This window comes from Diadema antillarum, unplaced genomic scaffold (assembly GCF_040938485.1).
Source record: "Diadema antillarum isolate AM-2024a unplaced genomic scaffold, OU_Dant_1.0 scf00000212, whole genome shotgun sequence".
NCBI classification, from domain to species: domain Eukaryota; kingdom Metazoa; phylum Echinodermata; class Echinoidea; order Diadematoida; family Diadematidae; genus Diadema; species Diadema antillarum.
The window spans coordinates 854,304-926,392 of NW_027271101.1; the positions used below are offsets into that span (position 1 = coordinate 854,304).

General features: G+C 38.1%; 1 protein-coding gene across 1 annotated transcript; it reads right to left on the reverse strand.

Moving 5' to 3' along the window:
• Window positions 1-25,876: 25,876 nt before the first annotated feature.
• Window positions 25,877-38,987, reverse strand: LOC139724391 (C4b-binding protein alpha chain-like). Its single transcript, XM_071635536.1, has 8 exons — window positions 38,606-38,987; window positions 35,126-35,302; window positions 32,473-32,628; window positions 31,655-31,822; window positions 30,263-30,451; window positions 28,198-28,404; window positions 26,417-26,578; window positions 25,877-25,893 (listed from the first exon to the last, which is right to left on the reverse strand). Exons 1-8 carry the CDS (start codon window positions 38,985-38,987, stop codon window positions 25,877-25,879), a joined length of 1,458 nt encoding a protein of 485 aa, XP_071491637.1.
• Between the last annotated feature and the right edge of the window lie 33,102 nt (window positions 38,988-72,089).

Here is a 72,089-nt window from a genome sequence, read left to right on the forward strand (position 1 = left end):
AGAGTGAGATAAGGTAAGAAGGTCTATAGAGATAATAGGGAGCTTTAGATTTTGACGCGCGGACGTTTGAGCCGACGCTTGCGCTGGACGTTCTCCTCTCCCTGCGTCGTGTGGAAAAGTAGCTTTAGATTACGCTGGGACGCAACGTATGAAAAATAAAATCGCGCCCCCATATGATCAGTGCATGAAGAAGCTCTCTACGTCGCAAACTGTGCGGACGTGAAAATAGTCCAGTACGCGTAGTAAACAACTCAGGCGACGCAAGCTAAAAATAGATTGACTTTACGCGCACTACTGCGCAAGCTCAGAACATGTTTTTTTCCTTTGAACGTCCGCGCGTCTAAAATCTAAAGCTCCCTAATGTTTCATATGCAACCGAGCAACAACATGTAAATTATGTAACATACAACCAATCTGTTACCATACACATTGCACAATTAAGAACCAGATTAAAGTGAATTCAACAAATCAATGAAATACGGTACTGAACTGTTGCGGAATCGCTTAGTTTTGCATCTTAATTGTTCTCTGACATTTGATTTGCGTAGATTTCTGATGTTCTTACATGGAGGTATGAGGTAGGAAACCTTATCATTTGAAACCATTTTCTCAGCAAAAGTCAGGCATAATTGTTTCCTTCTGTCAGCCAAGGATGACAAGTTCAAGAAAGTCAGAGCTGTGTCATATGATTGATATTTCGTTCCTAATATTATTTTCAGACTTCTTTCCTGCACCCTTTCTAAACAGTACACTTGTTCTTTAGTTAAGCCATCATTCCACACCGGGCAGGCATATTCCACAAGGGGTCTGATGAAACCAATGTAAATTGTGCAAAGATCCTCAATTGACAATCTGTAACCTTTCAAAATCCTAATGAGATATATCCGTCCGTTGGCTCGCTTAATCATAAAATCGACATGATCATTCCACTTTAGATCATGACGAATGTGGACTCCCAGCAATTTCACAGACGTGGATTGTATTAGGGGTTCTTGGTCAATTTCCAATGGCCATGGGTTTGGGGGATTTTTCATGAAACAGACTTGCATACTCTCACATTTGGCAGGGTTAATAGACATTCCATTAGACGTAGACCATTCGGCTAAACGCTGAAGAGTCGCTTCCAATAAAAGGGGCTGCTCTCCAGCGAATCTTGAGTCAACAATGGAGAGGTCATCGACATACTTCCAATATGCTATATCACTATCACGTAGCGCATCATTGATGACGATTAAGAACACAATTGGTCCCAGTTTGGTCCCCTGAGGTACTCCAGCCTTTAGAGTCGCCCACTCGGATGTGGCACCACGGTATCGCACGCATTGGCTCCTGTCAGTAAGAAAATGAGCTATCCATCGAATCAGTGTAGGTTTCACTCCAAGAGAGATCATCTTTTCGATGGCAACATTGTGGTTAATTCGATCGAAAGCCTTGTGGAAATCGGTCATAACAAGTGTAGATACAGCTTTGCTGGTCTCTGCGTGCTGATAAAGGTGATGCAATAAGTCAACTAGGTAATGCGTAGTGGATAGTCCTTTTACATTACCAAACTGTTTGTTGTCAAGCTGCGATCCAATGGACTTCATCAGCCACTTCGAGACGAAACCCTCAAAGACCTTGGCGAAAGTATCGGTCAGAGAAATTGGACGGATTTTATCAATGCTCGTAGGAGTGGTTTTAGGGACAGGGACAACCACTGCTCTCTTCCACATCGTCGGGACGGCACCTTCAGCAAGTGAAGTACTGTAGATATGGGCCAATGGGATACTAAGTTCAAGTGCAAATTCTCTAATGATTCGGCAAGGTATCATGTCAGGACCAACAGCTTTCCCAACCTTCACCTTCCTAAGTTGCTGATAGACGTCCCATGGTTCAACACGGGGAGGAGGAGAAGGATCAGGTAAGTATGCAGGCAAGTTTTTAGTATCCAAAGAAGGTACATCTTCACCAACCGAGGTGAAGAAGGCATTGATCATGTTCGCTATGACGGCGGTGTCATCTCTATCCATTCCAGGAACAGTTATGTGTGAGTTGACATTTCTCATGTTGGTCATAATCTTTATTTGTTTATACCATTCAGCAGGATTGGCCTATTTATGTTTCTTCACTCGGTCGTTGTAATAACTGTGCTTGGCTTTACGTATCTCTTTTTGAACACGATTAGCAAGTTTCCTGGCAAGTTTCTTGTCACCACTATTGAAAGCAGCTTGTCTTTCCTTGATCATAGATTTGATGACAGGAGTAACCCATTGCTTGTCACGTCAGTGTATTCTGGTCATTTTTGTTGGCAGAAATCGGTCAATCTAGGAGTTTAGAGTAGCATAAAAATATTTCGTCTGCTCGTCCGACGAGATTGACATCAGGTCTGAAATTGCAAATCCCCCCCCCCCCCCCCGGCTCGGTCGCTTTGCTGCCTCATGAAAACGAATCGAAGCCCTTGGGGACGATGGTTTTAATAATTTCATTTCATTTAACTTTGTACGTACATATTTCGCGTGCGTACGTATTATGGGTTTCTTCTCGTGCTAGTACGTGATGGCTATTGCCGATCCCCCCACCCCCCCCCCCCCCATCATGCTCGGTACAGATTGACGTCCGTGACACCTATAACCACGTGTAGATCTACAGAGTGAAGATGGAACTACGCGTCGTATCATACAGACTCTTAAGTATAACAATTTGAACGTCAGGGGGAATATGTTCTTCACATGTTTCCTTTTGCCCACAAGTTACTTAATGGTGCTCCAAAGAAAACATTTGAAGATGCAAAATTGACGCTAAATAGTGTTGTTCTCTCTTTCTCTCTCTTTAATATTTTCGAATTATCTTATCAATGATTGAAGACATCCTGCATTGGTTCGTTAGTTGATTCTTTGACTAGATTTCATGGTTGCATAGCTAAAAATAAAACTTATTCGTCATTGCAATCACAATCAATCATGCGTTAAATTTCAGATTTTTTTTTTAAGTCGCATCCTCTGACTGCCCTCTTGCATGCTGAGGCGCGGTGTTTTCTCTGTCCCATGGTGGGCACTGCTTCTTACCTGGACATGATGGTAGGCCAGACCCGTCGAAGTTCCAGGTACCAACATGGCAGGTGGCAGAAGAAGACCCTTTAAGACTTCCTTGAGAGCAAGAGAACTGAACCGTGTCCCCAGGATCGTAAGACGTTTTATCGGGAGTGGTGATTACACCACCGCCACCTACAGCAGGTGGCCCACATGAGACTGGAACGAGACAAGTTCAATTCAATTCAATTCAATTCAATATGGTTTATTGCGCAAGTATTAAAAAAAAATAAATAGCAATCCAGCAGCTCGAAGGCTGATACGGTTGCTTTACATTAGAATCATAAAAAAAAAAATGAAATGACATTGATAGGATAAGCATGCGTGAAATATGTAAAAAAGAAGAAGACATAATACACATCAGACCGGGGCATCAGAAAATGGGATAGGTAAAATTTCAATGCACCGAAGCATGAGAACTACAAATAAAGATTGTGATATCGACACAACATCAAGCGGAAATACATATTAGTTATCATACAAAATCCGTAAATTATTTTCAAAAAAAAAAAGGATAAAAAAGGGAAATATATTCAAATAGTGGAAAAAAAGGCGACGAAATTTTGATATAAAATTGAAAAGAAAAACCTAAAAATTATTGCCGGTTGACATATCAAAATTTCAATACCATTCAAGACGTAAGATGTGTTTCCCATGGTTAATGAACGGGGAGAATAACCGATTGAGGTGGCATAAAATATGACAGATGACATCACAGACGCATACAGAATCATACCATAAAACAACAAAAAGTAAAATAAACCAACAAACACTTCATATTATATCATATCACACATACAAATTTCTTCCCTTGACCACGTTGACTTTAGAAACATCCAACTATTTCAGTCCTTCAAAACCTCACTATTTAAACATTGTTATTCATACAACCATCTTTTTAAATTATACATAAAACAACTCAAAATCTAAATAACCCTACACATTAACCTTCTCAAGGTCATCCACAGACGGCGCCACCAACCCCAACACACACAAAAAAAGCATATCAAATACATTAAAATCATAATTTCCCTCTGCAATTTCATATTACATATGTGTTTCACATATCACTGTCATAGTTTGCTATACATATCAGATAACTCGAACTCAGACAACTCGAACTCCAGATGATCTCTTCCTCGGACTTTCCCTATGGGGGCGCTATTCATTTCAAATCACACAAAAATTTAAAAAAAAAAGATGCATTAGAGCCATATCATTCTGACAAACACCACAGGCAAAACTCCCATAACAATTCAAATTAATACATTACAAAAATATTTTAAAATCATTTCTTCATATAGTTATATCTATCATCTAATACCTGTGTTTTGTTTTTGTTTTTAATGAAAAAAAAAGAAGAAGCAATGAAAAAAAAAACCGAGTCATTCACAAACAAAACTACTTCACACTGTCCAGCAGCAAAATTATTACAGCCAAAAAGCCCAGATTCATCTAAAACCATTATACGTGAGATGAAACCGGGGGAGGGAAAGAAAACATCTCGGTCATTCTATTAAGAAAAAAACCCACAGAAAAAGGGCATCTCGGTCATTCCATATATCAAAAACAAATGAGGGCCAAGCGAGTATTAACACCAGTGAGCAACAGCGTAGTGAATTAAAAATTGTAGCACAGTATACCTGAAGCACGCTTCGTGTATTGCTTATAATTAGCACTTAATGACCAACATACTCGGTACACTCTTTATACACATTGCTTGGGGTATCATGAATATACAGTAATCAAGCGCCATTAAATGAACATCGTTCGGGGATGGATAACCAGTCACAATAGTTAAGGTTTAAGCAAACTTTATTATGCTCACGCAACACAAACTGCCGGCCGAAAGGGGCGAAGGTTGTACAACAACAATATAACATACATCTCAAACACTGCCCGTAAGAGGGCAGTATAACACACTGGCGCGATCACTTTCTTCTTTCTGTCTTCTTCTACACAACACAATGGAAAACCCTTGGCTATGGAATAATCATGCACATTCAATATGCCAAGAATGTGTGTGGAATTAAACCAATCAAACTTCTGACTAATGATGTGGATAGCTAGACCACATTACGAACACTCAATGATTTGATAACATTAATACAAACATTATCCCCATATAGACACAGTCTCTAGAAACTTGTATGGACTGACAACCAACTAATATGACACACCAACATTACACTATGATAAGCACTGCTATCATACAGTACTTACTCAATGGATCACCAATCAGAATCATGCTCATACAAAAATACCAATAACCTATGCTATACATGTATAACCTCATACATACCCTGTACAACGTCTTCTACCAATCATAAAACACTTAATAAAACAAACTACTTTACGGTGTAAATGAAACAGAAAATATTTCACAATGTCAACTATCAAATATCATACAAACACGTGTAGCTACCTCACTTTCTACCTTTTCTCACAATATGAAACACTACTACTGTAGGCCTACGTAAGTACCATGGTCTCCCCACTCGCATTCACTCTTTCGTTACAACACTGTTAAACACAGCACATACAGCTGTAATCCCTTTTCTTCTACATATGCTGGGATTTGGGACGAGTGTACATAAACACTACACTATAGCTGTCTTTCGTCTACAGTCTTAAAGCACATACACACCACACACAATGTTGTTACATTAGAACCAAATAGACATCAACATAGGCTCGAAAAGCGCAGAGACAAAAATCCCTAAATAAATCAAATGAAAGCAACATGGCATTGAAAACAACAATGTGGTGTGTTCATAATAATGCCTGATACATGTATTCAAATCGGTATGAGTAAGACACGCATGTGAATGAAAGCCGCTGAGAATAGCCACCCATCTGATGTAGCAATATCAAAACCTTAATGTCATCATTAACTTATCATGTGAGTTATAACTACAACCCTTCGGCATATAATACCAAACGAAACAACCGACAATGATACATCCAATAAAAGATGTACTGTATATAAAAACAACTTACAATATACATTTGTATCAGAAAAACGCAGAGATCAAATACACCTGTACGATGTATTATACTTTTAAAAACATACTCAAACTTCGGAAACATATTTTGTCCTTCAAGTGTATCAAAAACGGACTCCGACATTGACGTCACTCCATACAATATGACCTGACACATGATTCTTACATATCAAAAAGGGGAAGAGTGAACTACATGAGGTCCATCAAAACTACATTGTATATGCCATGTACAATGTGTTACCATACATATCATATAAACTTCATATAATGACAAATTATCATCATACGTACATTTATCTTTTCTTTATCAATAAACCTGTTACTAATATTCTACCCTTGCATACCCAACAACAACAAAAAAAAAATCAAACGAGCATCATACATACGTATGTAAAAATTTCACCTCTCCTAAATGTGTGCAATATGTATTTGACATAAGACAGAGGAAATGACTCAAAGAATCATACACACTGGGCAAACTGAAAGGCAAAAACACAAACATAAAAATGCTGACTTATACTTGAGTTGCTGGCAAAACCATCATGTGTATGCTACATACATAAAACGGTAAACATGTTATTCAGATTTGCACAACTTGCTATGTGCAAGTCAACTGGCTGCTTATATGATGTATACTACAACATGTACTTGCATCCAATAACAATATACATGCACTGTCTCCGTACATTACATGAATCAGAATAAATGCAAAACACTTTAGACCAGAACAAAAATATTAGCAACTTTGTAATATAGTATGCTCAAAGAAAAAAAAATGCATGCCGTGCATAGATTTCATACAATCACAAAAACAAACAAACAAAAAATGAACCCGAGTTTTAAATCTCAGAGTGCCAAAATATCAAAAGTGACAGAATTATACACAATTCACACAAACTTCACCCATTGTAAAAAAACATTTCAATATAACTAACATAATTAGCAACTAAAGTTTACAATATTACCTTGCAAATAAAACATAACAGATCACAAACTTATACATCGCACTTTTTGTGTCTCACTTCTAAACACTAATTTCACATGTACATTATACATAATAAGAAAAAATAACCAATAACCTTAAAGATCCTGCATTAGTTAATCAACAACATCCATGTATCCTATTACATGTATACACAAATATATTGGCTTAACAAACTCATAAAAATGAAGCAGGCATGTGGCACACAATTCAATTCACAAGTCAGAGTCCAGGAACATCCGGTAGCTGAGGTCAAAAATGGGGGTTATCAGTTATCAGGGAGCTTCTGAACATACAGTCAATGTCTGGAGGACGGCCAGGAGGGGGTCCTACATGCAAGCCCGTGGAGTGACCTGGTCGAGGAGTAGGAGCAATGTCTGAGGTTGGAGACATCACAAATGTGCAGAGCTGAACACGAGGAGCAGTACTCTTCTCACGCCGTGGAACGTGAGATGTATCTCCAGGAGTGGAGGTACTGGTGAAGGCACGGGGTCCTCTGGATGCATCTGGGGGGCGCCCAGGAGGGTCGTTGATCTCGATAGTGCGAGGATGGTCTGGGGGGCCACTGCGTCGATGAGGAGTGCTGATGCTACTAACACTGATATTGAGAACATCCACAGGAAGCTCATCAGTGGGTGAGGGACACTGGGTGACATCTGAAGATGGCTGGCATGCTAGCAAGCCAGAGCGATGACGAGGTGTGGTTAGGGCACCAGAGGAATCATCGGTGACATCAGGGATGGTGCGATTCATCTCAGGGGTGGGAATGATGGCTAGCTCCGACTGAGCTAGACACTGATGTGCAGCCTCAGCATCCTGGGAATGAGGGTGTAGGCCGATGCCTTGGTGGTGACCGTTGCTGGCTGGTGAAGGTGCGGTCACATCATCAGAGATAGAGGAAGGCGGGTTGTATCGGGGAAGGCTGAGAGACATCGGAGGTGTGCGGGAAAGACGAATATCTACCTCTGGTGTAGGATCAGGACCATAGGTGTACGAAGGTCCATCACCGATTGTGATACTGCGCTTTGCGGGACGGATGGAAATGTCGTGCAACACTATGAACGGAATGCCTGCCTCAATTATAACATCCGGAGAGTCAACAACTAACCCTTCAAAGAGAAATGCCCTTCCATCTCTTGTGAGTGTAAGGCACGTCCCTCCAATGATTGCATACGGTGAAGAATGGTCAACTGAATATGCCTCAGAAGAGTCCGTTAAAACACCTCCAAGACTCTTAAACACTGAGTAGCCAATCAAGTTCTGTGGAGAACCGCTGACAAGAGTAACCCGGACACTCTGTTGGCCATGGTCAAGATCAATGTAGGGAGACATACAGGCCTTTTCAGGCAACACTGAGGGACTAGCTACTGGAGACTGTGGCGACTGATCAACCCGGAAGTGGAGCTCATCCGACTCCGATGAGCCACGATCATAGCAGTAAGAATTGTCTTGAAACCCTATTGACCTGTCGAAATCTGACATACCCTTGGCATCTCCAAGACTACTGTCGGGATCAGCAACACATACCCTAGTAGACAAGCAGACAATATCTGTAGCCAAAGCACTGTCATTAAAATCATCACAACATTCATCAACTTCGGAGAAATCACATTCTGACTCTAGCTCATCATAATCATCCAGATAATTGTCATATGGACACAGGGAATCAGAGTAGCCAAGGACGGACGCCGCTTGGCGAGCACACGTAATGATATCTCTTTCATGCTCTGGTAGGAATGAGCAATCACTGATGTGATGCTGGTTCGGGCGATTGGCCACGAGACATATTGGGCAACTGTGAACTTTATGTCTAACATTAGAACGACTGGACTCACTAACACTAAGACTACTCATACACATAGGGACAGGATGACCAGTACTGCTACATGTACTGGGACTGACTGCATCATACCGAGTAGCATGCAATACTCTATCATCATGGGGACGAGGTTGGTTTGGGTCCCCGAAGGGCTCATCACAACTGTCATAACTTTCATCATCATAATCATCATAGAAATCATCATAATCAAGACCAACATAATCATCTTCGGTCATCCATTCATTTCTGCTTTCATTTCTTTTGATTTGAATTGGCTCAGAATCATAAACACGGCAAGGTACCTGGTACATTGTACGTCTGGTTACAATACTGGTAGGGGCGGCCTCTCTCTCGGGCCTGGGTGCGAGGTCGTTGCCTCAAAAGGGGACAGGGAACAGCCATTCAAGGGCTACGTATGGGACTACAGCAGATGCGAGCAAACCATAACTACCTATCACGACACGTTTTTGCCGACCAACTGGCTGCCATATCATGCATAAAATCCATCGGTAATGAGGGAAGAGCAGGGTACTTTATCCCATGTAGCTGCCACCACGCCATTAAATGAACATCGTTCGGGGATGGATAACCAGTCACAATAGTTAAGGTTTAAGCAAACTTTATTATGCTCACGCAACACAAACTGCCGGCCGAAAGGGGCGAAGGTTGTACAACAACAATATAACATACATCTCAAACACTGCCCGTAAGAGGGCAGTATAACACACTGGCGAAGCATAAACATCAAAACCGAGCAGACAGCGATCACGTAATATAACAAATCAGAGTAAACATCATTAGCTTCTGTTGTCCCTAACAAAAAAGTCCTGTGGTACTCCCTGTGGTACTTGTCGGTACCACACAATGTACCACACACTTGTAATGTTACCACAGGAACTGTGTGGTACTGTACCACAGGCTTGTAGGGTACTCCCTGTAGTACTTGTCAGTACCACACAATGTACCACATAAATAAATCTTACCACAGGAACTGTGTGGTACTGTTTTACAGGCTCATGTGGTACTCCCTGTGGTACTGGTTGGTACCACACAATGTACCACACAAATATATGTTAACACAGGAACTGTGTGGTACTGTGTCACAGGATCTTGTGGTACTCTGGGATGTACCACAGGGCAGTACCACAGGACATTACCACAGGAAAGTTCCACAGGACAGTACCACAAGACAGTATACACACAAATTGTCCTGTGGTATTTTGGGATGTATACCACACAACAGTACCACAGGACAGTACCACATGAATTGTCCTGTGGTATTTTGGGACGTACCACAGGAGAGTACAACAGGAAAGTACCACAGGATAGTACCACAGGACAGTACCACACGACTTGTTCTGTGGTATTTTAGGACGTACCACAGGACAGTACCACAGGGCAGTTCCACAGGACAGTACCACAGGAAAGTACCACAGGATAGTACCACAGGACAGTACCACAGGAATTGTCCTGTGGTATTTTGGGACGTACCACACACAGGACAGTACCACAGGATAGTACCACAGGACATTACCTCACGACTTGTCCTGTGGTATTTTGGGACGTACCACAGGACAGTACCACAGGGCAGTACCACAGGACAGTACCACAGGACAGTACCACAGGAAAGTACCACAGGATAGTACCACAGGACAGTACCACACGACTTGTTAAGTGGTATTTTGGGACGTACCACAGGGCAGTACCACAGGACAGTACCACAGGAAAGTACCACAGGATAGTACCACAGGACAGTACCACACGACTCGTCCTGTGGTATTTTGGGACGTACCACAGGACAGTACCACAGGGCAGTACCACAGGAAAGTACCACAGGACAGTACCACACGACTTGTCCTGCGGTATTTTGGGACATACCACAGGACAGTACCACAGGAATTGTCCTGTGGTATTTTGGGACATACCACAGGACAGTACCACAGGATATTACCACAGGACAGTACCTCACGACTTGTCCTGTGGTATTTTGGGACGTACCACAGGACAGTACCACAGGGCAGTACCACATAACAATACCACAGGGCAGTACCACAGGACAGTACCACAGGAAAGTACCACAGGATAGTACCACAGGACAGTACCACACGACTTGTTAAGTGGTATTTTGGGACGTACCACAGGGCAGTACCACAGGACAGTACCACAGGATAGTACCACAGGACAGTACCTCACGACTTGTCCTGTGGTATTTTGGGACGTACCACAGGACAGTACCACAGGGCAGTACCACATAACAATACCACATGGCAGTACCACAGGACAGTACCACAGGACTGTACCACAGGATAGTACCACAGTACAGTACCACACGACTTGTCCTGTGGTATTTTGGGACGTACCACAGGACAGTACCACAGGATAGTACCACAGGACAGTACCACACGACTTGTCCTGTGGTATTTTGGGACGTACCACAGGACAGTACCACAGGGCAGTACCACAGGGCAGAACCACAGGACAATACCACAGGAAAGTACCACAGGATAGTACCACAGGACAGTACCACATGACTTGTCCTGTGGTATTTTGGGACGTACCACAGGACAGTACCACACGAATTGTCCTGTGGAATTTTGGGACGTACCACAGGACAGTACGACAGGAATTCCTGTGGTAATTTTCGATGTATACCACAGGAGAGTACCACAGGAACTGTCCAAAATCCCACAGGAAAATCATAATATGGTGCTATTCCACACAGAAGTACCACACAGCAAATTAAATTCGTAAGTACCACAGAAAAATGCTACAGGATATTCTTTTTTTTTTCTTAACATTTTATACCAGAGGACTATCACATCAGGAGAATATCAAACAGCAGTACCACATAGGAGTACCACACAGGAGTACCACACAGGAAAATTGTAAGGCAGAATCAACTGAAATTTATAACAAAAATACAAACAAAAAAGCACATATTAATATTCCTCAATTAATTTATAGATGAGTTATGCTGTGAATTATAACAATTGATTTGCCATTACTTATCCTGTCCTATACTCCTACAGTATTACCTATTTAGTGAAAGTGCTGATGTAAAGCGTGAGAAATTTTATAAGGACTTCTGTGGTACTCCGGTGGTACTCCTGTGGTACTCCTGTGGTACAAATTTTTACATAGCTCATGAATATTCATAAAAAGCACTCTAGATTTTAGAAAATACATATATGACTTAAAACGTCAAAGTATTAATGATGGAACTTACTTTGAACTTTATGAAAGATTGTCTTATTATGTTATGTAATTCCTAATATCATAGATATTGTTATGAAAGTGTAATTTCATATCTTGATAATAAAGTATAATCGAGTTAGTAACCATGCCTTAATGCTTTACGGATAGACGGCCATATATATATGTACTGAGAGGGTCGATGACTACCTAGGAATAGAATATGACTATATAGATCTATTATAGGACTAGATTGGCACTTGGCCATTAGACTCTCGTTTGAGGTTATGTTAGGAGTAGGACAGGTTATTAAGTAGGGCCATGTTTGTCCTAAAATCCATCACTCACCTATCAGAAATATTCCTTGAAATGTGGCTAAAAGTCTCCCAGATTTTTTTTTCGATCTATCCTGTGTGGTACTCTCCTGTGGTACCATGGAAATGCTGTGTGGTACTGCCCTGCGGTAATGCTGTGTGGTAATGATCGACCTGTGGTACTGTCCCAAAATACCACAGGACAGTTCCTGTGGTACTGTTCTGTGGTACTAGTCCTGTGGTACTGCCCTGTGGTACGTCCCAAAATACCACAGGAATTCCTGTGGTACTGCCCTGTGGTACGTCCCAAAATACCACAGGAATTCCTGTGGTACTGTCCTGTGGTACTGTTCTGTGGTACCGGTCCTGTGGTACTTTCCTGTGGTACTGCCCTGTGGTACGTCCCAAAATACCACAGGAATTCCTGTGGTACTGTCCTGTGGTATGTCCCAAAATACCACAGGACAATTCCTGTGGTACTGTCCTGTGGTACTTTCCTGTGGTACTGTCCTGTGGTACCGTCCTGTGGTAATTACCACAGGAGTACCACAGGACTTTTTTTGTAAGGGGTAATTGCCAGAAGTATGAGATATGGAATTGTATTGATATCCAACAGTATGAGACTCATTCAAATTCACGTAACATTACAGATTGGAGTTAAGTAATGCAGCAAGATGAGGTATAGATGACTGTTTATACCTCTGAGTTCTACAGAAAGGTAAGTTCAAGTGTTCAGCGTTTCTGAGAGGCAAGTTGTAGCGAGAGACAGATCTACGAGTGGGTGGGAGCATGTTGCGGTGCCGCTCAGACTTAAGAAGGGCAGCGCCGAAGCGAAATATTAATTCCTGCCTCCTGTCCTTCAAGGTAGGAATGTCAAAGTGATTCAACTGTTGGCTGTAGGAAGTGGTGTTTGGGTACGTAATACACCGGAGGGAGCGTTTTTGTACCCTTTCGATTCGCTCTGGGCTGCAGTTATGCTAGATCCCCACACAGGCACCCCGAATTCTAGCAATGGCCTTTAATATGTACATTTTGTAGATGAGGACGAGGTCGGAGACACAGACACCATTCCTTCGCAAGGTGCAGAGTATGTACAGGCGTCTAGAAGCACGCGAGACCATTCGGCTGACCTGGTCATCCCACTTGAGATCGGAACGGATGGTGATACCCAGCAGGGTCAGTGATGACACTTTCTCCAAGGAGACATTTCCGATGGTTATGTTAAGCGGGTGCGGGGCACTCCTAAGGAAGGAGACCTGTAGAACTTTACATTTCTCCGGTTTGGGTGTGACGTCATTGGCTTGACACCACTCGCTGAGCGAATCCACATGTGTCTGCAAGGAGCTCTGTTGTGACTTGTGGAGTACTTCGACCAAACTGAGATCGTGTACATACTTCCAACGCAGGTCAGTAGTAAGGGCAGCATCATTTACAAGAACAAGGAATAGGATCGGGCCGAGCTTTGTTCCCTGTGGTACTCCACATGTTATGTCGAGGGGTCCGGAACTCTGCCCTAGGTAGCGTACGGTTTGAGTTCTACCGGTCAAGAAACTGCATACAGTGGGTATGATGGAGACATTGGCGCCTAAATGGATGAGTTTTTCGATGACCTTCGTATGGTTGACGAGGTCAAAGGCCTTCTTGAAATCCACGGTACAAATGTTGGCATAATAACCCTGTTTGTCGAGATTTCGATGAATTGTGTCAAGCATATGAACGAGGTAGTGGTTGATGGAGCTTCCTCTCATATTCCCGTATTGTGAGGGATCGATGTTTGGTTTGAGGTCAGCTGTCAACCACTCCGCAATGAAGCTTTCAAACACCCTTGCCAGAACGGACGTGACAGATATCGGACGGAGTTGATCATATGTAGTTGCTTTGGGAGTTTTCGGCACAGCACACACAGAGGCATTCTTCCATCTCCTATGAAAGTGTCCCTTATCCAAGCACACATTGAATATTGTCGTAAGTGGACCAGATATCTCCAGGGCAAACTCTTTCAGGAGACGCGTAGGTACATCTCTGGGATGTGATGCCTTCGATGCATGAAGATGTTTCAGGCGTTTGTACACGTCATACTGCTTGATCTTAGGAGTAGGAGTTGGTGCTGGGAGGTACGACGTGAGAGCCTGAGGGTCTAACGGGGGCAACTGCGTGCAGACGTCTGTGAAGTAGGTGTTCAAATCGTCCGCCATTTCACGAGGTGTCATGTCATTTGCCAGTCGGAGTGATTGGGGCTTATCTCCTATTAGATCCTTAATCTGTCGATGCCATTTACCCGGTTCAGTTGTCTTTCAATGTTCGACTTTACTTTGATAGTGCTTTTTCTTGGTTTGTCGGATGGTGCGCTGGACTTTGTTTCGTAACTGGTGAAACAGAGTAGTGTTGCCACAGTCATGTGCGGAGTTTCGATCTGCTATCATCCGACGGATCGAGTCATTGAACCAAGGTTTATCAGCAGATTTCACCTTGACATTGATTTCCACAAAGCATCGCTTATACTCTTGTAATAGTGTACCATGCAGATACTCTACCATGTCGTCAGGGTCAGGAATATGTTGTAGTTCATGCCACTGAAACTGAGTGATCCAACGACCAAATTCCCTCACGGAAGAATCGCGAAATGGTCTCAACGAGCGTGTCTTCGCCCTTTCCGGTTTGATTATGTTGATTGCTCGAACTTTCACAACACGATGGTCATTCGTTGCAATCGGAGAATGAGTACTGGGTTCCACGTATCGTTCTGCGACATTGGTCAACACTTTGTCTAAAACTGCGTTGTCACGAGTAGGAACATGCACTGTTTGACAGAGCCGAGTATTTAGTTCGATAACATCAGTTTTCAGGTCATTGAAGTCACCGAGGACAAAAATTGCTGCATCGTCTATAGAATTGATAATGTCGACAGTTTGGATGATGTGCTCAGTGATTGCCTGATGGTGAGGAGTCCGAGGTGGTGCGTAGACAACACACACATACATTGGCTTAGGCAGATGTAACTCTGATCCATAATATGATGTACATTATTCCTGTATACAAGTTCCAGATAATAGCAATGATAACGATGATGTAAGGAATGGTAATAATAACAGTGCTTATTACCATCATCATATTTTGCAAATACTGTAATTATCTTTTTATAAATCTATAGTTGTATTATAAACTAGGTGTTACACTTTTGATCCTTAATAGTTCGAAAACTATACATCAGATAACACTGTCATTTTATTGAGTGATAGCTGAATAGTGTACATTAGTTGGAGGTGATTTGAATATGAGCGCATGAATCAGTTTCGTTAAATCCATGATCAATGTAAAAGTTAAGTTCCAGAGTTTTGTCAAATTTGAACCCTCTGTACAAAATTGAACTTGACACAAGAATCAGTGTGTATGTGAGTGTATGCTTCCAATGACCCTGAACATCAGACATGAATCCTCTCTCTCTCTCTCTTTTCTCTCTCTCTTTCTCACATCCTCTGTTTCTCCCTCTCTCTCTCTCTCTCTCAGTTTTTCTTTCTTAGGATTGTGCGGAAAACAATACGAATGATATCATTGTATGCAAATCAGTATAATAGTTATAACAAACGCAAGTCTGTCGTGAAAATGAACTCTGAGACGTAAATGTTGAGTTGTTTACCTGGACATGTTGAAGTGATATCTGGAGACCAAAGACCAGTATTAGAGCAGTAGCTATAAACTGGGCCCGATACAGCACTCCCATCGGAACATGACAAACTCACATGCGTCCACGCTGGGTAGCTTGACTGGTCAGGAGAAATCACTACATTGGGATTGAGACTTGGCCTCAGGCATGTTTCTGTATACGGTGACGACATAGAACAATGTGTCGTGAGAGGACAGACAGTCGATACTAGTAGACTTGTGTTTACCAGAGTTACGATCCCTAGACAACACAAACACACTGTCACATACATATAAAACAAAATGATATACGTTTTTAATCAGACACGTAGAATTCCTTACATAAAAGTAATTACTTTTCATGAAACTCGTTTCATGTCGCTTAATTTTTTTCCCTCATACAGAGGTAGCTTATTGAATATTTCATTTGCCATTCGAGTCACATGTTTCATCTTTTTCCTGATAACTGTCAGAACGCTGCATTATTTCTTTAAGTCAAATGAAACGAGAGAGTTGTGAAATAAAACGAGTATCAAATTACAACAGGAACCAAATACAGACAGTGACGGTATTAAGTTTATGAATACTTAAAAAAAAATCTACTGGAAAGCTTGTCAGCTAGTAGGTCTCAAAAGAAAAAAAAAGGAACAGATAAGATATTGAAAGACCACAAAAGGTGTGTATCACCCCTAAATGTAATTTCAACGCTAAATGTATTATCGACCCTAAATGTAGTACACCTTAACCCTAAATGTAATAACAACCTTAAATGTAATACATTTTAACCCTAAATGTAATAACCGAAGACAACCCTAAATGTAATACTTGTCAACCCTAAATGTAATACATATCAACCCTAAATGTAATACTTTTAACCCTAAATGTAATACATCCTAACCCTAAATGTAATAACGACCCTAAATGTAATACACCTTACCCCTAAGTGTAATAACCCTTAAAGGGACTGTACAGTACTGGCTGAGGTAGGGATTCATGTTTTGAACATTCCTAAGTGAGATAATGAAAAGCCTTTTATGAAATATGAAAGAGCATGTAATTTTAAGAAGGATTCAACGTTTATTTGATGAAAATTGGTTTTCAAATGGCTGAGATATCCAAAAAAGTGCTAATAATAAAAGGCGACATGCCCCAACTTTATTAGTATCTCTTTGTTTCACCTTGTTTTTGGATATCTCAGCCATTTCAAAACCGATTTTCATCGAATAAACTTTTGATACCCCTTAGAACCGCATGCTCTTTGACATCTCATAGAGTGGTTTCTGAATATCTCACAAAACGTTAAAAGCTAAATCTTCACCTCGACCAGAACTGTACACACCCTTTAATGTCATACATTTCTACCCTAAATGTAATATCGACCGTAAATGTAATACATCTTAACACTAAATGTTATATCGATCGTAAATGTAATACATCTTAACACAATCTTATTATTTCCTTTGTTTACTGCAAAGTTAATTAGGTCCACGTGACATAGTTTTTAAATCTATCATCTTTACCATGCAATCACATAAACATTTTGTATTCCAATCTTCATTCAGTGTTCATGACTGTTTACAGTTTTGCTGGAAAAAAATGGCAAAAATTCTTTAAAAGGATATTTTGAATATAAATAATATTGAAAAAAAAACACACGTATGCTTACTGATGAAATGGGATGACAGAGCGAGTAGATATAGAAAATTAGAAATCACAAAGATTTAGAGAGATTTCGCATATTTTATATGAACCATCATTATCTGTATAGTCTTTCAATAACGAAATATCTGTCACACATTGACAGGGCAGCAAATCACTGTCCGAAATATTAGCCTCATGACATTATTGTTCACTACTCCAGGCAATCATTACTATACTTAGTGACACAAAACTGGTCATCGTTTTGGTCGTGGGGAGGGCACACGAAATAAATTCACAATTGCTCGTAAAGCAAAAGGAAATAGATGTCTTTTTTTATCATCTTTGAGTAACCATTTGTATCATTGACTTTCCTATGTTATATGTATGTATGAGTAAGGCAAACTGACATTGAGCGAAGTCTGAACTGTTGACTCGATAATGATATCAACTGCAAAACGTGAAGCAATGGATACATGTCATGCTGCAATTTGGAAGGCCGAAAAAGTTATATGAGAAAACCAACAATAAATTAAAAACGCCCCTGCCATTGCCTATTGCATGATAAGAGTGACGACTACCAAAGCTCCTTTAATATAAATCATTCAAAATCATAGAGTCTCATACAGAAACGGGTGGATATTAAATTGAAGGGTCAAAAAGTATTAAATTTAGGGTTGACATGCTTTACATTTTAGTAAGGTTGTGTGTGGTTATTACAGTTTAGGGTCACTCGATTATTACACTTAGCGTTAAATGTGGTTGTGAAGTGGTTAAGGTGTATTGAATTTAGCGTCGTCATTACGGGTGCTGTTCGTTATTCCGAAGGTTCGCTATTACGAAGGTTCGTTGTTCCGAAGGGCCGTTAATCCGAAACACGCAAATTCCCTATACCTAGAGGTTCGTTAATCCGAAAATTTGTGGCGTTATTCCGAAGGTTCGTTATTCCGAAGATCGGTTAATACAAAAATCAATGAACCTACGGAATAACGAATCTTCGGAATAACGAACCTTCGGAATAACGAGCTGTAACCGTAATTACAGTTAGCGCTAAAATGTGTTATATTAAATCGGGTTGACATGAATTACATTTAGGATTGTTATTACACTTAGCGTTAAAATGTATTATATTTAGGGTCGTTATTACATTTAGCGTTAAGATGTATTACATTTAGGGTTGACACGTATTGCATAAATTATTAGGGTTGTCTCTGGTTATTACATGCATGTAGGGTTAAAATGTATTGCATTTAGGGTTGACTCGATGATTACATTTAGCATTAAAATGTATTACATTTAGGTTTTTATTACATTTAGAGTTAAGGTTTATTACATTTAGGTTTTTATTACATTTAGAGTTAAGGTTTATTACATTTAGGGTCGATTTTACATTTAGCGTTGATATTACATTTAGGGGTGATACAAGGTGTCAAACAAAGATCGTCCAACCATAGGGTTACATTCTCACAGACATACATGCTCAAAATCAAACCCATTCATACATGCATAGTGTTGATCCGAAAAAAAAATGTATGTAAATGATATTTACACACATTTTTTTTTAATGTGAAGTATGTAGTATGTATCAAAGTTGGTTGAAGGTGTTGCCCATCAGCAAATTGTTCATCACCTTAATGTTAATTCACTTCTGCCTTTTAACCAGTCGGCTTACAGACAATTCCACAGTACTGAAACAACACTGTTAAGAATCAAGAGTGACATATTGATAGCTATGGACAATCAGAAAGTAACCATATTGCTTTTATTATATAGATCTGAGCAGTGCTTTTGACACCATAGATCATTCTCGCTTAGTGGAATCATTGAACACTTGCTTTGGCATTGATGGTGATGTTCTGAAATGGACCAAGTCATACTTAGCAAATAGATATCAACAGATCGATATTGATGGTACTGGTTCAGATTTTTTTCCCACTGCCCTCTGGAGTCCCACAGGGGTCTCGGCTGGGCCCTCTGTTCTTTACTTTATACACAAGTAATCTGATCAAAAATGTGTATGAAAAGTTTCCTGGTGTATCCTGTCACTGCTACGCAGATGACACACAGATGTATTTGTCGTTCACACCTGACGCACTTGCTCAGCAGCATAGCATCACTCACATGGAAATATGTGCCAATTATGTACGTGAATGGATGCTGCAAAACAAACTCATGCTGAATGACAGTAAGACTGAACTGTTATTGATTGGCACATCCAAGCAAATATCCAAACTTTCTTTTGATGGGATATCAGTTGGAAGTACCATCATAAAGTCATCTTGGAGTGTGTTTTGACACACATCTGAACATGGAAGCACACATCACAAATGTGTGTAAATTATCATACCATATGATTTATAATCCTAGATGAATCAGGAAATATTTTGATGAGAACAGTATGAAAATGATCGTCCAAGCGTGCATTGTCAGTAAATTGGATTATTGTAATGGGTTATTATATGGACTCCATGATTCTCAAGTTGGGCGCCGGCAGCGAGTCCAAAACTCCTGCGCAAGGCTTATCTGTAACAAACCCAGGTTTTCAAGGATTACTCCTCTTCTGAAAGACTTGCACTGGCTTCCGATTCGTAAACGAATATTGTTTAAGATTTTGTTGATTGTATATAAGTCACTCATCGGTCAAGCTCGCAGGTACATATCCGAATTATTAGTATTTAAATCTCATAGACACACTCACAATTTGCGCAGTTCTAAGGACACTCTTGTTTTACAAATTCCAACATGTAAAACAAAAGTAACACTGGGAGACAGAGCATTTGCCTGTGCAGCTCCCAAACTCTGGAATGATCTACCATTACAAGTCCGGAAATCCCCAACCGTAGCAGTTTTTAAATCACGACTAAAAACACATCTTTTCATTTAATTGTTCATTATCATCAAGCACATCAGAAGCTTTTGCAGCGCAGAAGAATATATGTCTATAGGTTTTGCGCTTTATAAATTGATATATTATTATCATTATTATTATTATTACTACTACTACTACTACTACTACTATTATTATTATTATTATTCATTCAGCAAACTGAAAATGACAATAATATTAACATAACATACAATCACATTGAAATGACACAGTTGATGTATAACACATACACAGTTGACGTGTGTATACATGGATATATGTATCAAATATTTCTTACGTGAACTGGGGTAAACTGCTGACAATAATATCGCAACTAAAAAGTTCAGTGCACAATGTCTCCAATCCATGGTTATCCAAAATCCTTCGATTTCACAACAAAGAATATGAAAAATCATGCAAGACGCAAAACTGTGAGCAGCGAGAGTATAGAAGATTTAACAGGTTTACATGATCTTCCAATAATACAAATACTCTTGGCTCATTCTTCTGTACTTTGACCGTATTATGATTTATGGCAAGATTTATTATTCATTTATAGCTATTTACGCAAACAAAGCATAGTTTCGTTTTAAAGGCATAATTTTGTGATGGTTAGATGAGGGACGCGAGAAGGGGTTGCGAAGGGGATTCTTCTTTCTTTGGAGTATCATTGTTAATACAAATTACAAGAAAGACGATAGAATGAATGATGAGGGGAGATGTTATTTTTTTCCCGAATATAATGAAACGAGATGAAAATACACGTTTAATGATGATGATGATGACAGTAAATGATATCTTTGACCACAAATCCAGAAAACTTCATGGCTTAAGGCTCTCATTTTATCATCTCTTTTAAATGGTACGTAGCAAATTTGTAGAAGTTAACAGTAATGCTTAGTTGTGGTATAGTACTATACAAAACGGTTCCAAACACAGAACGAAGCACATCACTGTACATCAGTGATGCGTTGATAAATTAACAGCCCTCATTACTATACATCAGCGCTCGGAAGAGGAACACATGGTTGGTGTAGCCAGTTTCCAGAGCTCCAAATAAAAACCGATGTTGATACTTAGAAGTTTGTCACGACATTATAGTACATAATTTTCCATGTTTATTGTGGCAAACATTGGTCCCAACGATACGGCAAAGTGGCTCTGTCGGTATAGCGAATCTGTCTTTGAATCGAGTGGCTTGGGTTTGGAAGCGGGTATTAAGAACGAATTCAAGCGAAATATCACTGTTGAATGGGCAATGCTATACAGGAGTATGTGTTATCATGTCTTCATTTGATTTCTTCTCGCTTGGATTTTTCGAATTTGCATTTTTGTGCTCTTCCAAAGAATGATGTCGCAAAACTTCAACGTTTTTTTAATTTTATCTTTTTATGATAAGATTCAAGATTCAAATTTATTTTTCGTTTCCATAAAATAAACAGAGACATATAACGTAACGGTTGCAAAATGTTTGATTCCATCACCGGTGCTCCGTTCTAACATTGGCTGCCAATTTTTTTATTTTTTTTTTCATTTATCTATTTTTTTTTATTTTTTATTTATTTATTTTTTTTTTTTTTGGGGGGGGGGAATTATTTTCAGGATTCTATTATTAATGGATATTCAGTCTCTCTTTCCCCCGCATACCTGCGTGACTCATAACCCGACACGAAGTCTACATTCGTCATCAGATGCACAGTTACTTCAAACACCCAGAATAAAACATGGACGGGAGGTTCGTTCGCTCTCCCTTTTGGGATAAAAACTATGGAATTAATGACCTATTCAGTTACGCTAGTTTTCATCCGCAGAAACATTCAAATCCAAACCAAAAACGTATTTGTTCTTCTCACATTGATGATTACATAACTGCAATGCATAATATTCAGAAAAATTGTGTTTCTTATCTGGTGTTTGCTTGTTGTTTTCTTCGCTGTTGTCATATCTGTATATACATGTTTATATTTTTCTTTTCTTTTTTGAAACGCAATGAGCGCCGAAAGGTGGACTTGTGCGCTATACAAATAGCCACTATTATCGTTATTTATCATTATCATTATGTCGTCCCCTCTGTAGAGACAAACACTTTGTCCCCCCCCCCCCCCCCCCAACTGGACATAAAATGGAAGTCCCGTGTGCGGGAGAGGCTCAATCCACACATGAAAAAGATATCGCTTCATTCATTCATTGCAAAGAGCAGGGTGCACAACCCGGTGAAGTGGTCTACCCCAACTCGCAACACCCAATGAAAGACCAGCAAGTGCAGCTTATACTATGGCTATCCAGCTATCTTCTCAGCTATCTTCTCTTCAATCATATCTTCTCTAAAAGTAAGCAATTTTACTTTGTTTACTTTCCTTTGCATTACATATTACACATTACATAGAGTCATATTAGATTATTAAATCAAAGCAAGTAATTGAAATTCCTTTTCTCCCTGCGTCTAGATTTCAGTGACACTAACACGTTGTTAATATTGTGCAATTTAGACATTTTACAGCGACTGAACTCATACAAGCGATTTGTCGTGTCATGAAGACTGAAATACATTTTTATTATGCCATGCTGCTGTAAAGATTACCATGGATCATAGTTTGCAGAAATCGAAAGAAAGAAAAAAAAAGTTGTAAAACATTCCAAAGGTTGTGTATCGGAAAAAAAAAAATACAGTGCACAACACAAATACAGTTGAGACAGAACATCCTGGGTATTAGCAACTTTATTTTAGTTTACTACATGTGTCACAAAATCATTGCATTTATGTTAAAGACAATCCTGGAAGGCAGTATAATATATATATATATATATATATATATATATATATATATTATATATATGTATATATGATATGTCTGTGTGTTATACATAATTACTATGATCATTAAAATTTACACAAAAGGGATTGAGTATAATCAAAATTACTTGTATATCATGTTCGTATATGTCATGTATACATAAATCATGCATTGAAATATGATATATATATATTATATATATATATATATATATATATATATATATATATAATATATTAAAACAAGACTCGACATTAACTTTTTATTTTACGTCCGACAACGAAATTCGGTTCGTACCACCAACATATCTTTCCCTAAAAGTAGTTATGGTTCAGCACATTCATTTCTGGTGGACCTGGGCCACTGTTAATGTCGAGCAATGTGTATCATGAATATAGAAGGACTCCAACGGATACAAAATTCAGCCGCAAGGCTTGTTACACGCAAAAGGAAATTTGATCATATAACTTCCATTCTTCGTAGTCTTCATTGGTTGCCCATAAGAGCTCGTATCAGGTTTAAGATTTTGACCCTTGTATTCAAATGTTTTCATGGAAATGCTCCTGCATATCTCTGTGAACTCATCAAGCCATATCATCCTGGTCGTAATCTGCGCTCAAAATCAAAAAATCTCCTCTCTGAAATAAGTGTCAAATCTAAGACATTTGGTGACAGGGCTTTTGGAAAAATGGCACACTCACTATGGAATAATCTCCCTCTCAGTATTAGATCCATTACAGATTTTGATAAATTCAAATATGTTTTGAAAACTCACCTTTTTGGTAACTGTTGATTACATGTTTGAATAGAGAAATATGTGACAGATTTTGTTTTCATTCATTAATTTTGTACACACATAGATTATGCGGTATTATGCGTTCTAAGAACTGATTGTTATTACTATTATATAACGGGTATAAGAATTATATAGATATGTTTAAATGCACAGATAAACAGGAACTAATTCTCGGCCAGTTCTCTTCATTGTTTTTACTGTATACATGTCGCAAAAGGCAGTCATCGAAGAATTTACGTATTCATATAGGCACACATGTTTTTTAATGCATTTTTCTGGAGAAACCGTTTTGATTTTTTATTAATGCTAAGCAACATTCCGTCGAAATTAACATTCATATGTCTATTCATACTGAAAAAGTATAGACCAGATATCCAACCAATCTCATTAACGAAAGTTTGTCATTCGACACATGGGAAATGTGACGCGAAAAACACATACGTACTACATTTAATGTATAAAATCACGGCTTGGACCCTTGAACCAAGACAAGTCAAGACAAACATATCCGTTCTCCGTGTAAAATTATATGCCTATAACTCGGGAACCTACAGTTTTACAAGCTTTAAAGCTTTTATGTAGGCCCCATCATATTTCTTATACTTACCAGTGACATTTTCACACGATATGACCATATACATTTGTGTCAAGTATATATTTTTTCTTTTTCTTCTACAATCAAAAGACATGACTGTGTATGTTTTGTATTCTTGTTTTGTTGTCAATAATTTTGTAATCTCATCATTGAGAAAATGGAAATATGAAATAAAATTTGAACTGAACTGAACTGAACCCCTGAATCCTTGGATAAGGGGTTTGAAAAAAATCATTTTCGACTCACTTCTTACAATTTAAGAAGCTCTTAGCTTATAAAACGTAATGAAAAGCCTCACTTATTATGGGGCTAGATTGTGGAATGATCTGTCGTCAGATCTGAAATCCCAATGTACGTGTACTTTCGATGGTTTTAAAAAGAAATTATAATAGATCAATATCTTGAAAGAGAACATTGTAGAATAATCTAGTAGAATACGTGTTTTTTTTCTGATTGGTAATCGGACATTGTAATATCGATATGGTTTGAGAGTTATTTTACTCACTCATATTTATGTCATATGATCTTGTGATTTTACTCTAGTTAATCATTTTTCTCTTTCCTTTTTTCTATGATTTCGTATGTTCATATGTATTGTTTTGTGAAGTTACATCACCGTATTTTGTTTTGTTTTGCTTTTTATCTGTGCACGGACGTGCTGAAGAACAGCCATGGCTGAAGCTTGTGCCGTGCTAAAATAAAATATATGAATGAATGAATGAATGTTAGGAGGCATTTTGTATAACCGACACTTCTCCATCTTCTAAACTTGTGATTGGTCAATCGCATTGAATGGACCAGAGAAGTTTAGAATTGTTTATAATATGTCTTTGATTATATGTGTGTATGGGAATTGGTAAATGTGTGTGAAGGTTTGTATGTGCGTCTTGGTGTGCGCGCTTATGTACATGAGCTAGCTTTGACAGCTTCATGTTGAGCTGAATTTATGTCATCTCATTCATTGGAGTGTAGATTGCAGCAGGTTTGAACGTCCAACAGCAATTAGTGATTGTAAATCATGAATGAAATGTCACTCGTGTGGTTTAAACACTGTATTCTGAGTATAATATCAAAGTACAAAAAACACAATATGGCGAACTGATGCTTTATCTAACGAGGCATCATTGTCCTTCTCTCTGCTCCTCATGTTCCAGGTGCTGTACTTCACAGTTCGGTTTTCACTGCGGGAGATAAATGAAAGGACATATAAAATTGGATGTTAGTTCTGTTTCAAAATTGCATGACACTGTTTGGATTATTACTAAGAGAGAATTCCAGTGCAGTTGAAAGTTAGTCGGAAAAGGAGGAGTAACATTTTTTTAGCTCAACAATGAAAACTTGATCAAAATCAGATGAAAAATAAGGAAGTTGTGACAAGTTTTGTCAGATTGATACTAAAGGATGTCATATCAGTTTCTTGTCAGTGTTTTTACCTTTATCTATTCAGTTTTTCTCTAATTCGTTTAAATATCCATTTGTGTATTCACTCACCTATTAATCTTTTTATTATTAATCTATATATCTATTAACTAATTCCCCTATTTTATTTGTTTATTCATTCACTCAGTAATAAAGAACGAGACAGAGAGATACGTATGCCTTTAGAATCACACAGTGGATGTTCAGAAAAAGGCCGAAAACAATGAAATCTTCCGATGGATGGTTCGAAGAGCGAATTTTCACGGAGAATTTCACATTACTTACGAGCACAACGAATTCTTGGTTTCCATGCCCCGCCATTGCAGAAGGCTCTGGGACCACCTAGTCTGACCATACCGGGAGTTGGGTCGCACTGGAAGGTGTGCACCTCGCCGTGGCGAAAGAGCTCGCCCGCAACATCTGAATTGTCTGGTCCGGTGCAATTATCTAAACGTGTATGGCAAGGAGTAAAGAGTAACAGATATCCTGATCATGGATACGCTACAGTTAGATCACCATGGTGGGGCAACATGAAATCATTATAGTCCATGTGTGATTGGCTTGTCCATATACTTCTATACTTCTTTGTAAACTAGTTTCCTTTTTTTTTGTTCCCATTTTCCCTAGCAGCGAAACGTGACTGTCGCGATCCCCCCCTCCCAATTCATTCTATTGGTAATCTCTTATTCGTAACCTGATTATGTACATGTAGGACAGGTAGGAAAATCAACAGTGCATATATGATGTGTAATTTAATCTCCAGTGGTACAGGAAAACGCACTTATGTAAGACTTTACGTAAGTGGAAATCAGGTTGCAGGCCTACGCCTGTCTACTTCCTACAAAACTTTATCTTTATTCTGTCTGTTACAGCTAATCGAAGTTTCCCCTCAATGCTTCTTCTGATTTCAATATAATGTTTGTATAAAGTATGTGCCTTCAAATACATTTGTTTGTACAGAGGGTTGAAAATACAGCAAAATATGAAACGTAACTCAAGATAAATCTTGAATTTAATGAAACTGATTTATGCTTTCACATTTAAAGTACCTCCAACAGAATTGTACACTTTCAGCTATTGCTCATATCAATGCATATATCTCATATATAATTTTTGAACTTTTAAGGGTCAAAAGTGGGAACGTTTTTTTGTAACACCTAGAGTGTTTGTCAAAAATGTTTGTAAAAAGTACTGAAGTTCATTCTTACCCTACTAGAGAATTTTTTTTTTCATCTTTCTCCTGTACGGCGGTGTACGGACCGTATCTGCTTTAAAACAATAACCACTAAGGACCTAAATTTTGGAATGAGTTGGATAGAGAAATAATCCAATCTCAGTCTTTTTATTCATTGAAGCATAAACTTAAACTAGTTTGTCTGAATTCATATCTATAGCTATTCTTCAATCCTCCTCGACATTCTCTGTTCATACTTCACATTACTGACATTATCGATTATGTAACATGTGCCTCGCTCGTGATTTCTGTATTATCTCATGAACTTCCTTTGTACACATTTGGTATCTCTGCTATTGTACACTGCATCTGACTTGTACCTAGCTCGGGTGATCACGCAACTCTCAAGAAGTCTTGTGCCGCGGACATTGTCTTCTTTGTTTTTTCTTGTTCTTTTCGGCGTTTATATTTCTCCAATCTACAAATTGTCATTCCTTTGATTTAATTACATATACCAAGTAAGAAATAATCTCACATCCGCATCTGGGAATCTACACCCTACTCAAGCACTGCTTCTATGTAGATTCCTCATATTTCACATGTTTTATTGACTTATAAGCTGTACTTGACAATTCATCCATGCTTTTGTATTGTAATGTTTATGTTTTATGTATTTGTTGAAATGTGGAATATGGAACAATAAAAAAAAAGAGTGCATGGAGTCAACGCAGACACATAGTTACATGTGTATGACATTGTATGTTTTTTTCGTACCTTGCAATTCATATACTATTCCCTATATGTTTTGAATGTACATGATGGACAATACCCGCGATTGACTTGATAAATGAATAAAAAGGAGTGGCGTTCAAAATGGCGCGGAGATAGAAACCTCTGCAGACGGGAAGGTCACCACCAATGGCGCCACTCCATGTTCCATTGTTGCAGACGGTCCGCCACGGTCCGTCGACGAACAGACCGCCCGTGCACGAGAAGAGGATGGTGTCAGTGTGGTTGTAGTCCGCTTCCCCAGCCACGCCTGTAAGTTTGGAGGTGTGGATCACCCGTGTGTCGTTGAAAACTGGGGTCTGACATTTGTCTGGGGGTTTACGGACACAGAGAAAATTTCAAGACAATTGTAAAGGAATCTATACATGTACTGCTTCCTTTAAAAAAAACAAAAAAAAAAACTTCATGATCATGACTGTAGGCACTACCTTTTTTTTTTCAGAGGTTAAAAATAAACTCTTGTTTGTAAACCAGCAATGTCAATTTACCGTTACTATTTTGTACGAGCAACCAATTTATGCATACACATACACCATGGAAAACCATAGGAAAATTAGCATACGTTAAAGGATGTGAACTTTACGAATTCTAAAATACTTTTATATCGTAGCTAATTGTGGGATTTGTCATTTATTAGCAGGTTCACCCCCCCCCCCCAAAAAAAAAGAAGGAAAAATGAAAATAACTTACACTCAATGAAATGTGTTAAAGAACAGTTCTTTACTTCCTTTAGGATGATAGCTTCAGCCTTCCATGATACAGAAACATACAAATGTATTGAAAACATTATGAAGCTGCAACAGTGGGCAATCTATGAATGAGTCTTACATAACGCCTGATAAGATTGTTGTTTTGCTGTTTTCATTATTTGTGAAAATGTTACTCGACAAACGAAGGAAGAACTGAACATATACTGTCTTGGCTTTAACATGTATAGCAACCCTGTAACCCCGCCTGGTACGTAGTTACCCCCAATATTCAGCAAAAATGTGACAAGTCATTCTAAACAGGAATTGGTGAACTTAAGCTTACACAACATGTACAAGGGAGGCGTTTAATGGGAGTTTCTCAATAGAAAGACAAGTTCTGATTTATTTCACGTATTCAGTAAGGAAGCAATGGGTATGATTGTGCAAGCTGGAATCATGGAAACAATGGCTGTAGGTCAGTTAACGAAACACACACATTAGATACACACAAGTAGTTCAGTGTTGTTGGGCCCTTTCGAAAGACGGGACATGTACAAGTCTAGGCACTATGACGATTGCTGTCTGTGACATTATCGTTTCATTTTAAAACGCGGAGAGTGAGGAAATAAGCAGAGATCACATCGCTACAGGAAATTAGCTACTATACCATGACTACAAGTCCTGTCGCCAAAGTATCGTTGCTGCGACCTTGCCATAAGACTGCAATAATTTGACGCGAAGGATAAGTTTGTTCTCCACGATTTCATAGAAAAATATCATAGAATACACAAAACGTGTATTGAAAACTTAGGTACAAGTTAAAAAAGACTTGTAAGGCAATGCAGGCCTTAGAGTTGTTGAAAATGACTTACCCATTGATAATGAGCCAGTGGTGTAAAATTGATCAAAAGTGGTCTGATCTTGCGATCCTAGGATAATCTTTGTCAGAGACAAAATGACAAACGTAACAGGTAAGCATACACGTACACACAAAATGTGGACTACAGACAAAATGAACACAAAACATGCAGTGGCTGGAAGGACTGGTGCTAGAGACACAGAACAATGAAAACAAAAAGGAGTCTGATGGGTGTCAAAACTAATGATCCTGTCATCAGGTATGCACGAATGGGGGAGTAAAGGAGTGAGCAATGATATATATATATACATAGGGTCAGCGTTGATCCGTCCATGGGCTCTCGGGTGGTCAGCCTATGAAGGGTATAGAGATGAAAGAGGGGAGGCAACTTACATCAAACAAGATGAGGAACATCACATTAATGATGGGTGTAAACGGTCGAAGGAATACTTTACTCCAGACATGCCAGAATTTGTAAAGATTTGATGGAGAGAACAAACAGGATGAACAAAACAACAACAACACATTATGCTGGTGTACAAAAGTATGGCAGAACTTACAAGTGGCAGCAAACAAACATGTACACATACATCAGAGGTTTACTTTTACTTAGTTGTTACCATAGCAACTGAGGAGCATTGGATCCGGGTCCCATTGGTTGGTCGAATTGCAGTAGGAGAACTCTGGACCAATGGGAGTCTTGTCATCATCACATTCTAGGTCAACTCTTTCGTTCAGGTCGAAGTATTCCTTCGTTGGCGTCTCGAGGCCTAAACTGACACCCTGTGGAAGTTCGGGTGCTGGGCAGCCTGCGATATGAAACAAAAGAGGAAACATGGCTCGTGTAATCACAGTCGATCGGAGCAATGAACGTATTTTCTAAACCGACTACAAACCTGATATTCACATGTTGTATAAAGCAATGTAGGGCAAAACAAGGCCATACATGTTTCTACCTCCCTGGTCAGTGTGTTATAGTGCGCATACGGATGGAAATGGGTCATGCTTTGAGGAAGCACAGTGGAACCCCCGTCAGGGGGTTTATACCACGCAACCAATGCGTACTCTGAGACACTACAGGGGCCGCGGAACCGGTGGGGCTGGGGGGGGGGGGGGCTGCAGCCCCCCCCCCCACCCCCACACACACGTACTTTTGGATCGTGAAAAAAAAAAGAAAAAAAAAGAAAGAAAGGGGAAAAATCGGGGGGAAAATCACACTACCCGAATTTCTCACAAAAAAAGTGTTCTTCAGATCGCTTTATCTTGATTTTAAAAACGCAAAAGCTCCGTCGAGTGGGAGGGGGCATCCCCCTCCCACACCCTCGCCCTCTACCTCATTAGACTTTGTACATGCACATAGATGATGCACACGCGGAATAAGAGCTAAATGCCGTGATTTTGCTATCAATACTTTCCTGAAAAAAAAGTCCAAATTATTTCCAGAATTTTTTTTTTTTTGGGGGGGGGGGGTGGAGGAGCTAGAAAAAATCCAAGTATTGTACCAAAAGTTTGCACCAGATCGCTGAATTTCAGGTCTGAAAATGTAAAATCACCTTCGTGTGGGAGGAGAAATATCCCTTTTGTATATACACCCTCGTGAGCATGCCTTTTCTGTTTGATTGCTTAACAGACAACGTTCATGAAATTAATTTTAACAATAGATTAATACAAGAAGTTTATTTAATGCTACCACTTTATAGACAAATTGTTCAATAATAATCCACATCAAAATATCCTGCTACCTTAAACAAGTGGGGCCATTTCAAGACGATAAAAGACGGAAAAACATGCACAAATTGCACCATTTACAACATAAAAATGCAAAAAGTTCTCACAGTGGGAGGGAGAACACCCCCCTCCCACACCCCCCCCCCCCCCTCGTTCCCTCCGCTCGCTCGAGATCGGTCGCTTCGCTCCCTCGCATAGTAACCACCGCCCTCGCAATATCACCAGGATGAAGTAGATTTGGTGGTTCAGAATACTTCTGCCCAAAAAGGTTTTTGTCTACTCACCATCAGAGACACAAACGACCTCAGGATTCCATTCGCCGTCTTCACAAGTTGTTGGGATAGTGTCACCAGAGCCTTGTAGGGAGTAACCAGGCAAACACCGGAACAAGAGCTCTTCCCCGGAACCGTACGTTCCCGTTCCGTTCGTATTATATGGAGCTGCACAAGCCGCTGTAAGGTAATCGGAATGTGCATTTAAGATGAAGACTTTCACCCAATAGCTTTAAGGACTAAGAAAACAAACGATTTTCATTTTGCTGTCGTCAATTTAGTGTAGATCACTTAGAATATTACACCTCCCCACGTATAGACCTACCGAGTTGAAATGGCACTACACATAATATCATACAGACTCTGCAATGTACATTTTGAATTTCAGGGGACAATGTTCTCTCCACATGTCTCCTTCTGCCCGCAAATTACTTTATGGTGACCCGACAAAACACTTAAAGATGCAACCTTGACGTCATTGTTGATCTTCACCTCTCTCTCTCTCTCTCTCTCTCTCTCTCTTTCTTTAATACATGTATATTCGAAATATTCGATCAATATGTTTGAAGACACCCTGCATTGGTTCGTTAGTTAATTTATTTATTCTTTGTTTGATTTCTTGTCATAATCATTGCATATTATTATATAGCTGAAATTAACATTTATTCGTCATTGCAATCACATAAAATCATGCTTTAGATTTTAGAATCTTTTACGTCTTATTAATATGTGTAGACAATCCTCTCAATGCCCTCTTGCGTGAGGAGTGGTGATATGGCATTAACTTTGGTTGGGCTGTTTTCTCTGTCGTGGTGGGGACTGCTTCTTACCTGGACATGATGGTAGTTCCTCGCCATGGGACCAGGTACCACCACCGCAGGTGGCAGAATTATGCCCTGTAAGACTTCCTTGAGGGCAAGAAAACTGAACCGTGTCCCCGGAATCGTACGACGTTTTGTCGGGAGTGGTGATTACACCACCGCTACCTACAGCAGGTGGTCCACATGGGACTATGACGTGACAAGATGCAGATAAAAGTTATAGATATTAATAATGGTAACAATGATGTTAGGAATTGTAATGATTACCGTGCTTATTGCCATCATCTTCATTATCATTTGTACATATTATTGTAATCATCTATGCGGTTGTATTATTACTTCCATTTTCATGTGATTACCCGTTTCTCTTGCACTGCGCATTTCCTATAGAAACTGATCAAAGCAATGTAGGCCTACATGACAATCACAAATCATGGTTTATGATACTGATGATGACGATGAAGATGATAACAATGAGAAATATAACGATTAAGTGATAATGTTGACTATATCCTTATAATCAAAATTCTTATGCACCAGGCAAGATATTGTCTTCATATGCGACGGATCCCACTGGAACTCTGAATTTACCATTCTCATGTATGTGAAGGCTTGGAATTTAACAACTACAGGGTGTATAAAAAAATACACTTTAAAAAAAATTGTCTAAATTCCATTTCAAAATATCTGGAAGATTTTTTTCATGTTAGTGGATGCCCAATAGTCTTATCCATCAAGTGCAGTCAACAAAACAAATTTTTGTTCACACTTGGCTGAACACTGACGCTCTTTGTCCAGAGTGCGAAAAATGACTTGCGCCAAATTGAAAGAAGATGGGAGATTCAGTCAGAAGCCCAAATAGGTGTTCTAATTCAAACAAATTGTTCTTTTGCTCACAGTTTTGATTATGTTATGATAGTTAAGGAATTTTCTGGCAATTTTTTGTCACGTTTTAAATGATCCCATTGCGTTACGGAAGGTTGATTTACTAAACATCAAGATCTTTTAAGCACGTTATCACAAATCATGCTGAGATATATCGAACCCATATGCCAGTCATTCAGTCAAGAAGAAAAGTACAAAATTCATGCATCCTAAGATCATTCAATCAATCCAATCAATCAAGCATTCAATCAATCAATCAATCAATCCATCAATCAATCATTCATTTAATCAAACAATCAGTCAGTCACAATTGTATGTATGTTTTATAAAAAGTAGCAGATCGACATAGAGAATATCACCTCCCCCCCCCCCCCCCGCGTGGCTTAAAGGCTAATCAACGCTTGAAAACTGATTTATTTGTTGATTTATTTATTCAATAGGCCGATTAATTATCTCAATGATTGAAAAGTGATTAAGTGATTATTGAGTTGCTTCACTAATTGAACGACTCGATGACTTACTAACTGATATATCGGTTGGTGTATTGATTGATTGATTGATTGATTGATTAGTTGATTGATTGATAGGATGAATGTTTTGAAAGCTGATGACATTACCACATTAATGAATAACTGGCATATGGCATTGATGTGTCCATGTATTGTGAAAACTGTGCTTTAAAGATCTTGAAGTTATTACACACTCTAATTCTCACCAATTGATTTAGAAATGAAATCATTAAAATTACGATAAAACTGACAAAAAAATCTCAGACTATCATAACATAATCAAAGTTTTAAGCAAAAAAGCAATTTGTTTGAATAGGAGCACTTATTTGGACCGCTGACTGAATTTTCCATCTACTTCCAATTTGGCGCAAGTCATTTTTCACACTCTGGACAAAGAGCGTCAGTGTTCAGCCAAATAAAGTTTATTTTGTTGCTTGCACTTGATAGATGAGACTATTGGGCATACATAAATGTGAAAAAATCTTTACTCACTTTACTCTCTCTCTCTTTCCCTCTCTCCTCTTGTATCATCCTCTCCCTCTCTCTCATCCAATTTATCTGCCCCCTCCCTCTCTCGTCATCTTCCTGGCACCTAGAAGTGCAGGCCTGTACTGAAATAGCGAATTACTGTTTAACAACTATATAGAGTTCATGAAATCCTACGTATGGTGAGGTGCTTACCTGGACAAGTTGAAATTGTGGTATCAGATCCCAAGGATCACTACTAAGACAGTATAGCCATAATCTGGGTTCGATACATAGCACTCCCATCGGAACATGGCATAGATTTACATATCCTATGTATAGGCCTACAAGACTAGTGATAACTACAGACTATATAATTATATTTGATGATGATGATGATGATTATGATTATGACTATCATTATTATCATTATCATCATTATTAGTAGAAGTATCATCATCACCATCATCATCAGACTGTTCCATATAATCAAGAGAGATTTGGAAAGTATAACATTATATCTCGCGTGATAACTAACGAATGTATGTGTGTTGCTGGCAGGCATTTACCGTCACATTACAAAACTAACAAAAAATTCTCCATTAAAAATTGTCCTTCCGACATTGCACATTGCTCTGTCTCTTCTCTCTTTTCCCTCTCTCTGTCTTTATTTCTTTAAGCTTGTTGGGGAAAAATAATGAATAATGTACTAAAATTGCAAATCAGTGTAAAAAAAGTTATATAGTTCTAACCAACGCAAGTCTCTCGTGAAAATGAGCTGACGAATATGGCCAGTTGCTTACCTGGACATGTTGCAGTGATTTCTGGGTCCCATGCACCATCCTTGCAGTAGCTGTAATCTGGGCCCGATATGTTACTCCTATCGGAACATGAGAAATCCACACGGCTCCAAGGTGAGTAGCTTGACTCGTCAGGATCAATCACTACGTTGGGATTGAGACTTGGCCTCGCGCATGCCTCTATAAAACAGTGTACATGTATACCGACAAAAACAAGGTATAGAAGCATAGTCGAAAGAAGGTAATACAGACATCATTACCAAGGTGTGATCCTCCTTGATATTTCAGACATGAAATCAATATCGATGCAATTAAGATCTCATGCAAACACACCCCATACACTCTACTTACAGTAAGTATACACACATACATATTCAATGAAATTGTGTATTCCTTAAGCACGTTACTTCTCTATGAGAACTTTATTAGCTCCAAATATTCATATACATACATCGACCCGAAATTTTCTCAATTGGATGTTTCTGGATTGCGAAATAAAAAACATGGTTCTCTCGCTTTATCAATTTCAGTACCAATATTAAGACTTCATTCTTGTTTAGTCTTACCGATGCAGTGTTTCAGTGATCTGTAACAAATTTAAATATCATGCCCAGAGAGTGAAAAATCATACATCTTCTATTTCTTTAGTTTTCAGCTGTACTGCTAAGCCATCTTCTTTATGATCATCTTTGTTATAGATTCCTGATTATTGCAATTTATATTGGCATTTACATTTGCATTTACATTTGCAATCATGCCATGCTCCTGTAATTCTGTCTTTACTAGATTGTTGTTTTTTTCTGTCCTCTTTCGAAATACTAGTACATCGTATTACATATTTAACCAATGTAAAGTAACTAATGCAAGGTATTTTTTTTCGATTCCATGAGTTGTCCCCAGTATACAAATACTGTCCTTTTATTGTGGACAGCTATTTTTGTTAACTCAAAACATAGATAATGCAACACGTTTGGCTTGAAATATGTATCCGTGCTTTTAATTCTTAAATTTCAATTTGCAGTCGACCAATGTGTACTAAAGATAATTTTTAATCCTCTTGTATTGTGATTTGTTGAAGAAAATGGATTATTATTTTTCAAAAATCCTGTTCTTTCTATATATCTTTAAATGGCTCTATGATAATAGACATGAAAACATGCTATCCAAAGCCAATCAGGAGTCAGCATCTGAGCTTTTTGAACATTAGAGGATACTTTTACACATAACACGATATACTTTGTATTGGCGTCTATGGCATCTATGCGAAACTACCAGATCTTTTGGCTGAGTTTTGCCGAGTAACTTGACAGCAAGCACGTCCTTCAACAAACAAAGCAAATAGAGCATTTAAAAAGAGACAATAATAAAGATGCAAATTCACCAATTATCCTAAAACTTTAATCATCACATGCATACCGATATAAAAATACATTCAGAACAGATTTATTATGTGCATACGCACATGCATACATTATACACACCTGTGAATGGACGCATTGTGCTTAAAGGGACATTCCAGACGATTTTCATAATTTCACATCATGTAGTACATAAATCGACAACTCCATGTGTAGATTTGAGGAATTTATTGTGGTTCTTGAGCAGAGAAACAATAGTTTGAAAAACCTCAAACAAATTACACTGAACAAGGATGATGACAAAGGAGGTTCAAATATTTCAGAAATGCAGCAGTGTAATTCCATTACAATACCGCTTGCTTGCGAGTTCACCTGTGTAGAATCAATGCATGCCTTCTTCTTTTGTTCTGCTTCCTTGAGCCCCAACTCATGCATTCTTATGGTGACTCTGCCATGTCATCAACCTTGTTCATTGCAGTTTGTTCTAAATTTTGAAAATATTCTTATTCTTCATCCTAACTATCACAAATTCTGAAACTCTGTCCTCAGTATAACTAATTTATAGTTGTTCAAATGTAAAAATCTGAAAATCATCCGGAGGTCTCCTTTAATGAATATTCTGATACGTATTACTGTATTATGATATTAATTTCTTACGTGAACTTGCGTAGCGAACCTCTGACAGTGATATCGCGAACAAAAAAGAAAGTGCACTAATTCTCCAACCCATGGTCTTATCCCCTCTTCGAGTTGGGAAGAAAGAGCGGAAAACTGTACAAGGCGCAGAGATAGGTTTTGAAGATTCAGCAGTATGACTCCACGTCTAAGATTGTAGTCAGGATCTTCACATTTCACATATCTAACAATTTCTTGCTAGTATTTCTGTACTTTGACCGATATTGAATACGTTGAGATACCGACATTGCTTTTAATGATGCATGGCTAGATAACATAGCCACGTACGCAAACAGAGCAATGTTCCGTTTCAAAGGTATGTGTGTTTGGCTGCTGGGGTGGTAGAAGGGAGGTGGCGGATTGTCTTTGACATTGGTCATACATACATATACATATTTTCCCAAACTGAAGAATGAAATACATCGTTCAATGTTAATCTCTCGTATAATTTAACACACCGAAAAAAGGTGAAAATCTGTCGACTTCCCCGACTTACTTGAATTACAAAGAAAAATGGGGTAAATGAATAAATGCAGAAATAAACAGTTTTCATTTGATTAACATTATGTAGCAATTTGAAGGGCACAGACTTTAAGCTTGTTCATCATTATCTATAGATGTGTGTAACAACTGTGTAATACGGTTTAATGCATAGCTCATGTATTGTGAACGTCGTGTATTAGGACATAAATACTATTTCATAGACGATTTCATGTCTGATCTCTTTTAATGCGGATAAAAACGCCTACCTCACGACTTGTTTTGCATCTGAAAAAGGTTGGTAACTGTACGCACAAGTGCTGTGTGTGTGTGTGCACATATAGTATTTGTATATATTTATATATATATATATACATATATAAACAAATGTTTGAAATGATTGTAAAGAGACGAATACATATATACACACGCACACGTCACACAAACATATTTATATCTTTTTCAAATTAAAAAGTTTTATTTCATTTTGAATACCAATTGAAGTGTTTAAGTCAAACAACAATTCATTGAAATTCAATTTCATAAGAACTTCATATCCAGAAATTTAGAAACCTTCACAATACCATTATACAAGTAGGATGACGTGCATATATCATTGTCCAACGAATATTCATTGTTTTGTAAAAAAAAAAAAAATGAAAAGCCCATCAAATATCAGTAAAGATGCCGTTGTTAAATCAACAATACAATACCTTTATATAAACCATATCCTAAAGTTCTAGAATTATTTCATGGAGCAGGTACTTCCTCGAAAAAAAAAAAATTATCTGACAAGCTGTTTAGCAGATTTTGTGGAAGCCAATGCCAAATCTGTGACAGAATGATATAGTAGGGTCATCAAATAAAATTCTGATTTAAAAGTATTTTCTTATCGAACTGTATTAATCTTTAGAATTATTTCATTTATCTGTATCAATGTGAGCATGGTCAGGTCAGGTCAACCCTTTACGTCCCCTGGCGTGTAGGGCAGCGACGAAGGCTCTCCACCCGTCTCTGTTGCTGGCCATCCTCTGTAGAGAAGCCCAGGACTGTCTGTGATCTGATATTTCTCCTTCTACTGTTCTTCTCCACGTCTGCTTGGGCCTACCACGTCTTCTTTTCCCTTCAGGTGTCCAACGAAGAGCCACTCTTGGGATGGAGCTTGCGTCCATTCTTAAGACATGTCCAATCCATCTCCATCTCTTCCTGGTGATTAGAGTCTCCAGGTCCTCAGTGCGGCATTGTAAGAACAGGTAGCAGTTGGATATCTTGTTGGGCCAATAAATGCGCAGGATTCTACGCAGGCATGTGGTGTGGAATGCTGATAGCTTGGCAGCATCGCATCTGGTCATTCGCCAGCATTCAGATCCGTACATAAGGGTTGACAGCACGCAGCTATTGTACAATTTCATTTTGGTTTTCAAGGTGCACTGCTGTGATTACCAGATACTGTTCATACTTCTCATAACATTTCTTGCCTTGTTCAGTCTGTTCCTGATGTCAGTTTCTGCTCCACCATCCTTTCGTACTATGCTGCCCAGGTATGTGAACTGCTCTGTTCTGGGAAGGTTGACACCATAGTACTTAACTGGAGTGGGGTTGTCACTATTAAGAATCATTGTTTCCGTTTTCCTTTGGTTCACTTTCAGTCCCACCTGTCCTCCAAATGTAGACAGACGGTTAGTCTTCTCTTGGATGTGACTATGCGAATGTGACAACAGAGCCAGATCATCTGCAAAATCCAGGTCATCCAACATGGAGAAGAAAGTCCAGCGGATTCCTTTCTGCGATCCCTCCATTGTACGTCTCATTGTCTAGTCAATGACCAAGTAAAACAAAATGGCAGACATCATGCATCCCTGCCGAACACCCGTTTCCAACTTAAAGTAAAGGTCGCTATTTCCAACAGTGCAGGAAAAATTTTTGTAGAAACTTTGGATGAGTTGCACAATTTTTGTTGGAATTCCATAATGTCGTAATATTTGCCAAAGACTGTCTCTGTGAATGCTGTCAAATGCTTTTTCAAAGTCAATGAAGTTAACATACAGTGTTCGTTGCCATTCTGTGCACTGTTCGATGATGTTTCTCAATGTGAAGATCTGATCTATGCAACCCCTGTTTTTTCTGAACCCTGCTTGTTCTGGCCTAAGAGCTCCATCTACAGCATCTGATATACGTTGTACAATAATCTTGGCCAGAATTTTACTACACACTGGGAGGAGAGTTATCCCTCGCCAATTGTTGCAGTCGTTTAGTGCACCTTTCTTGGGTATTTTGACAATGATGCCTTTTGTCCAGTCTTTTGGCACTTGTTCTTCTTCCCAAATAACATCAAAGAGAGATTTCAGAAGGGTTGCTGTCACCTGTGGGTCAACCTTGATGAGTTCAGCACTCAAACCATCTCCTCCAGGGGCTTTATTATTCTTCAGTGTCTTAATAGCTGCAATAATTTATTCTCTACTTGGGGGTTCAATACTGATGTCCAAATCATTCTCTGCTGTTTCTATAATTGGTGTCTCTTCAGGTGTAGCTCTATTAAGTAATTCTTTGAAGTGTTCCGTCCATCTTTCTTCTATTTGTCTTTCTGTAGTGAGGATCTTACCCTGTTTGTCTTTAACTGGTCCACTTCCATAAGTTCGGAGCTTACCACAAATCCGCTTTGTAATTTTATAGAGCTCTCCCTGTTCCCCTTTCTGCGCTGCAGTTTCTGCTTGTGAAGCCAGGTTATCCAAGTATTCCCTTTTATCCTTCCTGACCAGTCTTTTCACTTTCCTGTGTACTTCTTTGTAATCCTGCTGACATTTTTCCTTCAGCCGAATTGATTTGGCATCCATCATTTTCTTTTTCTTGCTTCTTCTCTCTTTCATCGCTGTCCATGTCTCTTCTCGTACCCACTGTTTTCTCTTGTTCTCCCGCCTGTATCCAATGCATGTCCTACTGCTCTCAAAAAACACAGTCTCAACTTCTTTCCACGCTGTATCAATATTTCCTGTGTTGGCTTCTTCAACTTCTAAGTCTTGTAATGCTTGGAATCTGTTTCTCAGTTCTAATGTGAAGACTGATTTCACTTTTGGATCTCTTAATCTGTCAGTGTCAAAATGTCTCCTTGGAGTTTGCTGTCTTTCTGCTCTCTTGAGCTTCAGCTTGATATCTGCTACAACAAGTTGATGATCACTGCCAACATCAGCTCCTCTCCTAACTCTCACATCCTGTAGGGATCTTCTCCATGTGCCATTGATGAGCAGGTGGTCAATTTGGTTCTTATCCCTTCTGTTAGGAGAATACCAAGATAGCTTATGAATATCCTTGTGGGCAAAGAGTGTTCCTCCAATGACCAGATTGTTCAGAGCGCAGAAGTTTGCCAGTCTCTCCCCATTTTCGTTCATTATTCCACATCCATGTGTGCCCATTTCTCTCACGTAATAGGTGTTGTCATTTCCCACTTTCGCATTCATGTCTCCCATCACAATGATCAGGTCATGGCGTGGAACAGTTTCCAGTTCTCTTTGAAGAGTGTCGTAAAAGATGTTCTTATCTTCCTCATCTGCATTATTAGTTGGTGCATAACATTGAATAAGTGATAAATTGACCTGCTTACCCCTCAGTCGAACTTTCATCATTCTACTGCTAATTGGCTTCCACTCTAAGAGGCATTTGTCAACCCCCTTTTTTAGAATCACCGCCACTCCTTCATGATGTTGTCCGTCTTCCCTCCCGGAGTAAAGAACTGTCTCTCCGGTTATAGTCTTCATTTTGCCACTTTTCGTCCACCTGCTTTCACTGATTCCTAGGATGTGTAAGTCATACCTTTGCATTTCTGAAACAACTTGAGCTAGTCTGCCGGTGTCATACATAGTTTGTACATTCCAAAATCCTACCTTCATCTTCACTTTGGCTGTGTTTAGTGCTTCCTTGGTCGTGCCAGTAGCTTCCTCACGGCTTTCACTACTGCCAGTCATACAAGTCCCAGACTGGAACTCAGGGGCACTGCCCACATCAGATCGAGTGTTTTTTCTTGTCGCTGTTTCCGTAACATGAGATTTTTTTCTGGGATAGAATTGTTAGTCCTATGCCCAACCCCCAATTAACCTGGAGGGCCAGTGGGTTACCCTTCGTCTGGTCTCTACCCTTCGACCAATCCGGCCTGGGTGGCCCTACCAGGAGTAAACACTCCCGCCGGCATAGCTCTCCGGGTCACTGAGACACTCGAGCCCACTGACCACTACAAGGTGGTAACCCATGAATGTGAGCACGGAGAGGAGGTTTACAGATGGGACTTGAGATTTTCGACTTTTTTTTTGGAAGATAATAAACCACTTTCTGAATATGAAAGAACACAACATTTTGAGAGGAATTCAAAGTTTATTTGATGAAAACTAGTTTTGAAATGGCGTAGACAGCCAAAATCAAAGTAAAACAAAGTGGTCTTCCTAAAAGGGGGACCCACCTTTTATTAGGACCACTCTGTTTTATTTTGTTTTTGGATATCTGAGATATCCAAAATCAAAGTAAAACAAAGTGGTCTAACAAAAAGAATGGCCAACCTTTTATAAGAACTACTTTGCTTTAATTAGTTTTTGGATATCCAAGCCATTTCAAAACCAATTTTCACTGAATAAACTTTGAATACCTCTTAGAATTATGTGCTTTTTAAATACTTAATACTTTGTTTCTAATTATCTGGCATAAAGTTAAAATCTGAATCCCCCACCTCAACCAAAAATATGCAATCCCATTTAAGGTCTTCATTTGAATGAACAAACGTGTCTTTCATGTTTCTTCATGTTTCTTTTGGTTGCTGCTGGCTCGCCGTATTGATGGTCTGAAGAAGCTTGCAGAGGTGCGAAGACGCTGATATCTCAGGGAAACACAAACATCTCCTGCTGAAACACATTTTGCGTTCTCCTTAAATATGTGTCTTCCGTTTTTGATGTGAAGGACAGATCAGTTTCTGTATGTGCTGCAGGAACCGATTTTAATTTCAATTTCAATTTCACTTTCAATTTATTTTCTCACGAGTAACGCAAAAAAAAAATGTACAGTACCAAAATTACACAAGGCATCAATTAGATGAATTTTCACCGGAATGCACAACAGTTTGTCTCAATATAAACACAAAGGTCTGTATATTTTAGATTTGAGCTATGGTCATAGTGCGAGAAACATGGTGGGGCCTGTCATAAAAGCAAAGGTGTGCAGCTGCAGGTCCGACGGTAAATAGATAGGGGAATTATGAGATATAAAAAATCTATTAAGACCAAACTATGACTGGGAGAAGTTATCAAAACAAGGACAAAACAGCAAAATAATTGATACTTAATTGAACACAGAAAACACATCACTACACTCTCCATATAGTTCGATGAATGTCCATGACAACTTTCCATCATATGACTGCATAGTTAATTGGTCACCAACGTCCCTTAAATGATCAATTTCCAAACGGAGTTTGTCGTATATAGTTACGTAACATCCAGCTTCGTGATTGTTTAAGCGTGATGAAGGGATCAGAGAAGTTTAGGAATGCCTCATATGTCTGTTTGCATTTGTATATATATATATATATATATATATATATATATATATATATATTAATATATTTGGTGTGCTGGAAAGTGTGCTTCACACGCGTTTTGAATAACAATTTCATTGAGTAGGGTTTAAGATATTTTCGTTAACTTTAAAATAATCATCGCAGTGTCAATAGAAGAAGATTGAAGCATCCATCAGCAACAATTGATCGTAACAACTGACGAAATATCAATTGCGTTTGGGTTAGATACTATGAGTGACTTTAAGTATGAAAAACACATGGGAAACCAATTTTTTTTTCGTTTGTTTTTTGTTTTGATTCGTTTTTTTTATAACTGTTGGTGTCAGCTCTCTGTTCCTCATGTGTCAGGTACTGTACTTCACAGTTCGGTATTCACTGTGGGAGATAAGAAGAAAGGACACATATATAATTAATAATTGTGTTACATCTGTCAGCACTGTCATAAATCTGAGCGATATACACCGGTCTGTCTGTGATTACGTTGCGCCTGATGGCATAAACCCGTATTTATCCAAAGTTGAATATGTCTAGAAGCATTCTATAGCACTGACTGACATTTTTTTCACTTTTTTATCGTTAAGATTGACTTAACTTGTTTGTTTAGGTATTCAAGAAAACAACCACTGATTGAAAGCTTCATTTTCCCTTTGTCTACTTTCTCTTGTACGTCTTCTACCTCTACTTCTATCACTTCATATAGTGATGGTATATACGAACTATTTAGCCAGTAGTAGTTTATTTTAGTATCATTAGTATATCTGAGTGTGTGCCTTAAGATGATGATAATAATGATATTGTTATAGCAGTAGTAGTAGAAATAATGATGATAATCATCAAAAAATATATGTATAAATATAAATATGTATATCATCATAAGATTATCAAAATATTACTTTACTCATTTGGCTGTACTATCTCACTCTGTTATTTTCACTGGTGTAAAAAATTGGAATTGTATAGATAAATGCAGCACGACTCTTTCTCAATTCAAATGCTTGTTGAAGCGATTTTTTTTTACTTTCTTTCTCTTTTTTTATAGCAAAGTTTTTTTTGTGTTATATAGCTTCATTTATTTGCCATCGCATAAAATGATTTGTAATAAACAACGCAGTTGTAATTTTTTGTATTTTCAAGTAAAAAGGAAAAAGCGCGATGCAGGCACGAAATTGTTTCATGGTTGCCTGGCTGTACTTGTATAAGCCAACATGACTCAGTTCTTTTGTTGTTGTTGTTTTTTTTTTTCCTCAATGGCCTCATTTGGTCTCAGTCCATGTGAAGATCGAGTTAGACAGACAGGAACAGATAAAAATACATGTACATAATATCCCGTGCATGTTCACAATACTGTGGAATACAACCAGTGGCGTATCTAGGGAAAATGGCGCCCGGGGCAAGCGCGAAAATCTGCGTCCCTAATTTCTGAAAAAGTGTTCAACCCCAACCCCATCCCGGTTGGGACTTTATGCTTTTTCATAATTATATGCTTTTTTCAAGCACTTAAAGGGGTCTTTTGAGGGTGATTTAAATGTAATAAATGTTGATAAATTTTGGCGAGCGAGCGAGCCGAAAATTTTTGTATTTCAGCTTACAAAATATGGAATTCTTGTCATTTTTAGCTTACTAAATCTTACAGTTCTAATCAAGATATAGTGACGGCCTTATAGATAACGATTTATACCAACAAACTGAGGACTTGAAAAAAAAATACTCTAGATTACTACGCGCGAGTGAGCCGAAATTTGTATAGGCCCTATTTCCGCGTCATTATCACGATTTATTCGTATCTTTTTTTATGACAAATTTTGGCGAGCGAGCGCAGCGAGCGATCCGAAAATTTTTGTATTTCAGCTTACGCAACATGGAATTTTTGTGATTTTTCGCTAATTAAATCTTACAATTGTAATTAAGATATAGTGACGGCCTTATAGATAACGATTTATACCAACAAACTGAAGACTTGAAAAAATACTCCAACTTAGTACGCGCGAGTGAGCCAAAATTTGTATATTTCCGCGTCATCATCACGTTTTGTTCTTATCTTTTTTTATATACTGAATTCTGGCGAGCGTAGCGAGCGAGCCGAAAATTTTTGTATTTCAGCTTACAAAACATGGAATTCTTGTCATTTTTTTGCCTATTAAACCTTAAAATTCTTATCAAGCTAAAGTGACGGCTTTATAGATAACGATTTATACCAACGAACAGAGGACTTGAAAAAATTCTCTAAATTAGTACAAGCGCGAGTGAGCCGAAATTTGTATATTTCCGCGTTATCATTACGTTTTGTTCTTATCTTGTTTGATTTTTTTGCGCCCCCCCCCCCCTTGATGTTCGACACCGTTGGCGCCCTCCTTTGATCCAATCGGCGATCGCTTCAGAACGAAAGAAATTGCAGCCGCTGCTCCGTGTAACATTTTGCCTGTTAAATATAACATGACATGAGTGAACACAATATACATTGTCATTTTGTCCGCGTCATCATCATGTTTTGTTTTTATCTTGTTTGATTTGGTTTTCTGCCCCACCTCCCCCCCCCCCCCCCCCACGGTCGAGGGTTTTCTTCTTTTCTTCTTCTTCTTCCTTTTCTTCCTTTTTTTTTCTTTTTTTTTCTTCTTCTTCGGTTTTTTTTTTCGTTTTTTTTTTTCGTTTCTTGGCGCCCCAAGGAGTGGCGCCCGGGGCACGTGCCCCCCTTGCCCCCCCCCCCCCCCCCCAGATACGCCACTGAATACAACGGTTACTGAGGAGGATTACGGTTAAGTTCGAAGGATGAATCTCGAATTGCTTACAAGCACAACGAACGTTGGGTTTCCACGCTCCATCATCGCAGAATGCTCTCGGACCACCGAGTCTGACCACCCCGGGAGTTTGGGCGCACTGAAAGGTGTGTACCTCGCCGTGGCGAAACAATTCGTCGGCCACGTCTGTGTTCACTGGTCCGGTGCAGTTGGCTATAAGGTATATGAATGAACGTATGTTTAGTTGCGTGAACGGCATTCAGCGAGAGACTTGGAAACCGTCCATCCCTTCTAACCAAACATTTAATAAGTTGAGTACTTCAAACATGTATTGGGAGCAGGCGTACCTAGAATACTGATGCAGAAGATGGATTAAAAGCTAGGTAACCTTCTTGATGCCTCGAGTATGTTGCATGCCAGAACGCATTCATAGATTTATAGGAGAGAAGAGTTTCTCAGATTTTCATATCTACTCATGTTTCTTTAAAAAAGAAAAAAAAACGAACAAACAAATATAAAAAGACAGAAAGGCCGTCGTGTCTAGGCTCATACACATAAATGCCGTTTGTCGACTTTCCCTATATTTGAGCCAGAGGGAAGTTCGTTTAGAGAGTGTCGCGCAACAAAAGGGTGAGAGCACTGTATAGGCTAGTCTGAACCCGTTCCACGTCTCACACCTGTAAATAACATAATTGACCTTACATGTCTCACATTGATTGATCTATCATTCTTCTGGAAATTAAATATAAGATAAGGATTTTCGGTTTAAAGTTGCTCAAAGAATGAGTACTGCGTGATTAGGGCGTTTGCTCAACATTATCAACCATCACAGGAAGAAGTTTATCCAAAAGTCACAAGGATTTTCTCTATTATTCTCTGGGTATGTGTTTTCTTTTGTTTTGTTTTTATGGGTTTCTATTTTATTTGGGGATCTCAATTTTGCTGTTCTTTGTTGTTGTTGTTGTTGCTGCTGCTGCTTATGGAGCCTATTACAGACAACTTCTGACTGAAAATCCCCCCAAAGTACCCCTTTCGTGTTCCATCTCTCTGTGCAAGCTATTAGTGACTGAAGAAAAAAGGAATCATACTTCAAAAACACACATGAATCAACTTAAATGATGATTTTGTTCTACAAGGTTATTGTGTATTGTTAACTTTAATCATTGTAGGTTGCTTTCTTTTCAACGCATGTCATCAATTAGGGAAATAGCTAGCAGGACAGTGTGAGACCTACAAATGTATATACCTCTGCAGGCAGGCCGAGGTCCACCGATGTTGAAGGACCAAGTCCCTGAAGAACAGGTTGAACTCTTGGGACCGTGCAGGTATAGATCCGCTTCGCACAGGAATTCGACCGTGTCACGGTGGTCGTACAATGAGCTCATGGACTCGCCGGTAGTAGTTGATGTGTGAACCAGACGAGCGTCATCAAAGGATGGAATTTGGCACTTGTCTGATGATTAATAGGATTAGATTAGACAGAATCTGATCATGACACACCTAGACGCATCCATTTTGATTGTTCAACGAAGGATATTAGATTTAAAAAAGTAATGATTACATTTTGTTTGCTGTATAATATCACGATTAATGTTTTATTTATGACACGCAACACACGCCTCTTTGGGAAATTCGGCTGTGACGGGGCTGTGAGATTAACAAGTCCGAGGCCAACCAGCTCCTTTTATAAGAACCTTATAAGTTCCCTTTTAAAATCTAGTTTTGTGTATCATACATGTCAGTATGGTTTTATGATAGCATGAAATTATGGAGGTACGAGACCTCCTTGGTATAACTGTATGCAAGCACTATTTCATGCATGACTTTCAAAATCATGACTTGTGTATCGTGAAGACTCATGCGGCCCATGATCAAATTCCATAATCATATACACACCATAGCATTGTAGCAGCATTGGATCCGGTTCCCATTGGTTGGTAGAATTGCAATAGGAGTACTCTGGACCAATGGGAGTCTTGTTATCATCACATTCAAGGTCAACTCTTTGGTTATGATCGAAATACCCATCCGATGGATTCCCCCAATAACTAACGCCCTCTGGAACTTCTGGTACCGGACAGCCTGCGATGCGAGACAGAAGACGTAACAGGGATCGTAATCATTATCGTCCCTCGATGGAATGTAGAGCTCAACAGCATGTAAAAAACCTGAAGTTGTGCTGGCGTACAAGTGACATGCCATAGTAAGATGGTCATTCTCAAAATCTCATGACCATAGTGCTAGAATGTCCCCCCTCCCCATGTTTAGAGTGCATATCCCAAGATGAATATCATGTGCATTAGTAGCTTCTCAATTCATTTTATGCAAAGTAACTGAATTGGTATGATAGGAACCCTATATTCAACACCTTGTCAACGAATGCTGTAAGTTCTGCTCGGCAGGTCCTCTAGCCATTTCCTAGCGGGGACTCTGTTCTTACTACCTTCACTCCACCACCGATTGGGAGCACACTGGGGAATGCAAAGCGTTTTGTTATTCCATGTCCTCTACTTCTCATAGAGACTCCATTAAATGATATTGCAACAAACTCACATAGTAAACCTTGGCTGAACTGGACTCAACTTGTGATGCGTGGATATATTCTGTATATAAACTGGAACTTTCCGTCATATCCATGGGATAGTCGTGAAACACCAACCCATCATGCTTTATCAGTTTTCATCATGAAGTCTCTGACAAGAGAGACATTTAAAGCTGTACGAGGTGTAGTATACGGCGATACAGTGTTGAAATGGGAAGGAAAGCTTAGGATACCAGGATTAAAGTATGACAGCTTCAATTTTAACTCCATCATACGTTAAAGTCATCTTACAGAAAAGCATGATACATGGTGATATATTTAACAATGCAACTGTTGTATATGCTATATTTAACAAATCATTCAGCGAAGATATATGTAAAAATGATAATGCAGCTAAAAATATAACAATGCACACTCTGCGATTGTAACAAAACATATGACAAGTTAAACGAGTGATCTACTGAAAATGCAGAGTTTGTGGGACATGGATCACTAAAAAATGAAGAAAAAACAGACAAACAAATAACACTACGGTTACCAAGGATACATCCATGCATTCGTACGCACACACATTTTCATAATTATACATATACTTACATGCATACATACAAAATTGTGTATAGGCCGTACAATATTCCCATAGGTCTTTACGTGACCTCGCTGTGGATGTTGTTTTCCTTTCTTCGGGGGGGGGGGAAGATGGGGAGTAGTAACTGATTTTAACTTCTTCTTCTTTTTATTCAAGTTCCATATTCCACATTCCATATTCAGGTTTCATATTCCATTTGATTTCGGAGTACAATATGTATAACACAACATTCAATTTTAGACATAATTTCACAAATGTATAAGGTCATGTAATAAAATGATGTGTAAATTTGAGGAACCTACTAAAAAGCAATGCTTGTAGGATGTAGGTTCCAAAGAAATAATATAAGCGTTTAGTACAACATGCTAATTACGAAAGATGACGAAACACAAGCGAAAATCGGTATGTCGAGATTATAATAAACTCTACGGAATGTACAAAATTGTTCATGATGTTCAAGGTAAAACTCAGGGATTCAATGCTCCATAAAATTGCACTATTGGTCAAAGAAAATGTGGTCAAATGAAGTCACCCGAGCGAGGCGTCATTGCGAATAAGAACAGATATATCAAAATGGTCACAGCAAGTAACTATACATAGGATTTTAAAAAAATGGCTTTTAGATTTTGCTTAAAGGAACTTAGAGAACTTGATTGCAGCCGAATAGAATCTAGCTCATTCCAGAAAGAAGGACCGGTAGAAGTAATTGTCTTAAGGGCTTAAACTGTACGAACGGGGGGAAAGTGATATGATCCACTTTGTCTTGTAGGGTAATTATGAATTTCACTGTTTTTAACAAACATTGAGGAAAATAAACTAGGAAGATCGCCAGTGCTCAACTTATACATAAAAATCCCAACGTGATACAAATACAAATCAGAAACTTTTAGTAATTTACTGGAAACAAACAGTTCATTTGTGTGATCCAAAAAATGTGCACGATTTATAATCCGCAAGGCCTTTTTTCTGAATCAAAAATAACGAATCGATTTTAGTCTTAGAGCAATTCCCCCAATATCCCGTAATTTAAGTAAGGTAATAATAGAGTTGAGTAGAGGGAATGCAATATTGGCTTGGGGAAGAGGTACTTCAATTTGTGAATAACTCCAACGTTTTTACACAACAACTTTCATAAATAATCAACATGAACCTTCCAAGAAAGATTACTATCAATATAAATACCTAAAAAATTTTGTTGAATCTATTTGATTTAACTGCAAACCATTAACTAATACTGGACCTGGAAGAAACTTTATTGTATTACTAAAGACCCTATAATTAGTCTTGTTTATATTGAGCGATAATTTATTCGCCTGAATCCACTCAAATACCAGTTGTATTTCGGTATTCACAGAACCAAGCAACACATAAGGATCTTAGTGAGAATAAAAAAGACTTGTGTCATCTGCAAACAGAAGAAAAGACAGCAGAGAGGATGAGTTGCGAAAGTCATTAATATAAAGAATAAATAAAAGAGGACCTAAGAGAGAGCCCTGTGGAACGCCACAGCAAATCGAACTTATTTCTGAGTCATGGTTATTCACAGCAACAAACTGAGTTCTTTCTGTAAGATAACTTCTGAACCACTCCAAGGCCTTTCCACGAATGCCGTAATGATTTAATTTGTACAAAAGTATTTCGTGGTCTATTGTGTCAAAGGCCTTGGAGTAGTCCAGAAACAGGCCGACTGTATGCGACTTTGAGTCTATAGCTTTCGCAACTTTCTCTACAAGTAATAATAATATAGCATTAATGAGTGGTTGCATGTTTTTTTTTCCGGAATCCGAATTGATTATCAGCTAAGATATCACATTCATTTAAGAATTTAAGTAAACGATTATAAACCACCTTCTCAAGTATTTTAGAAAAAGAAGACAGTAATGATATTGGTCGATAATTTCCCAACTGATCCTCTCTACCCTTCTTATAGATTGGTAGAACTTTGGCAATTTTCATTTGAGTGGGCACAATGCCAGTAAGTAAAGACAAATTCAAAATGTGGACTAATCACTAATGGTGAAAGAATTTCATTTATAATACATTTTATGAGATGATTAGAAAATCCATCGTGACCTGCACTCTTCTTGGGGGAAAGAGAATTAACAATATCTAAGACCTCTGCTTCAAATACAGGGAAAACAAATAAAGACTGAGGATTGGAATTTAGTAGATATGAGTGGAAAGGTCTGTGTGCAGATGAAATGTTGCGTGCAAAGTTTGGACCAATGTTAACAAAAAAGAATTAAATGCTTCCGCAATTTCTTCATCATCTGTTATATTCTTGCCTTCACAGACAATCTTTATCAATTACACTTTTATTTTCATGTTTATTAATTACATTATTAATTATACACCGAGTAGATTTTACATCAGACTTATGCTGTTCAAACAAGGAACAAAAATAATCCTTTTTCGCTTTACGTAACAGGGATGTAAGGGTATTCCGATACTTGATGTACTTTGATTTATTCAAAGCTGTATTATGTGATTTGTATCTGTAAAACAGAGTATTTTTCTTGTTTATGGATCTGAATAAGGCTCTAGTTATCCAAGGTGAACGTGGAACTGTTTTATAATTTCCTCTTTGATTTCTCAATGGAAAATGTGAGTGAAATAAGGGTAACAAAGTGTTCATAAATCTATCATACGCATCGTTCGGGTCAATGGAATAAAAAACTTCATTCCATTCCATTGTGGATAAACTATGTTTAAACAGCTGAATATTATAATCAGAAAATATTCTTGTTTGCGATAAATTATTACACATCTTTTGTTTCTGTGATTCAGGTATAACAGGATTGGTAGAAACTATAACGGGAAAATGATCTGATATGTCTGTTACAACAATACATTGATCACCATAAGTGTGATTGTTTGAGAATACATCATCAATCAGTGTCGCGGAAGCTCCACATAATCTTGTTGGCTTGGTAATACAAGGAATGAAAAAGGATGATACCATGGTATTTAGAAAATCACGTGTTTGTGGCTTTTCATAATCGAGTAAGTCTAAATTAAAGTCGCCCATTATGCCTATATAAATGTGTTTGTTGCGGAGATAGGGCGAATCTAAAATAAATTCAAGGATTGACATAAAATCAGAATGATTTTCGGTGGCTTACAAACTTCTCGTATTAACACATTCTTGCCGTCTGGAATACTTATATCAATAAGTTACCTGTGGAGACACATACAACTGGAGGAGTCCAAGTTCCGTAGTCACATATCGTAGTTACAGTGTCTTCCCAGCCTGGTAGACGGTAACCAGGCAGGCACTGGAACAAGAGAACCTCTCCCGAACCGTACATTCCCGTTCCGTTAGTATTATCTGGAGCTGCACAGGGCGCTGTAAGATAATCAGAACAATATGAACCAGAACATCTTTGACAGTTATAGCCTTCAGACTTTTAACTGTTCAAGGTTTTACTGTCAAAGAGGCTTCACACCTGATATTTGCTGGGGGACAGTGCTTCGATGAGGCCGCCGTAGTTTCCAGTGATTATTTTCTCTCATTATTTACCTTCTTGGTCAGAAGCCGTTACCTTTTTTTTTTCTTGGAATTGCATCTATGACGTTCGACATTTTTTTTTCAAATACCATTTTCCTGAAATTTGAAGCTTGCGCGAAAAAAAAGTCACATTCCCACCATCCCACAAGTAGAGGCCTGTATACAGACCACCATAAGCTTCTCAAGAGACACCTGCTTTCTATGAGATGACTGAATTTTCGGGGCCAATACTTACTCTACATAATATCGTTCATTCAATGAGTACATTTGTTTCTGTGCTTTCTCTTCAAAAGATGAAGCCATGCTCCATAATAATTTATAGCTTACGTGGCTTCATCTTTTGAAGGGAAAGCACAATATTTTCATTTTTTTTGGCCTCCAAACTCAGAATGAAGAAGGCTAGAATTCGCGTTTTGGGAGACAGCTTGAATAAACACTTTCGTGTCCTTATGTAACAGTTATGTTGCAAGTCCATGACCTAATTGTCACGCAATTGTCACACTTCTTTATGCAAGACAAGTCTATCATCATCTTCTTTGGTTTGCTGTTTCATCAATTAGTGCAGCTTGTTACCTGGACAAGATGGTAAGCCGGTCCCGTCGTAAAACCAGGAACCATCAGTGTCACAGGTGGCAGAAGGAGGTCCTGTGATACTTCCAAGAGGGCAAGAGAACTGAACCACGTCCCCGACATCGTAAGAAGTTTTATCGGGAGTGCTGATTACACCACCGCTACCAACAGCAGGTGGCCCACATGGGACTGGAACGAGACAAGTATTATGCTTGTAAATATGACTGGCATAATTATGATTGTCATCAAAATTACTACCGTTGTAACCATCGCTTTCCGACAGTTTGTGATTATCATGAGCGTTCTCAACAGTGGTCACCAGCATTCCACTAATTAATCGCCTGTTCATAATGCTTACTGACTTTGTTTGGAAAGATTTGTTTTAAACTAAATATTCGAAAACTTAGAAAAATAGAAAAGCAATAAAATTTCCAGACGCTACATCCTATTTTGATAAATTCTCTTCGAACGCAAATTGCACATGTTGCCTTGCTAATAATTTGATTTTAACAAAATTAATATCCCATATTCACATTCTTTTGGAGTGTCATCAAATATAAACAACATTATGATGTCTGCAATCTCCAAACATTATTTGTTAAAATGCTTTCGGCAACCTAAATAAAATAGCTACAAGACATGGAATACAATATGAAATACCTGTGTATGAAATTAGTCATTCCTATAGATAACGTTTTTATCATCCACAAGAAAATCTATAAGAATGCAGTATGACATTTGTATTAATGTATAAGCTGATATATTATACATATCAATGCTGATAACGCTATGAATTTCATTTGGATGAAATCTTTAATAAGTGAATGAAATTACCACTTCTGTAAGGGATTAAAAAATATATTATTCTTCTATTAAACCAACACTCTTACATTGTCCTATTATTTTACGAACAGATCAATGGGCGATCGTTAACGATCGTTAACGATCGCCCCGACACTGTACAGGCATGCTAACCTGGAAAAATTGAATTGCACATGTACTTGAATGTGACACCATTATGAAGCAAATAATTTTCACAAAACAATATATATAATCTACAATGCACTCTTCAATGAATCCCACAAGGATTGGAGCAATCATCCCCCAGCATTTCCACTGATTCCCACTGATCAGTTACTAGCCATCCCCTTTAACCACGGGTCGCCTGTGTCGATTGATCTTGCCTGGGTATAGGCTGCATTATAATATCATTATTACACTCGTACATTCCGACAGAGTATTTTCTCTTTTCTCTTTTTTTAAGAATCTACTAACTGCGTCGGAGGTTACATCTCTTGCAGTTGAGATCATGCTCTTGAACGGTGATCATTTGTCTAAATGGTTCCATGACATTTGCCCTTGCGGCAATTGCGCCCATGAAATAATCTGCACGCTTAGCCAAACATGAATTCTAAACATAACCCTAACCCTAATCTTAATCCTCACATCAAAATAACCGTAAACCCTAAAACCCTATTATTAAACTAATGATGTCGGTAGCAAAGATAATGAAATAACACAGATTCCTAGTTTTGTTTTCATTTAGACAGTAATGTAGGGGATAAGAAGAGTATTGCAACTGATTGACAAATTGCCCAACATCGACGTAAATAAGCACTGAATTGATCAGTGTTTTAGTAGTAGCCACGAAAAAAAAAATCATGAGCGTACATACTCGAGTAGGTTCGAATCCTGTTTGAGTATGTACGCCCACTGATTTTTTATCATGGCTATACTACTAAAACATTGATCAATTCAGTGCTTATTTACGTCGATGTTGGGCAATTTGCCAGTCAGTTGCAGTGAATAAGAAGAGTATGTTTAAAAAAAAGGATGGTATAATTACGTTTGGGATGGTAATTTAGGTTTTAAGCTTTTGTAAGATGATTAGTTCAATTCAGTTCAGTTCAAATTTATTTCATATTTCCATTTTCTCAATGATGACATTACAAAATTATTGACAACAAAACAAGAGTACAAAATATATACAATCATATCTTTTGATTGTAGAAGAAAAAAGAAGAAAATATACTTGACACAAATGTACATGGTCACATCGTATGAAAATGTCACTAGTAAGTATAAGGAATATGATGGGGCCTACATAAAAACTTTAAAGCTTGCAAAACTGTAGGTTCCCGAGTTCATAGGCATATAATTTTACACGGAGAACGATATGTTTGTCTTAACCAACTAAAATTACACCAGTACAAAAAATTGATGAGTAATAAACTAATGAACCACATAGATGTCGCACAAACCAGACTGCATACAAATCTCGCAGTGTTTGAATAACAAAAATGCTATATTATTAAAAGATGTATCGGTACCATGAAATCACTTGAATAACTTGGTGCTGCGGAAAGGACAAAAGACTGGGAGCATAAAAAAGGTTGCTAAAAGCTTGGTAGTGTGTATCCACTAAGTAATAACTGTTTTAATTTGCGTTTGAAGGTGAATAAAGATAAGAAAGAAGTGATATCTAGAGGGAGATCATTCCAATATCTGGGTCCAGTAAATATAATTGTCTTCTTTGCAAAAATAGTGCGAGTACGGGGAAGGTGATAGGCGTCACTCTGGCGAGTGGGATAACAGTGGATAGAACGATTACTTTTGAACATGTGGATAAAAACAGATGGTAATTCATTAGTTGTTAGTTTATACATGAAAATTCCGAGATTATAATAAAATAAGTCTGAAATTTTCAGAATTCTGTTTTGATGGAAAAAACAATTGGTATGGGCAAAATATCCGGCGTGGTTTATGATTCTTATTGCACGCTTTTGAATACGGAGAAGGGAATCTAGTAATGAGTGCATTGCATTTCCCCACGCCAAAATTCCATAATTGAAGTGTGGAGATATTAAACAAGAATATATACTCTGCAAAATATGAACAGGAAAAAAATGTTTTAGCTTATTCAAAATCCCAATATTTCTAGACAAAATTTTACTTACAAAATTAACATGAGTTTTCCAGGATAATTCTTGGTCAATCCAAAGCCCTAAAAACTTTGTGTTATTAACCTGCTTTAATCATAAATCATTTATTTTGATATCATATGGAACAACATTCAAAGAATTACTAAATACCATATAATGAGTTATTTCTATGTTCAAGGATAATTTATTCGCATAAATCCAGGATTGCACGGACCTGAGCTCAGTATTCATCATATTTATTAATGCATTAGGGTCTCGATGTGAAAAAACAAGCTTGTGTCATCGGCGAAACAAATGAATGACAAAATTTGAGATGATTTTGGAAGATCGTTTATGTATACGATAAATAAAAGTGGGCCCAAGAGGGAGCCCTGCGGGACTCCACATGAAATAGGCTTTAATTGCGAATCATGGCTATTGATATTAACAAATTGCTTTCTTTCTGTTAAATAACTCTTAAACCATTCTAAGGGGGTACCGCGGATTCCATAGTGGCACAATTTATAAAACAAGATTTCATGATCTATCGTGTCGAAAGCTTTAGAAAAATCAAGAAAAACTCCAATTGTATGTTCAAAACTATCTATAGCATGAGCTACCTTGTCTATAAAAGTAAGTAAAGCATGGGTTGTGTTGTAATGTTTTCTAAAACCAAACTGAGAATCCGACAGAATGTTATGATTTGTGAGAAATTTTAATAATCGTGTGTAAACCACCCTTTCAAGAATTTTAGAGATTGAAGTCAACAAAAGAAAAACTCCAATTGTATGTTCAAAACTATCTATAGCATGAGCTACCTTGTCTATAAAAGTAAGTAAAGCATGGGTTGTGTTGTAATGTTTTCTAAAACCAAACTGAGAATCCGACAGAATGTTATGATTTGTGAGAAATTTTAATAATCGTGTGTAAACCACCCTTTCAAGAATTTTAGAGATTGAAGTCAACAAAGAAATTGGTCGGTAATTATTCACCAAATCTTTCTGTCCCTTCTTAAAGATAGGGACAACTTTTGCGACCTTCATCTTATTGGGGACTTTGCCATTAAATAAGGATTGATTGAAAATGTATGTAAGAGGAGTAATGATTTCGTTTAAAACGTTTTTTAAAAGAAAATTGTAATTCCATCATATCCTGAAATTTTTAATCGTTCAAATTCTTAATAATATCTATAATTTCTTCTTCAGCGATAGGTTCAAAAAATATTGATTGAGAATTCCTATTACCTAAGTATCTATAGAATTCAGTTGATGATTTCGGGATTTTACTGGCAAGATGTGGACCAAGAGTTGCGAAATAATCAATGAAAGATTCCGCCATAATGACCGGGTCGTTAATCTGGCGGCCGTCCACTGAAATATATTTAGGAGGATCAGTATTATTTTTATGTTTGAGCGCCTCATTAATCACCTTCCACGTACTCTTCACATCAGATTTATATTTAACAAACTGTCGGGAAAAATAATTTCACTTGGCTATACGTATTATGGATGTCAATATATTCCGATAACGAACATATCTTAATTTGTTTAAAGGGGATGGATCTTTACGATACTTATGAAAAAATTTGTTCTTGCGGTTAATGGACCTGAGAAGAGATTTTGTAACCCATGGTTGTCATGGTACTTTTTTATAATTAGAATGGTGAGGTCTTCGGAGAGGAACACAAGAATCATAACTAGACTCGGAATTTGTCAAGACTGACAAATTAGGTGATCCGATTTTTTTTAAATCAATGATTCGAGTCCTGATCGCAATAGGCATGACCATATAGGTTTCATCTGTGTTTAGAGACATTGGCCGTGTGATATTTGGGTTCTCATTTAGAAAAGAGAGTCAGGTCTGCCATCTTTGGTACCAAATTCGGTATACACTATAACGAAGATACAGAATGAAGTATATTTGACCATTGGCCCAACTTTGCACAGCCAAGATAGCATCTGAGCAAAAAGTGGTTATTTTGTGAAATGATTCTTGTAACATGGTCTTTGCGTGTGCAAAATATGGGAAAGATAGGACATGTATTCACCAAGATACAGGTTGAAAAATTTATGACCTTTGACCCTAATTTACATACCCAAGATGGTGACTGATCAAGTAGTTGTTATTTTATGAAATAATGTACGTGACATGAACTAAGCACGTGCAAAATATGGGGATGATAGGGGCTGTTTTTCTTGAGTTATTGCAAAGAAAGTTGCAGAGAGAAAGAAATATCTCAATGCATCGAAGATAAGTTTGATTCCAACCAAGTTTTTTGACGTGATCTCGGCGTCGTATGAAAAAATTGAGAATCATCGACAATAGCCCAAAGTCTCAGCTACAACATATTAAAATCAGGGAGAAAATCACAGAAGAGTAAGTGAGCTAGTGCTCGGTAAAGACCGTCATGTCAATTTTCATTTCCAGAAAAATTCCCTCCCATAGAGATAACACGTAAACTGGTTAAACTTGACAAGGTTACATTATATCCATTTTCACGAGGTGAAGACATCATCCGATTAAAACTTTGATTGAACAAAACTTAAAGAGTATTAAATTGGCTACAACATACTAAAATCTGGAATAAATTCACCGTAGGGCAAGTGAGCTAGTAGTCGATAAAGACAATCATGTCAATTTTCACATCTAGAAAAATTCCTTCCCATAGAGATAACACGTCATAACGAAGATACAGGAAGTACATATGACCTTTGACCCCACTTTGCACAGACAAGATGGCCGATCAAGTAGTTGTTATTTTATGAAATAATGTACGTGACATGAACTAAACATGTGCAAAATATGGGGGTGATAGGGTATGTTTTTCTTGAGTTATTGCAAAGAAAGTTGCAGAAAGAAAGAAATATCTCAATACATCGAAGATAAGTTTTAATTTCAACCACAATTTTTGACGTGATTCCAACACCGTATGATAAACAATGGGCACACTTACGATAGCGCAAAGTCTCAGCTACAACATATTAAAATCTGGGAGAAATTCACCGAAGGGTAAGTGAGCTAGTGCTCGATAAAGACAGTCATGTCAATTTTCACATCTGGAAAAATTCCCTCCCTTAGAGATAACACGTCATAACGAAGATACAGAAAGAAGTACATATGACCTTTGACCCCACTTTGCACAGACAGGATGGCATCTGAGCAAAAAGTGGTTACTTTGTGAATGTAACATGGTCTTTGCGTGTGCAAAATATTGGAAAGATAGGACATGTATTCACCAAGATACAGGATAAAACAGTTATGACCTTTGACCCTAATTTACATACCCAAGATGGTGTCCGATCAAGTAGTTGTTATTTTATGAAATAATGTACGTGACATGAACTAAACATGTACAAAATATTGGGCTGATAGGGCTTGCTTTTCTTGAGTTATTGGAAAGAAAGTTGCAAAAAGAAAGGAATATGAAAATACATCGAAGATAAGCTTTAATTTCAACCAAGTTTTTGGACGTGATCCTGACACCGTATGAAAAGATAAAGATATAGTCGCAGCTACAACATATCAAAATCTGGGAGAAATTCACTGAAGCATAAGTGAGCTAGTGCTCGAAAAAGACAGTCATGTCAATTTTCATTTCCAGAAAAACTGCACTCCCATAGAGATAACACGTAAACTGGTCAAATTTGGCAACGTTACATTCAATCCATTTTTATGAGGTGATGTCATCATCCAATCAAAACGTTGTTTCTACAATAATGCAAGAGTATTTAATAAGCTACATCATACTGAAATCTGGGTGAAAATTGGCAAAGAATTAGTGAGATACGCTCGAGTGAACTTGAAATTTGATGACGTCATTTTGAAAATTTACTTTTTTTATTTTATTAAGAAATTTGATATCTTTTAATCGTTTTTTCAGCATCACCAACCCATGAAATGACATGAACAACTCATCAGCTTTCAGAATATAAAAAGAAAATGGGGGGTCATTGTCCATCCTGACGAGTAATATCGGATTTAAAATTGGCGGTTTTCTGGCATTGTTACACTGTATATCGCCATTGACGCGCGCGCGGAATTTCAACTTTGACGGGCCCGTATGACGTCATATTGAGTCGGATTGACTTGAAACTTGGTAGAATTATTCCTTTACATTTCAGGCATCCGATAAATGTTAAAAAACGAGAAATTTCTATTGCATATGAGCTGTGCATGCGTATATGTGCGCGCGCGTACGCGTCCGTCCAATTTTTTCAATTTTTCAAAAAATGCTCCAAATGGTCTGAAACGTGTGCAAAAACAATTTGAGCTCGATTTGAGCATACAAATATTTCAACGCGCGCGTACGCGCACGTTTTAAGAGAAAATATGAATTTAGAGAATATGAGTAGAATGCGCATAACTTGAAATATATGTGACGTAAATTTCATTGAAAAATTCCATTCCATTGATGAGATATGATTGAGAATGTGTTTTCATATAATGACGTCATAGTGACGTCACGGTCGACTGATCACTATGATTTTATTAGACCCGTCGTCTTTGGGACATGATTCATGTGGTATAAGTTTGAAATTGATAGGAAGAACACTTTCTGAGCTAATCGATACACAAATTTTGAGGAGAAAGAAGAAGAAAAAGAAGAAGAAGAACAAAGAATCAGTACAGATACAGAAGGTGATCCGAGAGGATACTCGGATCACCTAATTAGCAATTAAAATATTCATAAAATTTTCAAAGGCTTAATCAATGTCGCTTTGACTGTATACGGTGGACCAATCCTCTGAACTTAATTTCTCCCTAAGTTTATTAAGGTTGGATTCAGACATTGCACGAATACCTGGGTTGTGGGTGTGAGAAACATTAGCAGTCATAAAACTGGACACAAGGGCGTAAATTGGGAAATGATCAGTGACGTCAGAAACTATTATGCCAGATGTAATGTCAGGAAATGAATCATTTACAAAAATGTTGTCAATAAGAGTAGATACATCATCAGTTATTCGAGTCGGTTTCCTTATAAGGGGAATAAATGATTTCGACAACATAAGATTAGGAAAATCTGCGCATAAGGGATTATCACTGTAATTAAGGAGATTGAGATTAAAATCACCCATGACAAAACATGTCTTACTGTCAAAATAAGTGTTCGAGATAAGGCCGCAGAATAACTCTAAAAATTCAGCAGGGTTTGAGCTTGGGGGTCGATAAATCTCCCCAATCATAAACCTTTGCTTGGAGTTTTGACCTCGATAAATACACTCTCAAATGTATCTGACATCACGCTGTATTTTTCTAAGAAGACACAATCTAAATTCTGTGACACATAAAATCCGACTCCCCCACCTTTCTTCCATGTTCTATCATTTGTTATGAGTTTAAAACCGTCTATAGTAAGCAGCGAAGAGGGTGATGTCTCCTTCAACCAAGTTTCACTGAGCCCGATAATATTGTATTTGGATTTTAATATACTCACAAAAGAAAGAAATTGATCAAAGTTTTTATTTAAGCTTCTGATATTAAAATGTGAAATAGAAAGTTGATTTGCGTCGGTATGAGTGAGTGAAGTAAGCTCATCCTCTGTGTGGTAGTGAGTGAATACATTTTGGACTGCTGTATCGCTAGTAACAGTCAAAATCCAGTCTTAATTCAGGAGTTTGCATATTTAAGAAAGTGACGATGTCGGAATCCTCACCCTCTTCGCTGTCTACTGAAATTACTGGTGTCATATCAGCAAATGACTGAGGATAAAGGGTGGCAACTGATGAGGCATTCGAGTTTACAGTAGTATTTGAATTCATCATTGTGACTGATACAAGGCAGGTGAATATGAAGACAGGCTGTAAACAGGAAATAACTGCTTAAGAACACATCTGCTGCTTGGTTTTATAGGGAGACAAGTGGGAGAACATTCACCCTTATGATATATGGGAAAAGAATGTCCAATGGCCATACATACAACAATGCATGCCAAAAATTCAAAGGTAACTGCATCAGTATAGTAAGTAGGGAATGAGGTTGTTGCTAGGCTGTATGATTAGGCTGTATGATTAGAAACCAACTGTATGAAATACTAAAGAATGATAAATATTCTAAGAGGTAGTAATAGTTTATTTGACGGAAATCGGTTTGAAATGGCTGAGATAGTAGTACAGTCTACTATGTCGAAATATTGGATCCCGTGAGATTTTCGTGCCAAAATTGATTTTTTTTTTTAGCTAACTTGGTCAATTTGGGGATGCTGAATCCAAAAAACTTTGGTTCCATTTTTCCGACTTCGTCTTCAGTCGCCATTTTTAATTTCAAAATGGCCGCCATAGCAAATTGTATTTTGACCCAATTCTCATAATGTGAGCATCATAGAAGGTTCAGATTTGACGCAAAAAACATGTTTGTGATGTCAGACATTCTGATACACCATTTTCTAATATTGTAGATAGCTTTGATACAATTTTCAGGCAGCCATCTTGAAATTCAAAATGGCCGCCATAGCTAAATATATTTTTACCCATATCTCAGGTTGTAAGCATTGTGTGGAGTATAAATTTGGGGCAAAGAGCATGTTTATGATGTCAGTCATGCTAATTATACATTCTTTTATTTAATGATGGATCATTTTCCTTAGCGGCCATCTTGAAATTCAAAATGGCTACCATAACAAATGTATTGGACCGGTATCTCATATCGTATGCATTGTGTAAGGTTCTAATTTGGGGCAGAGAGCATGCGTATGTTGCTAGACATTCAGAAACATCTTTTTCTGAAACGATGGTTCATTTTGAAATTAAAGGTGGCCATCTCGAAATTCAAAATGGCCGCCATACCAGAATGTATATTTTGACCCATACCTCATGTTGTACGCAGTAGACAGTTCACATTTCGGGCATAAACCGGGCTAATGATGTTGAACATTTAGATGCACCTTTTCCCTCCCTAAAATTGCAGATCACTTTCAAGGCTGCCTTCTTAAAATTCAAAATGGCTGCTTTTCATCTAATATCTCCGGTTACAAGCAACTTTAAGACATATCAATGTTTATGGTGGCGTACAGTGTACATTCTTTAAAACACACACACACACATAGGGCCTTTACATTCTGTAAAAATGGATTATTTGTATTGGTCGCCACTCTTGAAATTCAAGATGTATTTCGACCATATTTGGTGCTGTAAGATCTTTAAACTGCAAACCCAAGCATGGTGAAACACTCATATGCATAAGTCAATCACTTCATTGAATGTTGCGTAAGCGGAAGTGTTTCCTGTCCTGTAGGTACACTGTTGTGTCGAAATGCAAAAAGGCTGCCATCTGAAACATACCTTTAAAAGCATAGCGTTTGGGTAAAATTTGTGAATGGGAAATCATGTGATTTTGATGTTAAAAACAAATGACGTTAAAAAACCCCCCTCTTAATAACTGTGTCTGAGTGACTAAATAATGCTCCACTTAGATGTGCACACTGTTAGCCCTATATACTCTAGTAATTCGTGGGATAGTCACTTAGATAATTAAATGTTGTCTAGGCTCATTCCCTGCACGCGTTTTCAAAGAAACAGCACTGTAAAGCTGTACACAGGGGAGAATTAGTTCTAAATTCTTCCAGAAATGATGACTTTTGCATTTCTTGCTGTTGAGCATGATAATGAATTCTGTGGCTACCGTTGGTGTAAGAAGCTCGAAGCATTTTATAATTGAACAATTTATGCATATCCTTTGGAAATATCTACAATCTAATATATCATATTTATATGTATTAGAGGCACAAATTAGATTGTGAGAGTTTACGAGGTTAATTCTTTATTGTATCAAGTCTCTACGAGGGTAAAGCGGGAAATTGTCCTGGTTGAAGTCATCCACGCCAAACTTCTGGAAGGCACGGACTGTGTCATAGCACATTCTGCATGATTCAAAGTTCAGATACTTCTTGGTCCATCTGCTCTTGGAGACATCCTCAAATTTTCAACTTCAGCCAGCACCATGAAAAGCATGAAAAAGCAGACCTTTAGTTGTTCCTGTTTTTTCGCAACAAATTGCAGAGCATAATCTCTCAAAATTGTCAATTGTACGTTTATCATTTCCTTTTCCAGTGATGGAACAGACAATATGCAATGCAGTAAGTGAAGCAAACCTACAAGATGTGTTAAGAGTCTACGTAATAATCATCAATATCTCTCATTTTCCCGTTGCTCTAAACATACAATGGAATGAGGCTATCTGTTGTGAGTGACGGGTGACAGTAACTCCCATGGCATCTTTGATGAACTCTTGTTTGTTTGTTTATTTGTTTGTTTTTTCTTTCCATGATGTGGTCTCTGTGTCAGATGGAATTGACTGCTCAGTATTTCAACTTTCAGGCTGATTATTTTGCTCAGTTTTGTGAGTTTCTAAGGCATGGGTAGGAAAAAATGAACCTTTAATAGTGAGAATGAGGAGAAGGTCATGAAACAATGAGATGAAGAGTGATTATGGAATTACTTAGAGCTTATACCTTTCAATATTGTATCGTTTAGCAATAACTGGATAATGACAGGTCTATCAGGCTGTAGAACCAATACAAATGTTATGAAGAATTGGTGATCCTCTAAGCTCAATGACTTTGGATCCAATCTTACATGGTGTATATACATATATATATATATATATATTTTATTATTTTTTTTTTTGCACGAGCTGAATGTCTGGCCTTTCTCATAATATTCCAGAGATTGATATATTCTAATTCTCTCAGATACAAATCCTTAGTACAGAACATTAAAACTGCCCTTTTCATTTCTTTCTAGAGTATCTCCCTTGAATGTTTCTGATACCTGACTCTCAAACACCACATTCATCAGCTTCAAGGCAGTGACAATTTCTTACATTACCCCCGTGTTATGATCTTCTAAGTTGTGGAGGAATTCTGATGGATGCAAGCGCCACAGAACTGAGTTATCATTACTCCTTTGTAGTTTTAGAATCATTGGCTGTGCAGCAGTAAAGCGTCTTGGAAGTCTTGATAATTGAAGATGACTCACTCAAGGGCAATCAGGAAAGAAGCCTACTTATTCCTTCTTCATTCTGTGTTATTCCAGAAATATATCTAGCAAACCTTAAGTGTGTCAGTTTATGGCCAACAAACAAGCTTGTGAATGGGATACCTGGTAGGGTGACCATAGCATTCCTTGCCATTGCGAGACTTTTCCTTGTTTGTCTTCATTCTCTTGAGGCAGCATCAAGTTTTTGAAGAACACCTTCAATGCTTTTGTAGAAATATTCATTGATTGGGGTTAAATATAATCATTAACGAGATTCCACAAAGCAAAATAACGTGTTGCCTGAGAGGCAAAAACGAACCGTTTTAGCGCGCAGTTTGTGAACCGCATACCCGCATGGCTATATGGGATGTAACGCTAACACGCTTGCCCACACTATCGGACAGTGGTATGCCCCTCCCCCCCCCCCCACGTAGTTTTTGCCCCTCAGCATCTCTTGATGACGTAATTAGAACCTCATCCTTGCATTTTGAATTGAGAGATGGCTGTCATTCTGCGTGAACTGGAAATAAATTAAGTCTAACTAGGACAATAGGCACATTCATCTAAAGTGCTTACCACAGTATTATAATTATGTTTTTTATGGCGGCCATCTTGAATTTCAACATGGTGGCCTATCTAATGATCCACAATTAGGAAACAGCTGTACTGGACTGTTGGACACCACAAGCAAGTGCATTCTTGAAAATTTGATGCTTCTACAATAATTGCAAACTGAGATATGGGTAAAACCGCTATGGCGGCCATTTTGAATTTCAAGATGGCGGCCTACAAACTCTACAAAGCAATCCACAATATCAGAAAATGATGTATCAGAGTGTCTGACAGTATAACAATGTATTTTGCACCAAATTTGATGTTTCTACAATGCTCACTTTATGAAATATGGGTAAAAATACAGCTTGCTATGGCAGCCATTTTGAAATTCAAAATGGCTGCCTACAAATTGTATCAAAAACAATCCACAATATCAGACAAAGATTTATTAGAGTGTCTGACATCACACTCATGCATTTTGCACCGAATTTTAAGCTTCTACAATGCTCACTTTATGAAATATGGGTCAAAATACAGTCTGCTAGGGCGGCCATTTTGAAATTCAAAATGGCGACTGAAGACGTTAGTCAGAAAAAATGGAACCAAAGTTTTTTGGATTCAGCACCCCCAAATTGACAAAGTTAGCGAAAAAAATCAATTTTGGCACGAAAATCTCACGGGATTACATAGTAGCCTCTACTATATCCAAAAACAGAGCCCTAATAAAAGATGGGTCCCACGATTGGGAAAACTTGGTTTTACTTTGTCAATGTTATCTCAGCCATTTTAACACCAATTTTCATCAAATTAACTTTATAACCTTTGAGAATTGTATCTTCTTTGATATTTCACATGGCTCCTGAATATCTAAAAGAAAAGAAAGAAATTAAATCCCCATCTCAACCAAAACTTTACTGTCCCTCTGTTCTACACCCATTTTGTAGGTACAAAGCAATGGCAGGGGGAGGTCTGTGTGTGTGTGTGTGTGTGTGTGTGTGTGTGTATGTGTATGTGTGTGTATGTGTGTGTGTGTAGGGGGGATGTCAATTAGATTTGCCATTTGATGTATTGCTGACTATTATTTCTATTTTTATTATTATCATTATTATCATTATTATTATTACGTTGTTATCATCATCATCATCATCATCACTATTTTCATTATTAGGTAATAAAAGGTAATGTTACAATTTACAACATACTTACATTTGCTTTTGATTATACAATCAATATTAATTAAACACATTATTTTTACAACTATAGCTGTTACTACTATAATCATTATCATAATATTATATTATCATTCTACTGCTTCTACTATCTGCTACTACATGTACTACTAATACTATTGATATCAGGATCATTGTCTTTCTTATTAGTGTGTCCATGGGATGTCTATCGGAAGTATATTTCTAGTAAACCGTGAGAAACAAGACGACCAGTGGCACTTAACCCTACTGCAGTCAAAAAGCCTACAGCAGATAACTATATTGAAAAACAACACATTCTTGGATTTCGAGAATTCACACATGATGTAACAATAGATCATCAAAGTCAGTGCTTTATCAGCGTTAATCATGTGATATTTGAAAACAAAACAAAACCAAAAAAAAAAAAAAAAAAAAACACCTTATATGGCCGGTCTCAGGATTTGCCTCTTTGTGAGGGTAGGCCCTACATCATGCGACTTTCATGCACAGACGCACACGGACTCATTAAAATATTCATGCATAACAAAGTTCTTACGTGAGGTGGAGTGTTTCACGGCTGAGAGTGTGATTGCTATGAAAAGCTGAAATGCACAAAATCTCCAAGTCATGGTTTCTCCCTCTGAGTGCACGTTGGAGTGGGAGTAAAAATAAAACAAAAACGCGGAAAAGAGAGTAAGGACACTGATCAATTCTAGTGGCTCTCCGTCCAAAGTGGTGAACACGATTTGTACATTTCTGTATACAACATAATATTATGCATATATATTTGAACTTTGGCCATGATATGGCAAAGTCTTGGATCATTAACGAATGAACAGCTGTCACAGTGGTGTTACCTTTGCTCGCAAACAAACGCGTGCGTGTGGGGGGGGGGGGGAGGGGGGAATTGAAGCTAAGTCTTGTTTCGATTCGAAGGTATAGGTGTCAAATGAGGGAGAAAGATCCCTATGATTAAAATGGGGTGGTTGCAAAATTCGAGACAGCGGACCTTTTTGTAGGAGTGAAGACAGTAACCGAGCTGGGAAGGGTCTTTTTAAAATGTAAGAGGGGCACCAAAAACATTTTACCATTGTTGCACGATTTCCTCAGTTACTGAATCATACCTTACGTATATGTGTTAATGTACAATCCATAGGCGCTATATGTGTGTTCATGATATATATGTAATATATATATATATATATATATATATATATATATATATGTATAATGTGTGCACGTGTGTGTGTGTCATTTGTGCCATAACGAGGTCGTTATATCGCATATCAACATGGCTTTGTTGTTATCTTTAAACATATCACCATCGGAGTCCAAATCGCGAATCGTGCTCGACTGTCAGTGATCTTTGTTCCCGCCACAGTTTTTTTTTTATTCACGTTCCATATTCCACATTTCGTACAAGTTTTATATTCCATTTGATTTGAAGCAGAAATGTTTTTCACACAATGGTCAGTTTGAACCAATAATGCACAAATGTATAAGGACATATAATTAACGTGTAATATGAGGAACCCACTAAAAAGCAAAGCTTGTAGGATGTGGGTTCCAAAAATATAACATAGGGTTTTAGTACAGTATATCAAAGTCAGAAGTGACGTAACATGCAAATATCGAGAATATTACAATGTTTACGGGATGTACAAAGTATAGTATATAATGTTTATGATTAACTTATGGTATAAATGCTTAGAAAAGCAGCAAGTTAATCAAACTGGTGAGGTCATCCGAGCGAGGCATCATTTGAGTATATGCAAAAAAAAAATAAATAAAGAATAAGCGATTACGGCAAAATAATTACACATAGGATTTTAGAAAATTGGCTTTGAGATTTTTCTTAAAGGAGCTTAAAGAACTTGAGTGCAACCGAACCGAATCTAACTCATTCCAGAAAGGAGGGCCGGTAGATGTAATTGTCTTAAGGGCTAAAACTGTACGAACAGGGGAAAAAGGATAGGATTCACTGTGTCTTGTAGGGTAAGTATGAATATCACTGTTTTTCACAAACATTGAGGAAAATATACTAGGAAGGTCACCAGTATTCAGCTTATACATGAAAATTCCAACATGATATAAATACAAATCAGAAATTTTTAACAGTTCTCTGTTTCTTTAGCATTAAACTGCTAAAGAACAATTCAAATATAGAAAATAATTTTCTTGTCTCTCTGCTGTGCCTCTCTCTTTCGTTCTGCCTCTTGTTTATGTAAAAACACACACACACACATACGCATACACATATATATATATATATATACTCTCGTATGTGTGTATATAGATAAATAGATAGATAGATAGATAGATAGATAGGTAGATAGGTAGATAGATAATGTATGATTTACAACTATAGGTTGATGTAGAAAGAAACAGGATTTTTTTTTAATAAGAGGATAAACCAGTTAAAACATACAAAAACGCACCACATGATTATGATGTACAAGATTTCCTTGTTTATAATTCATAGAGGTAATGATGACAAAGAGAAGAAAAGCAGAAAATAGAAGAAAATACGAGAACCTATCAATCCTGTCTTGATCCCTGTGCGTAAAGTGACTGATATTCCTCTCGAGTAGAAACACATAGGCCCAAATTCACAAAAGTGGTACAATCAAGTGACAATTGAAACCATGGTTTAAACCATGGAAAATTTGTATGGAGCACCAAGTGTCGCATGGCCTAATTCCATCACAAAACCAGTCATTTCTTCGACGAAAATCACCATTTAATTTGCGAAATGTTCATTTCGTTAACAAAAATGATCATTTCGTTGACGAAATGTTGTCATTTTGTTACTAAATGACTGATTTCATAACGAAATAGGCCTTGTGACACTTGGCGCTATATAAAAATTGTCCATGGTTTAAACCATGGTTTCAAACCACCACCTTCGTGAATTCGGACCTTAAACTGGAGAATAAGTTAACCTGTGTTGATATAAGACCAAACCATTATCATTTTCGTCATTTTCACCATCATTTCTGTAAACGCCATCACTATTATCACTTTTGATTAATACTACAGTACTCCCATATCAGAATCAGCAATACTATCGAAAAGGTTTCCCCTTCTCATGCACTGAAAGGGTACTGAAATCACATTACAATAACTAAGTATAAAAGGCAGCCTGAGTGATGATGGTGTCATCACTCATTGCAACATTAGATATGAATATAATGTATTATTACCTATACGAGGTAGTTTTGCGAAGCAATTGCAGTTGGTATTTTGCAGGGTCGTGGAAGTCAGCAGTCAATATTCGTTGGTATTTTGCTTCTTCCGGATTTCGCCATTCACTTTACATGTAAACACTCCGATCGACCACGAAGAGAAAACATTCAAGGACGTCGCTGTGTGTCGGTTACACGCACCGCAGAACGCCGATAAATCAACTCATACGAGGTCGACCACTTCCAGCAGCACTACGCGTCAAACAATAACTAGTCCATTTGTGCTCAATAACTGCACAGTGACCATCAGTTATTACAACTCTCCAAATTGAAACAGAAGCAAAAATAAAGTGTAAAAGCGTTCAGATGTTTGAAGTTCGCCTGTTACAACTACATAATCTTATGTATCTTTGAAGTTGGAGTTGAATGATATACATTGATGAACAATTTTTCAATTATTCGACATGTTGGTGATGATCTACAGGTAGTCAAATGTTGCTTGATCTATATCATAGTGTATAGCCGTATTCACATATTTTCCTAATTTACCTATGGGATAGGTAATAATTATGATATTGATTGGCCTTGAGGGAGATACACCAGATAAATATTGCCGGCACTGTGAGAATATAACCCTCGTCTTCGACTCGGGCAATATTCTTTCAGTTTGGGCAATATTTTCTGGTATCTCCCTCGGGGCCAGTCAATATCATATCATTGTTTCATCTTGGTACCGCTTTTGTGGAGCAAAATAATTAGTGTATATGTGTTGTTTGAAGGTTTGCATGGTGAAGTAAATGAGGAAGAAAGATTTGCGGTGACACCATGTGTATGTAGTCCTTAACCGGATCGTTGTTTGGCAGAAGAGCCTAGAAAGAGGAGAAACGAAGAGGGAAGCGACATATGGGGGTTGTGAGGAGGGCAAAAAGTGAAGAGTGGGAGACAGTAATGGGCTAGAGGTTGAAGTTGCACTAGTGGAGACGGTAGAGAAAGGAACACAGAGAGTGGTAAGGAAGAATAGTGTGAGAATCAAGTAGGATGTTCGGACATCGTTAGAAGGGGAAAGATGAAATAGAAGGGAAGACGAAGAGGAAGGAGTTGAATGTTGGAGAATCATGGAGATAGGGGAGAGCGGTAAAGATTCATGAAACCAAGAGAAGAAAAACGAAGTCGGCGAACAGTGTGGCTATGGAATGCGGAATCAATGGAGAAAGGGCGAGTAATCCCTCGAAGGAAGGGTAAGTAAGGAGAGATGACAATATGTTGAGAGAAGGGAGAGAGAGAGAGAGAGAGAGAGGGGGGGGCGGGGGGGGGGGGGGGACAAAGAAAAGAAGTAGAAAAGAACAAATTGAAATTCAAGACGTAAATTAGAGGGAGCTAGTATGGATCCTAGAATGAAATGCTGCTGAGGAGAAGGAAAAAAAATGGAGAGGAAAATTGATGACAGTTAAATCCTGAAAAGGTTCCTGTGGGAGAAATGCAAAAATAAGAAATCAAAATGAGGTTAAAGTGTACACCTGAGGAGAGAAGACAAGAGAAATAACCTGTGGAGAAATGTGTAAATTAATACTAGTGGTCCTGAAAAGGACCGTTGGGTTGTATGGAAGGAAGAAATAAAAGAAAAAGAAGAAAGAAGAGAAGAGAACAGAAAAGAAAAGAAAAGATAAGTAGTGTAGAAACAGACAAAAGTGTAAGAGAGAGAGAGAGAGAGGAAAGAGAAATGAAACACTGAGTAAAGGTGCTAGTGAAAGTAGAGCAAGAAGTCTAGTTAAAAGAATAACTAGGAGAACCGAGGAACTTGACGTTTCGGGCAGGTTGACTGTCCTTCGTCAGAAGTGAAGCGTGATTGTTGTTGTTGTTATAATTTTTGGCGTTGCATTCAAAACTCGAATATTTCACGCCAAACAATTCATTATTTTATTTTTAGACACCACGTTAATTTTTTTTTCGCACTTATCATAAACAAAATATTTTTCAAAATATATGAAGCGTGATCTGAGAAGAGGCGGACTATATATGGAGAATGCGGACCTAGATGGAAGTGGTCGGTTGAGGCGGGCTCGTAGGCGAGCTGAGCGTCGGCTGTTGGTGGAGTGTTGCGGTCGTTGATGCGTTCTATCAAGGAGCTAT

Bases quoted from the DNA above. Each gene is read 5' to 3' on its own strand.
- LOC139724391 (XM_071635536.1), bottom strand. From the start codon at position 38,987: ATGACCAGATGCGATGCTGCCAAGCTATCAGCATTCCACACCACATGC. The intron at 35,303-38,605 runs GTAAAGGGTTGA...ACTGTTTTATAG, and splicing joins TGCCCTACACGCCAGGGGAC to AGGCATGCGCGAGGCCAAGT. The intron at 26,579-28,197 runs GTTTCTATCTCC...ATACACGTTTAG, and splicing joins TGACCTTCCCGTCTGCAGAG to ATAATTGCACCGGACCAGAC.